Source organism: Furipterus horrens, unplaced genomic scaffold (genome assembly GCF_987537825.1).
Source record: "Furipterus horrens unplaced genomic scaffold, mFurHor1.1.pri manual_scaffold_2, whole genome shotgun sequence".
NCBI classification, from domain to species: Eukaryota; Metazoa; Chordata; class Mammalia; order Chiroptera; family Furipteridae; genus Furipterus; species Furipterus horrens.
In genome coordinates, this window is record NW_028327172.1 from 84,484,363 (window position 1) to 84,556,451 (window position 72,089).

The window sequence follows — 72,089 nt, forward strand, 5'->3', positions numbered from 1 at the left end:
GTGGGGCTGGGATTCCTTGCTCCTAAGATATCCCTCCCAAATTTTTATCCACTGCACATGGATATGGGACCAGCTCAATTTGTGCCTCTGCCCCTCCTACTAGTCTGAATGACTATGGTTTCTTTAATTCTGTAGTTGTCAGACTTCCATTCAACTCAATTTCTGATGGTTAAGAGTGACAGTTGCTCTATATTTTAGTTGTAATTTTGATGTGGTTGTTGAGGAGGTGAGCTACATTTACCTACACTACTATCTTGCCTGGAAATCCATGATGAGTATTATTGGTGGAAAATTCACTGTTACAAACCATTGGAAAAGGCATCTTCTTGATACTTTATTATAAACATTTCCTGAGGTAAGTTCTCAGATTGATCTCAATCTGCCTTCCATTGATTTATCTGATTCCTCCACTTCCAGCTTCAGACATACTACTACCCTTGAGAATCACTGCATTTTGTTTATAGCCTCACTGGCTGAGATGCTTATATTTAACTTCACTCTGTTATTTATATTACAAAAACAATAGGTATTTTTCACATACATTGTGCCCCACCAATCCACTACTCTTCGGTGTGTGTGGGGTGTTGGGAAGGACAGTCATGCAGCTTGCTTAACTTTGCATGGCTGCATCAGAATGTGCCTGGGGCCTAAAACACTTCCTTACATGGAGATCTGGAGCCCTCATAGCCTGTACTGGGTGTATCGTCTTGCTTGGGAGAATCTTTTCCCATTCTGGGCTTGATGTATACTCCTTTGTTCTGCTTCAGTGTGTGCTTTATATGGCACCAGGCCAACCTTCTGTATTTGTTCCTGATGGGAGACAAGAGGGGTGGACGTAGACCATCTCCCTGGATTGGCTGTGGGATGAGATATGCTGACCACAGTGGACCAATACTATTGAACCTGATCTTGCTCCTCCTCTTCTCTATATGAGTAAACTGTTGTTCCATCCAGTGACTAAGTCATATCTTTGTTGGCAACTCTGACACCTGCAAACCATGCAGTGGATTGACATTTGTGACTGCTGCTCCTGCTGGCATTGTATGCTCTTTGCTGTCCTCCACACAGTGGGACACAAACCCTGGAAGTGGGAACAGTTGTCACTTTCTGAACAGGGGAACATGTTGAGAGTGCAGGGGATATGCCCTCCTTCCATACCACTTGAAAAGAACTATGTAAATAATATATTTATTGTTTAATCCTTTACCATTTCTGGTCCCTAACAGATGCCCAACATGTTTGTTGAGCTGGTTGGCCTGTAATAAACATTACTCCAAAGATCCTGTGTGCAATCCTGAAGAGCAGCAGATGGACTCAAGATTGGATTCTGTGACACCTTCTCTAATACAGAGGAGGTTGCTCCCTTGTAGAGGCCTTGTGTCCCCAGGGGCAAAGGTGGCTCATGTGAGGCGGCTCACCCACAGACTGACCAGCACAGCTGCTCCTGGAGGTGGGACTACTAACTAAAGAGAACAAGAGGTGAAACTCCCAAACTCCACACCTCATCTGCATTTTCTATGACAGACAGAACTGGATTTTGTTCAGTTCTAGCCAAGTTCTGATCTAGCAGTAGCACATCTAGAAACTTGGCCCAATGATGCATCCACAATTAAGATAATAACCAAATCAATCAATGACCTGCTTTTCCATACAACCTTAGTTGTCTGTACAACAGTGTGTGGGCGAGCTGCCTCACATGAGCCACCTTTGTCCCTGGGGACACAAGGCCTCCATGAGGGAGCAACCTCCTCTGCCCCTAGAGAAGGTGTCACAGAATCCAATCTTGAGACCATCTGTTGCTCCTCATGGTTGTACACAGGCTCTTTGGATAATGTTTCTCACAGGTCAAGCAGTTCAACAAACATGTTGGGTATCTGTTATAGACTGCGAATAGTAAAAGATTAAACAGTAAATGTATTCTTTATGTAGTGTCTAGTAGGTGAAAACAAGGGGAGCTGAAACACCTGGGGACAGAGGGGAGCCAACAGTTAATGACAGGTCAAGACTGTCCTGTACATTGACCACCAAAACAGAGAGAAGAGGCATGTCTTCCCCTCCTTAACTCTTTAGGTTTTGGTAGGTGGACACAGCTATGTTTTGCCCCTAAGTCCCTGATATCTAACTCAAAGCTGTCTTCCTTCTTCCTACCATGAGTGTGTGACTTGTGAGAACAAGTCGTGGAGTTCATACATAAGTGCATTGCTAGAGGTTTTCATAGAAAGGCAAGGGAAGCTGTTTTCCCTGCTCAGTGCAGGTGTCAGTCAGCTCCCAAGCATTCAGAGAATGAGATGGAAATTGCATATACAGAAAAGTATGCTGTTAGTGTATTAGCTAGGGTGACCTATTCTTTTAGGCTATTCAGAGAAATAACTGTCATTTACAGTAGTTTCAGTCAACTACGTTATCATTTTGTGTAATTAGGGACAGCATTTTCCTGAGGACGGCAAAACATGCAGCAATTCGGGTTTCTCTGCCCCGTCCCCCACCCCTGTAGAACAGCTCTATCCCTGAAGCACTCAGAACATTAACGATCATTGGGCGGAGTTAGCCATTGAGGCAGCAGCAACATGGGACATTTGGGAAGCCAAGAGGAGAGACAGGCACAGGTGACATAGGCAATCAGCTCTATGGACGGAGGACAGATGAGTCACAAAGCTGTTTGCTGAAAGTCCTACCTGTCCATTACCTGGTGTCGAATGCTCCATGGACATCTGGCCTCTTATTATTTCACCAGAGAACAGAGGTCCTAAAAGCATGAAAGCTTTTGTTTTGACATGTCAGAGAAGAAAGTGAGTAAGTAAAATTTTCCTGCTACACAGGGTGAAGGGAATTTAAATATGCAAGCGTTTTCAGCGTTTGCTTTGTTCTAGCACTGCCCTTTTATCTACTGCTCCTAAAAATGACTTCATTTAGCCAAACTCTTTCCCTCCCACCTCCGCCACAGGCGTTTTCAAAGCTTGAGCTACATGGCTCTGCTTCATTAGCGCCCTTGTTTGTGCACCAGCATCATTGATGATGTCGGTCAGAGCTCTGGGAGTTCATTTTGTTCATACATTAACCATCATTAGGAACCAACAGCAAACAGCTTTTCTCAGGAACAAAGCTCATTCCCTGAGCTGACAGAGCCTAAGGAATGAAGCTCCTTCTAGGTGCTGTTAAAAACCTGATTCTTGATCTTTTTCTCACACTAGCTCTGGTGTATTCTCCTGTTTTAGACAACTAACCCCCATAATAGTGGAAAAGGAACTCTAAGTTGTTTATAAGATTCAGAAACAGTATCCTTGTCACTGCCAGTACCTAGAAAGTCCCAGAGTTTTCATTTTTCATGCTTTTTTAGCTGTATTGAGTTGACATTTATGTCATGGACAATCTTGTCTGCAGCACCCTGAGACAAAGTAAAGTCTTGGTTCTCAACATTTCAATTTACACAGCTAAACTAAAAAAGAAGACATGTACATTAAAAAATGATCTGTTGTAGATCTGCTATCTAACAAGTGATGGATTTTGATGCTAAAGATCAAACTCCTCTATTGCTAACATTTGAGGGATGGGAATAAGAATAATTTCAATAGTGCTTACTTTCTCAAGAGAATTTCCTGTGGTTTTATTTATCTGATGTTGAAAGACCAACTTCTGAGAAATTATGGAGTGTGGATATGGCATCAGTGAATCAAGTTTTTCAGCTGATTCATTTTCCGAGTCACCCCAAGGTCATATTGTCTAGCAATCCATCAATTAACTGAATTGCCAATCCCTTTCTACCTACGAATTCACGTTTGCTTTGTTTGATTGATTTCTTTGGCCATTGATAAAACAAATGACTAAAACAGAAGATTCCCTGAAACACACACAGACATAACCAAAAATCTCACTTCCTATTATTCCAGTTTATCTTTGATCATCTGTAAATGATGGTAGGCCACTTTATCTGTGAAGTGAACTGTCCTATTAATAAGTGACCCAAAGGATTAGACATGTTTTTCTAGTCTAGTGCCTCCGGTACCATAATAATGACAGGGACAAACCTTCTTTCTGCCAACAGACCACAACTGCTCAAGCACTTGCTTGTGAGGTCCAAGCAGATCACTATACTATGGCTGACAGCCTGAAGGCCAGCTATGAAAGCAGTCTTTAGGGAGAGCCTTGCCAGCCCCAGGCAAAAGCCCAGGATGGTACAGAACTCTCTCAGCAATTGACCAGTTGCATGAGTAGCTCTCCTCCCCATGGAGAAACTGGTGGTTGGGGACAAATGACATTTGGGTTCTCTACCACAATGTCAGAGCCTTGATGTCTTGTAGACGTGATATCTGCCACAAGTTTGCAAATTTGTCCTTGCAAGGCTTGATTTTCTGAGGTTATCTTATTCAACTCAGATTTTATGTCTACAATTCAGCTAGGCTGCCCGTAGGCAAAGAGTAGCCTAGACCAGGAGTTAGAAAATTTTTCTGTAAAGGGCCAGACAGTAAATATTTTCAGCTTTGTGGGACATATAGTTTCTGTCACGATTACTCAGTTCTGCCATTGTAGTGCAAAAATGGCTATAGACAATGAATGAGTGTGGTTGTGTAATAATTAATTTTATTTACAGAAATAGGCTGTGGGCTGGATTTAGTCCATGAGGCATAGTGTGCCAACACCTGACCTGCTTGGAGTTGTACCTGATTTTTTTTATTGTGAATGCTATCAGTTTAAACAAAACAAAATACAAACATATAAATGCCAAACACTTTTAAATACATACGCTTAATATGTGTTTATTAATGTATAAATTTATATACAAGGGCATTATAAACATATACATATATAGAACCTTTAAAAAATGAGATACAGATGCAATAATGCTTTCAAGTGTAATTTTGATTGTGATGGCTTCATACTGTCATTACCCAAGATCTAAAGTACAACATACAACAAGGTCTGTCCAGAAAAAGTCCAGCCATTGTTAATATAATGAGAATGGTTTTCGTAACATCAATGTAACCTGGCAGCCAAAGAGAGTGGACTGGAATGCACATGTGTGAACAATGACAAGTTCACTGTACCAGTCAGTGGGGATAGTAGACATCACTGGGTGAGCATGTGTACTGTGTGGCTGTCACATTTAAAATGTCTGAGCGAGTAGAACAACAAATCTGCACCATATTTTGCATTAAGCTTGAACATTCCTCCATGGAAAATATTCAGATGACCCAGAAGCCTGCAGCTATGGGCATCTGATGATCAGTAGCTTCATCATGTTAACATGCTGCTCATACATCAGTCTTGTGCAGTTTTTTTGTGAAACATCAAATCACCCAGGTGACTCAGCCCCCCTACAGCACAGATTCAGCACCCTGTGATGTCTGGCTTTTCCCAAAGCTAAAATCACCTTTGAAAGGGAAGAGATTTCAGACCATCACTGAGATTCAGGAAAATACAACAGGGCAGCTGATGGTGATTCCAACAAAGGACTTTGCAGAGTATTTTGAACAATGGAAGAGATGCTAGGAGAACTGTGTGAGGTCCCACATACCTACTTCGAAGGCATCATTGTCCTATGTACAATGTTTCTTGTATCTTGTATCTTCTTCAATAAACGTCTCTATTTTTCCACAGTATATGGATGGATACTTTCTGGACAGACCTCGTATACTGAGAGGCTAGGCTCACAATTAGTGACAGTGGATTTAAATCCATTATTCAAATAGTGTTCTTGATCATTAAAAAATTCTTTTTGCTAGACTTCCAGCCAAGATGGAGGCTTAGATGGACACGCTTGGTCTCCCTCTACAACTAGAGAGGAATACAACTACTTCAAAAGAAAAGATAACTAGAAATTCCAGAAAATAAAACTACACGGAAGCCCAATGTACAAAGTTATAGACCAGCAGCGCTCTTTGGGCAGGTAAGAGTGAAAGTGGGCGGTGCTGTTTGTGGTAACATCTGGGACAGCGGCAGGGAGAGCAATCCCGGCTGCAGTCGAACTCCAGCAGCTCGAGACCCCAACGCTTGGAAAAGCAGCCACTACATCACCTCCAACAGTGAGACCCAGAGGGCGGGAGGACGGATCCCGGTCTCCTAGAGGAGTAACTGCAGGAATCCATCTTGGACCCCCGCCACCACACAAAGAGCCACAGGGCTGTGAAATAGGTTGCGGATCCCCGCTGGTCGCTGGGCAGTGACGACAAAGCGCCACAGCGCAGCGGAAAGGGTTGCGGATCGTCGCCGGTCGCTGGGTTGTGACGAGTGCACAGGCACTGCCCCCTATAGCCGGCCCAAGAAAACAAAACGCATCTGTCAAAATGAGGCAGACAACTATAGAAATCCCGGTGGCGCAGCTCACCAGGCAACAGATGAAGAATCTGACAGATGAACAAATAAGAAACCTGTCAGAGGCTCAGTTCAGGGCCATTGTTATCAGGTGGCTTACAGAATTAACAAAAGATCTGGAAAAAGATGAGAAAGAATTGAAAAACACTCATACTGAAAGGAACAAAACCACATACGAGACAGATGTGAGGAAATAATATCCAGAGTTCAAATCAACAAACCAGAACATAGAGAAGGAGCAAACAGTCAACCAGTGCAGAGAGAGGAAACAGAAAGCAAAGAAAATGAAGAGAGGATCAGAAACCTCTGGGACAGCTATAAGAGACCCAATATAAGAATCATTGGTTTACCAGAGGGCGAAGAAGATGAACTAGAAATTGAAAAATTAAGTGAAAATATAATAAAGCAGAACTTCCCAAACTTGGGGAAGGAAATACACTTACAGGTCCAGGAAGCACAGAGAGTTCCAAAAAAACTGGACCCAGGGAGAACCACTCCAAGACACATTATAATCAAAATGTCAAAAGTTAAAGATAAAGAGAGAATCTTAAAAGGAGCAAGAGAGAAGAAAAGAATCATGTACAAAGGGGTCCCAATTAGACTATCAACCAACTTCTCAAGGGAGACCCTGCAGGCAAGAAGGGACTGGCAAGAAATATTCAAAGTAATGAAAATCCAAAACCTACAGCCATGAATACTCTATCCAGTGAAACTGTCATTCAGAATAGAAGGGCAGAGAAAGTGTTTCCAGGACAAAATAAAACTGAAAGAGTTCATCAGATCCAAACCACTATTATATGAGATGTTAAAGGGGCTGGTTTAGAAAAAGGAGGATCAAAACTATGAACACTAAAATGAAAATTGCATCACAAGAAACAACAACAGAAGCTAGGGAATTGAAACAAAGGCAAACTAAATAAGCAACAAGAGTGGAAAAAGAACTATAGGTATGGGGAGCATATTGGGGGAAGGTCAGCAGGGAGGGGGAAGGGGGAGAGGGAGGGAGATGATATAGGAATTAAGAAGCATAGTAAGAGGGAATGGAATAGACAGAGAGAGGTTGAGAAGAACTATATGCACAAACAATGGACATGGACTAAAAGGGGGGGACAACTGGATGGAGGGGGGCCACCGGGTGGAGGGGAGCAGAGGGAAGGGAAATTGGGACAAATGTAACACTATAATCAATAAAATACATTTAAAAAATTCTTTTTGCTAACTTTTGATTATACCTAAATAGATCTTTGTTTTTATTTTGTAATGTTGCTGGCAAAGAATTCAAATTGTTGGTTTTTAAAAAAATTTTAACAAACCTATTGTTTTCTCTATGCTAGCTAGGCACTGTCCTAAGTATTTCAAAAATATTAATCTACTCAATTTTTATAAAAGCCCTGTGGGATGGGTAATGCTATTATCCCTTTTTTAATTCTCCCTCTCTTCTCTCTCTCTCTCTTTTTTAGAGGAAGAGAAATATAGATTTGTAGTTTCACTTATTTATGCATTCATTGGTTGATTCTTGTATATGCCCTGACTGGGGATCAAATCCACAACCTTGGTGTATTGGGACAATGCTCTAACCAACTGAGCTCCTCAGCCAGGACCTGTTATTGTCCCTTTTTTAAACATTTGAAAACTGTAGCAAGAGAGGTTAGGTAACTGGCCCAAAGTGACACAGCCGCTGGCTCCAAAATTCTTGTTCTTATCTACTGAACTAAGCTGCCTCTCCCACTTTTTTATTTTTATTTTATTTTTTTGATATTCTATTATTCTTTCATTATTAAAACTAAACTTCACTTCATGCTTTATCTTCAGGAATATTTCAAAGTTACTTACCTATTTAGGGTGTGGTGAATTAAGGTAAAATAGGTAACACCCAAAAATCCACTTAGCCAGGCATATGTAAACTGCAGTCCATTGCAATGCAATGATGGGGCTGAATGAAGAAGGGCTCCACTGGTGAACCCCTGGCCTTACAGAATTTCCACTTTCCCTCTAGGAAACCCAGACAAATGCATTCATCTGACAGGCAGAGTAACTGAAAGCGCCAGGATCAATTTACATGTTAAGATTTAGTTAATTATTTTTGAGATGTATAAGTCCTAACATATGCTTTCAGTCCCCTAAAGGATGATCTTACACACTCCCTGGAATATTCCACCTGTGCTTGTCTAAAGGAATGACAGTCTCCCCAATTATAAAATACTATATCTCTAATAAAATACTGTCTTTTTTTATACTAATAAACATAATAAAGACTAAGCTATAATATCTATGACTGTCATTCTATTAAAATAAGTTGAAATACAAAGATACAGTTAGAGTCCATTGCACTAATGCTCAGCTGTTATTAATCATCTTGTTAACTTAAAACTCTGCTTCTCTCTTCTGGACCTAGAAAAATCTTCAAAGCTCTGGATTTTACCTCTGGGCAGCAGTTTGTTGTGAAATGTTCTACCCAGCAGTATTTCTCCCACTTTTAATATCTCAGTTTGTGATCTGGGGCTTTACACCAGTGTTTCTCAAATTTTAGTGCATATTGTGATCACCTGGAGAGCTTACTGGAACACAGATGCTGGGCCCTGCCCCAAGTTTCTCAATCCATAGGTCTGAAACGGGGCTTGAGAATTTGCATTTCTAATACCTGAGACTATCCGGGTACTGCTGCTGCAGCTCCAGGGGACCCACTTTGAGAAGCACTGCTATGGATAATTATCCATTCCAGGTCTTTCCAAGAAGCAGAAACTGACTTTCTGTTGTACACACAGTTTTCTATTTCATATGACTTTGCTATTGCCCTGGAAACTTAATGCCACATTCAAGCCCATATCTTTAGGTAGACCACTAAGGGCTTATTCCTGCTATCAACACTTGCCGCATGCCAACTCTGGCTCAGTCCTTACTCAACAACTACCCATCATCAAACCCACCCTCAGTAATTCTTGGCCTTGAAAATAAGCTGGTATTAATTATGAGAGAAATTACACAAGGTTGTACCTTTTTCCTTCTTTTCACACTATTCTGACCAATTTCATATAGTCACTCGCCTGTTTCTACTGTCAGCTTCAGGTAATGATTCTTCAACCACTCCTCTATAGCTCTGATCTCTCTCCTGAGCGCCAGCCTCACATCTCAACTTCCTATTGGACAGCTCTAACTTGATGGGTCATAGGTATGAGAAACTCACTGTTATGGATTACATTGTGTTTCCACAAAAGACACTGAAGTCATAACCCATCAATGCACGTAACTGTGACCTTATTTGGAAATACAATAGCCTCATTGCAGGTGTAATTAGTTAAACGAGGTCATATTGGAGTAGGGTGGGCCCTTAATCGAATTGCACGTTTTCCTTAAAAGAAAAAAGAGACACATACAAGAAGACAACCCTTTGACAATGGTGGTGAAAATTAAAGTGATGATGCTCCCAGCTGGGGTAGAGCGAGGGTTGCTGACAAACAACAAAAGCTAGGAGAGGCCAGGAAGGATTCTTCCCGGCAGGTGTTAGAGGTAGCATGGGCCTGCTGATGTTTTTATTTTGGACTTCTCTAGTCTAGTCTCCAGAACTAAAGACAAAAAATTTATGTTGTTTTAGGCCACCTAGTTTGTGGCATTTGCTACAGCAACTCTAAGAAATGAATACACTCATATCCAAAACCGAACTGAATGTCCCCTTTCCTTACCAATAACCTAACTTGCCTGTCCTAAGTTTTTTTTCAAATAGTAACATGGTAGTCTACAGACTTTTTAATCATACAAGCTAAAAAATTGGATTCATTTTATATTCTTCTTCATCCTTCACTTTCTATAAACTACCAAGTTGTGTTAACTCTGTCTTCTATCTATCCAAGTTTCCCTGTAACATTTTGGCCATTGCAACAACTTCTGGAGCGATTGGTTTGTTTTTTTTTTCTTCGCCTTTCTTATATTTTAAATTAATTCTTAATATCTGCTACAATAATCTATTATATTATTAAAGTACTTATAATATAAGAGCTACCCTTTATTGGGAGCTTACTTTGTGCCAAGAAATGTGCTAGGTTCTTACACATGTATTTGATTTTCACAAATTTAGGTGGTAATTACAATGGTCCCAAACTTACATTGGTTCGACCTACAGTTTTTTGACTTTACAGTGGTGCAAAAGCAATATTCATCAGTAGAAACCGTACTTTGAATTTTGATCTTTTCCTGGGCTAGCAATACTCTCTTGTGGTGCTGGGCAGAGGCGGTGAGCAGCAGCTCCAAGTCAGGCATGTGGTCACAATGGTAAACAACCAATACTCCACAATATGTGTTGCTAGTGTTTTTAGGATAATATGTTCTGAACACATTTAAAGTAGATTAGACTAAACTATGAATTCAGTAGGTTAGGTACATTATGCATTTTTGACTTACAGTATTTCCACCTTCCAATGGGTTTATTGAGCTGTAAATGAAGAGCATCTTTACTATTACCTTCAGTTTATGGGTCAGAAAACTGGTGCTCCAGTGCATCAAGCTATCAAATGTCAGAGTTGGGTTTGAAGTCTCACCCACTCTGCTACACTCCTTGCAGCACGTCATGGCACCTCTTAAAATACAAGGTGCTAGCATGGTGCTCAGGCCCGCTCAAAGCTATGTCTCCAGCTTGTTTCCTGTACGTTTCTCTATGACTTCTGCTCCAGGGGCACCAGGCTATTCATCATCCTTGAACATGTGAGCTCCCTTTCCTGCCCTTAGGGCTTTGATGATGCAGTTCCTTCAATTTAAAAATCTAAGAATTTTTCACTGTCCCACACCCTTCACATACTTCAATGTGGCCTCTTTCACGAGTACCCCTAAAGTCAGAACTACCTGTTCCTTCCTCGGGGTTTCCTCTTTCGAACAGGTCATTTCACCCTGTTTTATAAATAGCCATTTACATGCTCTTACTGGCCACTAAATTCAAGAACTGTGTCACATAATTTTGTTGTTTTCCTTTCATCTTTTATAACAGTGCCTCAATAAATGTTTGTCGATTGGGATTGCTAACAACTACAATAGTAATCACAATAATAATGTTAGCAAACCTTTGCTAGGCATTAATATTCAATAGTTTCAGTAATATTTTAAAATAAAGCATTTTATTTAAAAACATTGTACCAGTTTTTCTTTTCCCACAACTGAAAATAACTTCTTAATCTAGTTACCTATTTTAATGTAATATGAGAAGCTTCATTTCAACATTCACCATTTCTATTCCATTTGATGCTCTGTGTGATATTCATTTATTGTCTGGTAATATCAAAATCTGTCTATTATCCTTAGAAATAAAATGCTCCCAAAGGAGGTGGGGCTCCCAAAGGAAGTGGGGCACCCACTCTCTTTCCTACTCTCCAGATGATATTCCCTTCGTTTTGGACCTTGAAGCAGGTCTATCCCATTAGAGATTTTAGGTTATGTCTCAGCTAGTTTAGTCCTAATCTTGGACTCAGTTGCATTTCATGATACAGATCAGAGTGAGTTGAAAATGCTGCATTGCCCCCACTGCCCTCACAGTGCTGGCAGCATAAACCCAGACCTTATTTATTTTGGAGTCTCTGAGAACTGACATAAGATCAAATTCTATTCTTCTGGGCAAGTGGTAGGACCCCAAAGAAGGAAACAGAGAAGAAACTAAATGAGCACCATGGGGAATCAAGCCAGACTGGACATTCTGTCAAAGTGACAGAACTATCTGCTTAAATGAGAAACTATTTAGAAGTCAGTGATGAGCCAACAATTAACCAAAATGGTTATAAATGTGGTTGCCATCATGAGGAACAGACTGAAGAAAATGATTAGGAAATAATTAAAACAGTATATCCCACAAAGCATAGAAATGTGATGAAAAATAAAGTGATCACTTTTCCCTCTTGAGCTCTTTAATTTTTTCCCAGCTGGAAAAATATCCCTGTTTCTGCCCATAACTTGAAATATCTAGAATACTGAGTTTATTGATGGAAAGTGTAGTTACTATCTAATCAGAGAAATCCTAAAGGGAAAAGAGTTCTGTACACAATCATAGGTACCCTAGAGACCCAACTGTTCATAACTCTGCATGAACGGGGGGTGAGGGGGTGCCATATTCCCATTAAAGAGCAACACAATTGGTTAAGGAATGAACAAAAAGCAGCATTTCTTCGTTAGTGTCATTGCAGGAAGCTGATGCTCTGAAAGCTAGAGGCCATCAAATGGGATATTGCAGCAATAAAACAGAATGGAAAAATGTAGTGCTCCAATCTCTTGTCAATCTGGTATGCTTGTCTCTTTCTTTTTAATATACTAGGCACTACCCTGGTAAGCTAATGCGTACTTGCAGTTTTGTTTTGTGCTTGCTAATTGTGCTATGGGCACTTATTCATTTGACAGAATTTACTTTCAATGAAGGGAACTGGCAGGTTGGAAGAAAAAACCCAATGTTGCCAAATCACCAATTAATGAAACTGCCAGAGGGAAAACTGGTTCTGAGACAAGTATCAGTAAAAAAACGATATAATGATGCTGCACTTCCAAAGCCATTTTTGAAGAGACACTTAATGATGGAGATAAGAGAGTTGTCTTACAGGGTGGCTAATATATGTGACTGCCAAATTTAGACCACGAAGAGGATATAATGGGGTAGGTACAGTCATTTTGGCAAAATTCTGGACAGCTAAACAACAAATATATCTGATTGCGATTCAGTTGACGGGAAGGCAGATTCTCCCTCTGTGAATGAAGGAATTCAGCTTTACCATCAATTCTGTTCAAAACTTATTGTGAAGCGATGCCACCTTGGTAGGCAGTCGTCATCGGCAGCCGTCCGTCTCGAGAGACGATGGTGTAGCTGGTGTAGCTTCTTAAGAGTCTATCTGCACCGCCGAGAATGGCCGTGCAGTCCGACTCGGGAGTGACACGGTATCTGTCTCCTCCCGTGTTGAATCGACACCCTGCGATGACGCTGGAGTGTCCTCTCCAGTGAAGCCGAAGCTACAGAGCCTGGGCAGGGTGACATGGAGGGTCTGCTGTTGCCCATGCAGCAGACCCCCCCTCTCTTCGCAGCTGAAGGGTCCAAGGGAAAGACAGAGTCAATACAGCTTGGCTTCAGGTGCAGCCGCAGGAGTTGCCGGTGTTGACTACAACGTCAAACCGTCTTAGGGACTCCGGCTCCGGATTTTCTGTCGGGGTTTACTCCCTTAGCCTTTCCCCTGAAGAGGTATGCCGCAAGGCAGCGGAGGTTTTTTGGAGTCAGAGTTTTCCTTCTCTGATAAATTTATAATTTATAATTACATGTGTGATATAAATGCATTGAAAATCTTGGAACTGAATTTTATTAGAGTAGGACTAGACAAAAGTACCTTTGCTACTTGTTCCAGTCATTAAAGAACAAAAATTGAAAATCTAATTGGCTCTTCTTATGAAACAGGTAGCATCTCATCCGGCAAATAGAAGGGTACTCGTGTGAGTTGAAAAAATGGACGGCTCTTATAGGCAAAAAGAGGGTGCGACTAGAAGTCCCCCCTGAGGGCAGATTACCTCTCTGCAGTTGATCAGAAAATTCCAGACTGCTTCTATTAAAATTCCATTCCTGAGAGAGGCTGAAACTGCAATTCAATGCAATTTGGTTAGTTTGGGTTTGGTGACATGGCTGAGCAAAAGTGACTCCATTTTGGCCTCCTCCTCCTTCTCTTTCTTCTTTTTCTTTGAGCACAGGAAAGATTTGATTCTGCAAGTTTACATTGTGAGACACAAAATAGCTCACTTGTTACGATTAACAGCTTGCTTGATGACATGCTAAGACCCTTGCTTTGTATGGTCATCATCCAAAGCTTCCCTGTCATTAACTCTGCTCTATCCTAATTAGTCCTCTGTCTTGCAAGACCTATTTTAAATCACCTAGCCCTGTCCCTAAAATACTAAAAAATATCTTTCTCTGATTTCCCCTATCTGAGATACTAAGACTGTCAAAGTGATACCTTCCTTTATTGCAGTGAGTCTAATAAGTCTTGCTTTGCTTGATCAAAAGTCTTTTCTGGTGGTCTTTTTGGGGATTGACAGAATAATTCAATAATTTTCCATAAAGATAGATGTTTGGGCTACCCAGTAATTTCTATAGCCATATAGTTTATGCATGAATATTTCCTTCACCTCTTGATGTATCTAAGGACGGCGTCCAGAAATAAAGCAATAGCTGTGATTGGAAGGTCCTGCATCTAACACACTAATAAAGGATTCGATTGAAGGTGTGAAAAATAATATACACCAAACCACCTAAAAATGGAGACCGAGCTGCCATCACAGAGGAACTGCCTTGTATGTCTTATGCCTCAAACCTCTGGAATGTTAAAACTGAGCAAATTAAAATTTGGACTGGGCCTAATGAAACATTGTATCCCAAACAACTATTTGCAAAGATGACAAGATGACAGCTATTATGACTGAAGATTAAATCTTTAGAATTAGCACCACTACATTAGCTTATCTGCACCTGTAGAAATCCCCTCCTTCATTGATATAACCTGTCCTCCTCATTGATATAATTGTTCCTTTTCCTTTACTCATAAATAACCCTTGCCTTGGTCTCCTATCAAAACACTATTTGGGCTTCTGCCTGAATCAGTGCTTCCTGAATAGCTATTCTTTCAGATCTCGAATAAATTCTTGTTGTCTCTCATTTTGGCCTTTTAATTTTAGGTAAACAAAGGAAACCATTCAGCTAAGCAACCTGCAGGATGGCACTGATGATGCGACAGACTGGAGTCGAGATTTGGACTCAGCTTTGAATAAGTTTTTGTAACCTCACCTCATCACTCAGGATCTAATAAATACGTTCGTTCCTCCTGGGGAAAAGGAGCTTATATCATGTCAGTGCCACGGATCAGATACCCACTGAATTGTCTGACGAACTGGGGATGGTTGGACACTGTAAGGGAGCAAACTTACAGAGAGGATAGGGCACAAAACTGCATCACAAGGTGAAAGAACATACGGAATGAGCATCAGTACCCAGCATCAATGCATGGGCCGGTGTGTGCAGCCCTTGGTTCTTGGGCTTACCAGGGCCAGTCATCTTGGGGGAACACACACGCTGTGGGAAGTGAGTGTACTGAAGAGCCATCTCACTGGATTCAGCCATGACTCAGGGCCTAAGCAACCCTGCCGTGGCTCTTTTCCCAAGTGAGTGAAACAGGTGGAGGAAGTATTTCTCTGGTCCGGCTCTGAGCAGATGAGGTGGCTTGAGGCCCAGAGGACAGGAGCAGTGGGTGCTGAGTATCTACCCGGCAGGGAAGAGGCCCACGGAGGGTGTGCATGTGGAGCAAGAGGCCCAAAAAGGTGGCCCTCCAAGGTCATATGTAAGATCCCCCTCACCCCAAACTCCCAGAAGAGCTCTGGAGGTGGGATTTTACAAAGAACCAGAATTACTTTTATGAGTCATCAAAGCCAAGAATGAACACAATTTAAGTGTGAATCTTAAGAAAGCCCAAGCTTAAGCCTACAGGCTGGTAATGCTTGGAGAAATCTGAGTCACATCACACATAAATCATTGAGTTCTTATCAAAGTCCTGGTGGGAAAGAAGTGGCTATGTATTGGTGGTTGTATACACCAGTGCAGGAGATGACCGAACATAGTTGTTTCAATCTGGATCTCTTTTGCCCATTGAATTCTTCTTACTCTTTATAAACTGATTGTACTAGAGAAGCAAGCAGTCAAGGGTACAAGGAATTCTAGAATAATAGAAGCCAGTTGGAACTGGAATGGTCACAGAAAAATGTTTGTGGCAGAGACAGATGACCTAGAAAGGTCATAGAGAGTGTTAACACTCTACCTGATTCTACATGTCTGCACACACCCACTGTCCATAGGCTGGGACCCCTGCAAGCAGAGCAGTTATCATCTCAGTCTCTGTGCTTGGGAGTAGGGGAGAAAGGCAGAGGCATTGGACACAGATACGTCACTACCTAGCACTTGGCCCTGTTGGCTTCATATGTTGATGTTAATGATTCATCCCATCTTTTCTGGGGCAGCACTTTCAGATGATCTGCCTCACTGTTCTGGGAGGATGGTTGGGAGAAAGAAAAGAGCTGAGGTGCCAAACTATCGATGCTATGGCTCCAGTGCTATCCCTTACCTAGTATGTCTTTGAGAAAGTTAACTTATCTCTCTTAATTTGTTTCTTTGTCTATGGAAAGGGAATTAATACCAGCCTGTTGGCTTTCATTCTTCCTTTCTCTTACAGTAACAGAAACGTAGTGAGGCACAGGGCTGACCAGCTGTACTACCTTTCACAAACTTCTGAGCAGGCGATGTGACAAGCTCTCTCCAGTGAAGTATGACAAGAGTGGCATTCCCATTCCAGGCTGGTGCCTTGAGGCCAGACCTAGAGAGGTCATATGCTTTCCCCTTTCCACTGGCCACAACCCCAGTGACATGCCCACATAAAACTAGACAAAGCAACATGATGGAGAGAACTTGGTCCCTGAATAATTGTGAGCAGGAGAATGGCCTGCTGAGCCAGTCTGTTTACATGAGGAAGAAATCAAGCATTTTGCTCCAGATATTGCATTTTGGAGGTCCCTAAAGTTTAACCTTATCCAAGTTGGATACTGTTAGAACTCAAAACCATTTGAAGGTAAAGAAAATAACTAAAGTGTTTTATCAATAGATTATGGCTGCCACATAATTGAATCAGCTATCAATGGAAACAACAATTCTGAAAAACTAAAAATATCCAACTGCCAAAGTAAATTATCCAGCCTAAACTTACTGAGCATATTAAACAAGGGTAACAGACACACATTGATATCAACCCTTGCCTCCTGTTAGCACAGTCCTCTTCGAAGAGTCTTGGGAGGTAGTGGCCACAAAGCTGGAGGGTCACATTCCCTCTGTCTGCTTCTGCACATATCCAGCCTAATATAAGGATTGCTGGAGTTCATGTGCATCTTGCTGCAGAATGGCAGCAGCAGACAGGACCTCGACTGGGGCCTGACCTTTGCCATCCAGAATCTTGGCTGATGCCCCAGGCAATTGTCAGTTCTCTACATCTGAGCTTACTCAGACACAACTTAAGCTATTAAACAATATCTTTCTTGAGAATCTCCCAGTTCCCTTCATTAAAGCCCTTAACAAAGCCTCTCAACATCTTTGAGAGAGTGGAAAGCAGGCGTCACTTTCCCAACCTGACAGCAAGCAGATGTTTGGGGAAGGAGTCAGCCAGCCCACAGGGCCTCTGGGAACAGAGCAGAACTCAGCACAGCTGCCCTGGGCACCTGCACCTGACAGGGCTGCTCAGCCCACTCTCTACCTAAGAATAGTGTCCTTTCTGCACCCGTGGTGGGCCAGGGTACTTGAACGTCTGCTGTCGGAGATGGAGACTCATTCCTTTGTATTTCCTAGGAATTCTCTTTCTCTCTCTCTTTTACAAAGCAGAAGTCCCAGGGGAGGGACTCAAACGTCTCATTATTACCTAAGCCACTGAGTCACAAGGAGGCCATGAGCCCCTCAGGGCAGGGGCACACAGAACTGGGAGTAGAACCTTTTTACCACACTTGGTCCTCATGTTACAGAACCCCTGGGCTACTCCAGTTGAAAACAAACCCACGGGCTCTTTAGTTAGGGGCCCGATTGCCCGCCGCCAAAATTATAACTCTCAATACCAGAGTTTAGTGAAAAGAAAAAGAATAGTTTATTTAACAGTTATATAGATTTAGTTATTTGCGGATTTCTGTTAAGTCTTATGTTCTTTAAAACACCCATAAACACATATCCTTGCCTCCCCCCTACCAAACCAGGCTAGTTTTAGAAAAGTCAGAGAAACCCTTTCCCTACTTTCCAAACACAGTTCAGCTTTACCAGTAGCTGCCAATTAATTATTCAATCCTGATTGGGGAGACCTCGTCTGTGTTATGGGGTCCACCAGCTTTTAATCCAGAACCTCATGGATTCTCAGCCTCCTTGTAAACTGTATAGTTAGTCCTTTTGAAATCCGCACAGTCAGCCTTAACCTTAGTTAAATCCGCACAGTCAGCTCGCCTAAAATGTCTGCCGCTTATTTTTAAATCCCTGACTACATCCTCTGATGTAGTGGGTGCGGTAACCAGTTCTGACCATTCACAGAACCTTACGCAGGTTCTGTGTGCTTTCTCCATACCATCCCCTGGTTCAAGACTCCTCCCATCTACCTGAGGCTTTGGATGCATTAAAGCCATTTTGCATAAAAAAGACACTAGCCACCAGCCTCAGGCATGTGGAGGCATTCTGAAAAGCTGCTTCCTTCTCCCCATCCCCCAGCTGCAAACTCTGGGGTTTTTTTGAAACACCCGTTTCTGTAACACTCAGAGCTGAGGAGGACAAAGGTCAAGAACATCAATTGGATCTGATTTCTGAAACACTCTCATTTACTGCAACTTAACCTGAGAAACAGATTTTTGCTTTAGGTGCTTCTCTGGCTATCTCGTTTTTTTCTGTTTCACTGTCTCCTGTCGGGTCTTCCTGTCTGTCCCTGAGCAGTGCAAATAACAGAATCTTTCCCAGTAGCCACAGCAATGTGAAATGGCTAAGGCAAAAAAGAGGCAGACTTCTGGATGAAGAATGGGACAAATGTGTTTCTGATCTGGACAGCTTGAATTGCTGCTCCTGTTACTGAGCAAAGTGGGGCTTGTTCATGTGGTGCCTTGGTGTAAAACCCAACAATTAGTGTTGAGAAAAAACAAGTTTTTATTTACAATATGTCAACTGTGGGGGTCCTGGGAGTGTTACAGAACCCCTGGGCTGCTCCAGTGGAAAACAAACCCACGGGCTCTTTAGTTAGGGGCCCGATTGCCCGCCGCCAAAATTATAACTCTCAATACCAGAGTTTGCTGAAAAGAAAAAGAATTGTTTATTTAACAGTTATATAGATTTAGATTATTTGCGGATTTCTGTTGTTAAGTCTTATGCTCTTTAAAATACCCACAAACACATATCCTTGCCTCCCCCCCCTTCCAAACCAGGCTAGTTTTAGGGAAGTCACAGAAACCGTTTCCCTACTTTCCAAACACAGTTCAGTTTTACCAGCAGCTGCCAATCATTCAATCTGATTGGGGAGGTCCTTTCTGTGCTGTGGTGCCCTCCAGCTCTCAATGCAGAACCACCTGGATTCTCAGCCTCCTTGCAAACTGCCTTCTTCCTGCAAACCGTGTGGATCTTCTCTCCTTCTCAAAACTGCATGGCGAGAGCCTCTTAAAGCAGCCTGAAGACCCCTTCTCCAAGCCACATGGAGAAGGCCCCGTCACCAAGCCACGTGGAGGGAGCACACGAGAGAGCGAGAGAGCCCGAGAGCTAGAGCGAGAGCCCGAGCCAGAGAGAGTCCGAGTCAGAGCGCCAGAGCGAGAGCCAGAGTGCCAGTGAGAGCCAGAGCCCGAACGAGAGCTTGAGAGACTCAGAGAGTCAGAGAGCCAGAGCGCCAGTGAGAGCCAGAGCCCAAATGAGAGCTTGAGAGAGTCTCCGAGTGCCAGAGCCCGAGTCAGAGAGCGAGAGTCTCAGAGCGAGAGTCTGAGAGAGTCTGAGCACCAGAGCCAGAGCCCGAGTGAGAACCCGAGTCAGAGCGCGAGAGTGTCTGCTAAAATGTCTGCAGCTGCTTATATATCCCTGACTGCGTCATCTGACGCAGTGGGCGTTGCAAACAGTTCTGACCATTCACAGAACCTTACGTAGGCTCTGTGTGCTTTCCATACCATCCCCTGGTTCAGGACTCCTCCCATCTGCCTGAGGCTTTGGATGCATTAAAGCCATTTGCATAAGAAAGACACTAGCCACCAGCCTCAGGCATGTGGAGGCATTCCAAAAGCTGCTTCCTTCTCCCCATCCCCCAGCTGCAAGCTCTGGGGATTTTTGGACTCCCCTGTTTCTGTAACAGGAGCACTTCAGCTCGGAACTCTGTCCTCCCATGAGACCCAGCACCTCCCTTGCTCCCCAAAAGGCTATATGCCAAAACAAAAGATCTGGGATATGTTGTCATCAGCCTCTCTGTAATAGTCCAGAGAAGCATGCGCTGTTACACTGAATCATGGTGAAGTCCAAGAAAGCCTAAGTCCTAAGAGAGTGTCCTCTCCATATATTCAGAGCTCCAAGAGTCCAGATAGAGTCCGGGTCTGCAAGGCAGAGTCCTTGGTGGCTTCTGAGTCAGCTGGAGCAGGCACGACCAAAGCAGCAGCATGCCTGCTTTCTTACTAGCCCAGGCTTCATGGCTGGATCCTGACTACAAACTGCATAGCTGCTTGCTGCTTCCCACATGGCCACTACAACCTGCTCCTACATCATGGCACACTTCTGTTATGCTTCCCCAACATGATCCCCTTACATCATGGCACCCCTCCATCATGCTTCTCTCCATCACGCTCCTTCCTCATGCTCCAGCTCTTAATTCAAAAGCACATTGCACCTTCTTTTATGGCCAAGGCGGGCGGGGTCACCTACATCCTTTCAAACTGCACAGCCCCCTCCCTCATGGTTCTCTCCCTCAAGGCTGTTCACCCTTCCTTTTAAATGCTGACCACCCCCCAACCCCAGCACCATCATTGTTATGAAAAGTATCTTAAGCTGTATCATCTACCCTTTTACCTGGGGGCAGCACAGCTTCCCTTCAGGAAAGGCTCAGCTATCACCTTGTCATTGTTATGCAAAGTACCTTAAAAGCAGTATTATCTCCTTCACCCACCCCCCAACCATGGGCTATGGGGACTTTGAGGATCCCTCCCCAACTCTGTTACACTCCCTCCAAAAGAGTTGTGCAGACTTTACTCACACACACAACCCACCTATTGACAAGTTTATAACAAACAAGGCAATCTGATGCATTAGACCAGTTTTTGAAGTAGAAATCTTTTCCTTTCCCTCCAACTTCCTATTAGACACACTTGTGTAGGATTCTGATCTTTCTTTAAATTCTCCCCCTGCCTTAAGGCCTTGATTCTCCTAAAGACCAGCTTCCCTCCCAGCCTATGATGACTTGACCCTTCTCTGAGACAAATGTCATTTCCTTTCTTAGAGGGATACCGAAGATCTAAAATCTTGCTTCTCATGGATACTTTCACTTTATTCTATACTAAGATAGAAACTTCTTTACCAAAGGGCCACACTAATCAGACAGGATGCTGCCCTGATTGTAGGCAGGTGTCTCAAAGGCAGAATTCTGGAGAAGCAGAACCTGAAATGAGCTCTGTAAACTATAAAATGTCAACCTGGAGAAGAGAATGGAATGTGATCATTTACTTACTTATTTTTTAATTTAACAAACTTCTTAGTAACTATATTTGAACTTTCCTAAATCAAAGTACACTTACATTTTCATTTGGGCCTTACCTTTAAGATAGCTATGTGTTCCCAAACAGTCCAACATTTGGCCACTTTAATAAAAAAGATATGTCAAAAGATGGGCCAAGACATATACATGTGAAAGATAGAATGCATCTCAGTCTTTCAATTATACCGTCAAAATACAATATATAATGTTTTGAAAAATAAAATTTTAATAAGTGATCTGTAGAGCAAAACCTGAGGTAGTCATATGGCATCCTGTGCTTGTGGTAATTCCCTTTCCAACATTTGTTATAAAATTGCCTTTGAATTTGATCATTAGGGCAGGGACTCTGTGTTTGGAGGAGGAACTCTTATATGATTTCCAGACTCCCTGAAATTACTTGCCACATTTTTCACGCCTATGACTGCATGTTGTATGTGTTTTTATTCCCCCCTCCTCCCAGGTAGAGAGTCAATCACTTTTAGTAGATTCTCAAAAGGATTCTTTACTCGAGAAAAATGTGAAAGCCTCTGGTTTAGAGATTGTGCAGTACCAAGAGAGAACCTATGCTTAAAATGTCTTACTACCATGCCTAGGCCAGGCCATCAACCACACCCTCTTCCTACTACAAGGCCCCAGGAGATGGTAACTGAGAGTCTAATTGAATTTCTGCTCTATTTTATCACAGAAGGTGAAGTTCACCAAACCTCTCCAACCCATCATGATAATCCTCTTCCCTCAGAAAGACCTCTCCTTCAGATGCCATCAAAGCAAAACCTTAGGTGTCAACAAGAAGTCCTGTGTTCATCAACAGGCAGGAGCACTGGTTCTGGTTCAGGCCTTTTTCTGAGATTAAATACTTTGTCTAATTTGATACTCAGTACAACTCCGTGAGGTAGCTATTTTTATCATCATTTACAGAGAAAACAACTAAATCTCATATTGGTTGTTAATTTGCCCAGATTTACATATCTGGTTAATCCAAAAAGAAATGGTTGAAAAGTATTTCAATTGAAGAGTAATATAATGAGATTTGCAAGATGGCTGATATTGTGAGAAATGCTCACAATAAAATACTGGGACACAAGACTTTATCAGCAAAGCAAGGCGTTTATTCACAATTCTGCAGAAACGGGTGCATGGCTGGAGGCAAGCACACCCAAGTGGAAAAAAAGCAAGTAGTTTTATCCCTAATGTGAGTAATGTCTTCCCCGTTTCTGGGTACTTTGGAGTTTATAATCTGACACGATTGTGTTTAGAGGTGGTAGAACTTGTTTGTTGAGATATCTAGCTACATCTTTCTGCGTTTGATGATGAATATCTTCCTCCCTTTGTTCTCAAGAGGCATCTCTGATGAGCTGCAGAATGTCACATCCTCACTTGTATACTTATATTCTTTCTTTGTTTCATTGTTGACTAAGAGACCGACCCGCTGACTCATGATTCAGTTACAGTTGGTCTTAGTTGTTAATCATTTTCTATTGGTTTGAGAGTCACCAGCTTCCTTGTTCCCTACAATATCTATGTGAAAAATGGGTCGAAATGGCACAATAATAGGACTAGAGAGAGAGGCTTAGAGGTTATTGCAGTACTATATACAAGAGGTGATATGGCTTGGACTAGAGCAATAACAGTAGATAGAGTCAAAGAATAGATAAAGTAGACTGGGCATGGTATTGGCATGAGGAGGCAGAGAGAAGTGTCAGGTTTCTGATATGAGCCACTGGACTGAGGTGGTGGCCAACCTCTGAGATGGCCCCAATGATCCTTGTCTCCTGGTACTTACATGGTTGCGTAGTACCCTTTCCATGCTGAATCATGGGTAGCCTGTGTGAACAGTAGAATACTCACAATGTATTTACCTTATGAGGCTGAGTCATGAGAGTGATTACAGCTTCAGGCTTGTTCTCTTTTTGCTTACCTCCTCTGAGGGGAACCAGCCATTATGCTGTGAGGACAGTCAAGCAGCTCTAAGAAGCCTTATGGAGAAGGCCAAGTGTGAAGAAGTTAAAGTGTCCTACCAACTTGCCAGCTATGTGAGTCTGCTATCTTTGGAGGGGATCTTCCATCCCCATTCAAGCCCTCAGATGACTGTAGCCATGGTCCACTTCTTGACTGCAAACTCCTGAGAGACTTTGAACTAGCACCACTCAGCTAAATTAATCCCAAATTCCCAAACCACAGAGACTGTGAGACAATAAATGTTTATCATAGCTTTAAGCCACCAGATTTTTTGACAATTTGTTTTACAGCAATAGATAACTAATTCAACATTAGTGCCAGGTTTGGGTTTTTTGAAGGAGGGGTGATGATTTTGGTTTGGGCATGTTTAATTTAAAATGCCATCTAAAGGAGATATTGAGTAAACAGTTATACATAAATGTCTGAAGCTCAGAAGAACACTGATGAAGAATTTAAATTTGGGAGTCCTTAGCATATGGATGGTATTTAAAACCAAGAAAGAGTGTGAAGATACAGAAGAGAGCAAGAGAGGCTTCTGGGAGGAAGTGATAACTGAGCTAAATGTTATATGATGAGGGGTTTGCCTAGAAAAAGGAGCTGGGAATATGAACTGGAGTGAGAAGAGGGTAAATTTCAGGGCCTTCAGGAAGTTCAGGTGTAAATAAACTACTTGTGGGGAGTGATATCTGTTGCATTTAGTATTTGTGAAAGGAGACGCTGAGATTAAGTCCAGCAAGCAGGATGTGTGGCCAGCGACGAACGGAGGGCTGTTACTCGCTCTGGTAACCAGAGATTGTTCACAGCCCTACCATTCCTTTTATTGAGTTGCAGAAAAGATTTTTTTTAAGTAAAACTAAATAGAAACTGAAAAGGCTTACATGGTAACAAACATTCTTTCCACTAAAAGAGCTACAGAGCTACAGAGCTAACAAGCTTACGTGATTCCATTAAGAGGGATAAACATTAACCTATAGGGCTACAGAGCAAAGCGGTAAATCACAAAAAGTCCAAGGGTCTGTCCCAAATCCAATATAGTCGCAATGTGAGAGGAGACACTAATTTTCAAGTTTCTTTGTTTCTACAGACTTGTAAACCGGACCCCAGGAATTGTGTGTGGGTAAGGGTCCAAGGGTCTGCACCACATCCGATGTTATCACTATGGGAAATAAGCTTAGGTCTTCAGCCCTCTTTGTTCCCTGGCTTCTGTGACTCAGTTACTAGGAGCCGCGTGCAGGTGCTGGCGTCAGCAAGACTCGTTTGCAAGTTCTTGCAGGCTGAGATGACAGGACACCTGGGTAGGGGGGCCCGCTTGCAGGCCCCCCCGCAGAGGGCTTGTGACTTTCGCCTACAGATATCCATCTAAGGCTATTGCATTTCTGAGTGTCTCCTGATTGAATGGTAAAATTCTCAGTCCATACATGTTCCCCTCCCAAAGGCAATCCCTAGTATGGTGTTAAAGGATAAATAAAATTGCAACATAAATATAAACAAAATATTTGTGGTTAATAAAAGACATGCATACAGCAAAAGAGTCTGTTTTGCAGATGAGAAAATTAAATGTAGCAGTAACAAAGGAATTGGTAATATATTCTGTGCTTCCTCAAGCCTTCTTTCACAAGCCAAGTGGTTTGAGAAATAGGTAGTCTACCCAGCTTACTCTTTTATTTCTGTGTCCTGGTTGCTGCATTGTACCTATATTATATATAAAGATATGATATTTATATATAAAATGATACATAAAAAGTGGCATAAAAAATACCTGGAAAGATTTCAGATATGAGTCAGACTGTAAGAATCAAATAGTTAGAGGGGTAAGAAACAGAAAAAATCATGTATAGGTATTTACACATACTCACCCGTATTAGATTAACTCAAATGGCAAGGGTATAGACAATTCCTGTGTTCAATAGAAAAGAGGAATATGTTTTCTTCTTTGGCCATAGAAACGTGGAAAAGGATTAACTCAGCTACCTGACTTTTTAAATCTAATGGATGTAATTATGAAAGAGGATTAGTAGTGACTGGTCTTGGTTCAAAAATGCTAAATTTCCTTAACCTGGACTATGTTTTCAAAAATTCAAGATGCATTTAGCAAAGCAAGGAAAAATAAATTCAGGTTGCTGGTTTGGCAGCTGGTCTGGATACAGTAGTTTGCTCTGTTTACTCTGTCAGGAAGCCAGTTCCATTTGATTAAATTCTGAAATTAGAATGCATGCACTCTGGAAGATACCAAGCAGCTTCATGCTTTTACCCATATGGAAAATGTGATTAAGGAAATGAACTTAATGGCTGTAGCATCAGAAGAGATCAATGCAACAGCTGCCTTCAACTAGGCTCAATAGGCTAGACCTCTACTTTATTAAAATGGATGGCTTGAGCATAGAAACTGTGTCCACATCACAGCACTGCCATATTGCTCTGAACTCAGGCCGAGAAGGAGCCAAGTGAAACTGCCATCAAATATCATAGCAGCAGTGCAAGCACAGATCCACTCTCACACCACAAAGCTAAGATTTAGCCAAAAGGAGAGATAATTAAAGAATTTATATGCATAGCCTTCCCATATCAACATACTGGATTATTTTCAAAATTGCTGCTGTGTCCTAATTTGGCAAGTTTTACAGAATTCCCCCACAACGATCTTGAAATTCTCTGTGGGGTGGTGACATCTTTTGCCTTACCAGAAATGGAGCAGGCCATGAATAATAATTTATATGTGAAATACTGTCAGAATCCATATATAACCAGAACACCTAGGCAAAAAGCAAACAAACACCTCATTGTGTTCGTTTACCCAGTAAATAAAGAGGAAGGTAGGATTTTATTGGAAAATACTTAAATTGGCACTTGTGACTGTCAAGTCATCACTTTGGCCATATATGCATGCTGGTAAATTGAAAAACTAAAGTGGAACTGAGGTATCATCATTGCACCTGTGAAGCACATATGAGAAGAAAATGTCATCTAAGAGATGCTGAACCAGAGGATGGTCTAGATAAGACCTTCTATAATAGCAGAACATTGACATGGACACCATGTTCCAGGATCTACTCTTCGGGCTTCATACAGATCAGATTCCCTGGGACTGTTTACTGCTAATCAAACTCATCAGAAGTTAATACATAAAGCAGAATGACAATAATCATGGGACTCAGAATGCTCAAGAGAGCTGATGAGTAAGTTATACTCTCTTCCCTAAGACATGCTAGATAGATAAATGTTTGCTTGGTCTGCTTGGAGCCAGAGCAAGATGGATCTCACTTGTCAGTTTTATGCTGTTACCTACAGATCAGATGCTGGTGTTCTTACATTGGAGCACACTTTTCCTTCAACAGGAGAAAACTTGGGAAATTCTTTTCTTCTTTTTTCTTTTTTTGAAAAATTCCTACCTATTAGATGGCTTTTTTAGAAATACCATGTGTGCTATCCTTTCTGTTGATACACTCTTTGATACGGTTTAAGACAGATGATTTAGCAGAGCTAACACATTTGTTCTTTAGTCTACACAATACGTAGTACCTGACTATCACTCCTATAGATCACCCATGATTGTAGTTCTGCTTAACGCCGTTTTGGTTAACAATAGACTGCATATTCGAGGGTGGTCCTGTGAGATTACAATGGAGCCGAAAAATTCTTATAACTTAGTAACATCATAGCCATTTTAACATTGTAGCATGATGCATTACTCACAAGTTTGTGGTGATGCGGTTGGAAACATACCTACTGCACTGCCAGTTGTTTAAAAGTGTAGCAATACAATTATGCACCATACATAATACTCGATAATGATAATAAACAACTATGTTATTGATTTATGTATTTACCATACTTTTATCATTTTAGAATTTATTTTTACTACTTATAAAAAATGTTTGCTGTAAAACAGCCATTAAAGGGCAGCAGCCGCACACATCTTGTATTTGTCCTTGATGGCATCCTTTTCTCTCACTTTTGATTTAATCTCATGTTGTTTTGTACAGTAACATGCTGCATAGGCTTGTAGCCTAGGAGCAATAGACTATACTGTATAGCCTAGATATATAGTGCACTATACTACTAGGTCTTTGTAAATAGACTTGATGTTCACACAATGATGAAATCACCTAACAATAAATTTCTCAGAATGTATCCTCATTGTTAAGTAGTGAATGACTGTTTTTTGATTTGATAGAAAAAAGCAAGAATTGATTAATTTAAGTACTTAAAAATATCAACATAATTTCATTAAAGTTAATATGATTAAATAATAAGGAGAAACAATAATGACCTTAATGAAATATTTTACGGATTATTTGAATTTAAAAAAATTTCTAAAAAAATAATTTTGTAAATTCATAAAAATATAATCAGCATACAGAACAAATCACACAAAATGTTACCATCAAAATATAATATTTTGGCAAAATTACTTCATCTTTTGTATACATATTTTGTTCATATAGATTAGAGCATATAATATATACAATTTTATATCCACTTTTTGTCATATGTAACGTAAATGTCATTATAACACAATATAACATAAATTCCCATGTTAATAAAACTTCATATTTAAATGGCTAAGTGGAATGACATCTTAAATCAGGGGTTTTGAGCACAAAAGGCTTCAGGGGCCAGGCAGGTAACTAAAATGTGAGATGGATGGATATAAGACATGGGAGGCGTGGTAACTGAAAATGCATATCCCACTAAAAGGTATGTATTGACAAAATCTAGTAGAAAAAATGTTAGTCACAGAAGAATATGTTTAGTATAAAATCATTCATATTGTTCTATAATATTTTTAAATTTTTTGTTTTTACTTTTTTCATTTGTGCCATTCAATTGAGTATGTGTCTTTACACACGGGGTTTAAAAGACTCATTGCTTTTGTTTTAATATTGCACTCCCTAAACCCAGCTATCATGCTATTTAAATTGTTTTAAAACACAATTAGAAATACACTAGATACACATGTAACCAAAACAGCCCTACAAGTAAAGCAAGGAATGCAAAGCACCAAATTCAGGTGCGATTAATTATATCAGGTGGGAGGAAGTGTTACGAACACAGATTTTTCAAAGTGTGGTAAACAGAAGGGATTTTAAGAGAGGGGCAATATTTTAAGTTGGGTGGTAAGCACACAGATATTGGTTGCACTTTACATTTTTTTGTGTATATTATTTTATAACATTAAAAACAAAACTAAGAGCCACTCTAGGTTTGGCCACCGGCTGCCAGTAGTATAGCATAGTCACCAAGTGTATGGGCTCTGATGCCAGACTGCCTGATCAAATCTGAATCCCCAACGTCACCACTAATTAGTTTTGTAGACTCTGGTAGTTACTAAAATTCTCTCCAAACTAAGGCACGCAGATCATATCCAGCGATTTGTCAATTTTTGTACAACCCTTCATCTAAGAATGGTTTGTAAATTTTTAAGTGGTTAGAAGAACTGCCCTCAACCTTGTTATCAAACTAAATGGCTTTGGAAATTAGCTTTTGCTGAGGGCTTGATAATATTTCTCAATGAATTAAACCTAAAGCTATAAGGCAAAATAGTGCTTACACACCAAACTTTTACTGTTGTAAAGTTATTTCAATAACTAACATTTCTGAATCACAAGGAATCTCAAGCTGCTTTATATATGTTTCCTGTGGTGTTAATAAATTAAGAAGCAAGATCTCCATACCTACAAAAATTTTCAGTAGATATATTTTCTGAATTCAAACTATAGTTCCAACAGCATCTTTCAGACCTGAATGTAAGTAAAAAGAAAATTTCTTTATTTCAAAAATCCATTTAACTATGCTATTACGAACCTTCTACCTAAACTTCAGTTGGAAGCAATTAATCTGCAATGTAATATCATGCTAAAGGCAAATACTGGGAATTATAGAATTGTATTAATGCCTTCCAATGAATACGCTCAGTTAAAATCATATGCTCTTGGACTGATATCAATATTTGGCAACACCTATGACAAAAACATTTCAGACATTTTCAAAGATAAAATCCATAAAAATTCATTTAAAATCACATTAACCAAGCCAAGTCTTTGAGAATGAGCTACGTGTAACTCCAGGCATGGCATGATCTCCTTAATAAGTCCTTAGTTTCTTGGCTAAAAAAAAAAAAAAAAATTACATTAACGGATGAGCATTTGTTATTGATTTTTCAAAAAAGATTTTATTTATTTATTGTCGAAGCGAGGGGAAGAGAGGAGGAGAGAGAGGGAGAGAAACATCTATTGGTTGCCTCTTTCTTGTGCCCCAGCTGGAACCAGGCCCCAAACCCGGATGGATGCCTTGATCGGGAGCTAAACCTTTTATCTTCCGCTTTGGGGACAACACCCAACCAAGTCACACCATTTGGGGCTGCTATTGATTTTGATGATAGGAAACACTAACTTTGAACTCCAATTAAAAGAAATGTTATTCCTCCCTCCCCCCAAAGAAATCTACGTTCTTCTTAATAATATCATTACAAGAAGATTGTATCAATTATATTTTTAAATTCATCAACACAAATTTTGCGGCAATTTGTTTTCTCTCGTTATATAAGTACAGTGATACCTCGGCTAACGAGTGACCGTTCTAACGAATTTTTCGGCCAATGAAGTTATTTTTCTGTTTTTGGACCCGGCTAATGAATGTTTTAGTGGATGCGCGCGCTAACATAAAGCCGCAAACATGAACAGTCAGGCCATTCCAGGAGCTTATCTTTTCTGTCTGCATGTGTGTGACAAAGAAATGAGCTGACCACTCACATAGGGGAGACCCGCCAACCCGACTGGGTTGTTTATGTTCGAGACAGTGAGAAGTGAGATGCCTGATAACATAAGCAGCTTTGGATTTGATGACAATGTACTGTAGTAGTGTAAAGATGGTCAGTTTTTCATTCTACTTTCCACTCTCCTTCATCCATTTGGGTAGCTGTTCATCTCAACCTCTGGTGAGTTTTTACCCCTTTATAGTGTGCTTTTTACTACTTCATAAAACTTATCTTTGAATAGTGGGTAGCATCTAGAATGAATTCAGTGATTTTCTAAAGAAACCTATGGGAAACCATGGGGTTTCGGCTAACGAAGATTTCGGCTAACAAATGTGATTCCGGAATGAATTATCTTCATCAGCTGAGGTATCACTGTATCTATATAATAGCCTCAATTTTTCCTCTTGGACTATGTGAATGAAAAAAGGAGTTCTATGGCAAGTAATCTCACAGGGCTGATTTGATCATAAATTCCTAACTGCCCGGCTTACAGTGAGTAGTCATACTCAGGGCATATAAATTGTAGTAAAAGGTTTATCTTCGCCTTAAACTCTGTACATTGTTTCTATGCACCTAGGTCCATGATTTTCAACTGGTGTGCTGCAAGAGGTTTTAAAACATGCAATACCTGACTATTTAGTCAGGGGCACTAAATTCTGCCATGGTATATAAAAATCCATTTCTAGTACCTCAAGTGGTGAGCAAATGGAGCCTTTTCAGAAGGCAGCATTTCTAATTATTTCTGTGGAACTAAGATTCTTCAAGAAGATAGGCAGTATGCCAAAAATTTTAATTTATGAACTAATAAATTGGTGAAACTTTGGTTAAATTGAAGTTAAAATCCAAATGAAGGGTTTCTTTTTGTATAGTTATTATCAGTACTTTTAACATGTTATTACAAATTATGACTCCCTAAGAAAGTGATAAAACATACATCACTTTCAAATTTATTGACTCTTGACTTTTTTCCAAAGGAGTGTCTTGCTTTTCTAGTGGAGGTTCTGTCGACTATACTATGGCAAACACTGGAGTAGAAATTACGTGATCAGAAACATTAGTCTGGAGGATATATATATATATATATATATACACATATAGGATGTAGAGGACAGAAGCAAACAGAACAGATTAAATCTCCAGGTAAATACAGTCCAGGTAATGCACATGATTATAGAAACACAACAAGTACATTGTGAAGATAAAATGGGCAGCATTTGGCAGTTGAATAGATATAGGCAATGAGCATAAGTAATGGGGTGGTAGGGGGTCATAGATATTCAAACTTATTTGGTTGGCTGGAAAAATAAGAATACTTTTCATGAAAATAGGGAAGACAAAATCTGCATCTCAGTGGCATCTGGACAGATTCATGGAAAGAATAAAAGACGTAATAAATTTTGTTTGCCAGGCAGTTGAACCTTTCACCATGAGAAGTCTATTTCCTCTTCCCTCCTGTAGGCCTTTCCTCCCTTCTTTCCTTCCTTCCTTCCAAATTAGGCTTATCATCAAATCTGGCTACTGAAGGAAACAGTCTCATTGGCCTTTTTTTTCCCTATACCCCAAATGGGCATCTTAAATTTTAAAGAATCTTAGTGCTGATGAGTAGAGGAAATAATATTTTAATAAGACTCCATTTCAACACATGCTGGTCAGTTGCTTAGTATAATGTAATAAATAAAGGGCAAAACACCCCCAAGCAAACAGGATGCTATAATGGTTTTAAAAAATGTACATTACTATAAATTATTGGACTTTTTGTATTAATCTTAGAAAATTCATCTATTTTAGAATGACGTTATGCTATACGTAATGACTGACATTAAATAAAAATTCATTTTGCACATGAATCTGTAATAACATGGACTGCTCTTGGAAAAACTTAGTTGTCCCTGATTTATGTAATTTCATTGAAAGAAGTTTCTGTTGGTTCTTGCTTCCACAATACAGTCTTTGTGACTCTAGGAACACATTGTAACTTCGACACTAGTGCAGGTGTAAAGAACAAGGAGAATTTAAGCATTCATGACTTCAGATTTAAAATGATGAAGCATTTGTATGAACAAAATTCTCTTGTCAAACAAAACACAATAATTTTCTTTTTTCACACCTTTTTTTTTCTTGTACATGTATACTATCATCTTGCCCTGGCTGGTTTGGCTCAGTGGATTGAGCGTCGGCCTGCGAGCTAAGTGTCGCTGGTTCGATCTTCCAGTCAGGGCACATCAGAGAAGGAAAACTCTGATTCCAAAAAACCTCCGCTGCCTTGCGGCATACCTCTTCAGGGGAAAGGCTAAGGGAGTAAACCCCGACAGAAAATCCGGAGCCGGAGTCCCTAAGGCGGTTTGACGTTGTAGTCAACACCGGCAACTCCTGCGGCGCACCTGAAACCAAGCTGTATTGACTCCGTCTTTCCCTTGGATCCTTCAGCTGCGAAGAGAGGGGGGGGTCTGCTGCATGGGCAACAGCAGACCCTCCATATCACCCTGCCCAGGCTCTGTAGCTTCAGCTTCACTGGAGAGGACACTCCAGCGTCATCGCAAGATGTCGATTGAACAGGGGAGGAGACAGATACCGTGTCACTCCCGAGTCGGACTGCACAACCATTCTCGGCGGTGCAGATAGACACTTAAGAAGCTACACCATCGTCTCTCGAGACGGACGGCTGCCGACGACGACTATCATCTTCCTGATGATCCCGTGCCAGAGCAAACAGAAATGGGTCCTCTATTCTTCATGCACTTTTATGCCAGACTTTGTTCCTTCATTTACAAATCTCAGCCTCCTTTCCCTGAAGGTAAAGAATATGCTTCAAAGGCATACTTAATGCTGTACCCTCTCCTTAGGTTATGTCATCCAACAAATCTACCTGGGACAGCCCTAATGTGCCTGTTGCCCCCTTAATTGATAGCATCTCTTCCACTCCAAAGGGTCCTGGTTTGCACAGTAAATATGGTTATCCTATGTATTATAACTCATTTTTCTTTCCTCCCTCAATTTTCCATTTCCAGTTTTAACCATTCATTTTTTAAAGTATAGAATTAGAGGTTAAATGGAAAAAATTGAAGAAGTCAGTTGGCTCTATTTACACTTGACAGAATTAAGCATCTATCTGAATTTTGGGCAATTTATTTATTACATTAGGTGGTATTTTCTACTGTTAGGCTTCTCTAAGTTTTATGAAAATCTTTTACCTTCAGCCTTAATTTTATTATTCTTTCTCAAGACAAACAAGAAAGTCCAGGAAAGATGATCTTTGTTTTGGGATTCCTTTCTCAACCACGGATTATCATAATGCCCAGCCTAAGACATCCATCATATGGTATTATAAATTAACATCTTTTTAGATATCTATAATACTACTACCCTTGGGGGAATCGAGAGAATGTCACTCAAATCATATTTGGGTCACAATGTTCAAATGAGAAACCTAGGTTGAAAGGTGGCAAGGTTCTATTCTTTACTAGCTATATGACCTTGGAAAGGCACCAAATTAATTTTTGCACTTATATTTGTAATTTTATTATTTGCATTTAATCCCAGCTTCCTTAATCAAAATCTGTCATCCCAAAATTAACAGAAATTGGTCTTACAGTATCCTATTAGGAAACTGTTTACGTCTTTACTCAAAGGAAACAGCCACAATAAGAACAGAATCATAGGTATGGAGCTCATTTGGAGGGTTATCAGCTGGGAGGGGGAAGGGGAAGAAATGGGGAAATGGTGCAGGGATTAAGAAGTATAATTCGTAGGCTCAAAATAGACAGGGGGATGTTAAGAACAGTACAGAAAAGGGTAAAGCCAAAGAACTTCCATGCATGACCATGGACATGAACTAAGGGGGTGGGATTACCAGAGGGTAGGGGTAAATGGGAGAAGGGGAGCAAAGGTAAAAGAAATTGTGACAACTGTAATAGCATAATCAATAAAATATACTAAAAATTAAAAACTTTTGTTAGTCAAAAGAACCACCAGCAAAGTGACAAGCTGTAATAAAATTATATGATAACTGGGATTTGCTTGAGGGGTGGAAGTGGATTGTGGGTAGAGGTAGATGAAATAAAAGCATATAGTAATGAAATAGATACTGTTTTGGCCAGGCAATGGATACTCAGGGGTCAGGGTGCTATTCTTTCTCCTTTTGTGTGTGTTTGAAATGTTTCATAATAAAAAGTCTAAAAGGCAAAAAAAAGTAATAAATGTAAATTGATTTAATAATTTGAAAGAGTAGCAAGGTTTAGGTTTTGCTTTTGTTTTTAGTATAGTTGAGACTGAAGTTTGTATATATTCCTGATGAAAAGGAGGAATGAGGTGAAGAGGGTAAATGTTAAGGACAAGATGATTATTGGGCCATAGCGGGTAAAATAAGACAGAATAATAAATCGAAGCATTTCCTTTTCATCTCCACAAGTGAAGGTAAAGGGAATAATGTGTGGTAGAAAGTAGGCCGTTAAGAAACCTTAATTACAAGTCTCAAATTAGGAGAATCTGCCAGGGAAAGGAGGTAAGAATTGTGGAGAGCAGAGAGATTTGGAGTCGTTGTTGGCATGGAGTGCACAAAGGGCGAATAAAAGTATTGTTGACCTCTGGGCGGGTGGTACCATTAGCTCAGCTTTGTGACTAAAAAAATATCTACCTCCTTCCCGAAATAATCATCCTGGCCGCTTAAAACCATCTTAATTTAGCAATAGTAAAATTTCCGTTTGTGCTAGGATCTATTAACAGAACTTTAACATGTTTTTATATTAAAATAAAAATACACTCTTCTAAAAATAAGACTGCGGCTGCATCAAGAAAGGATTTTAGAAAGGCCTTATTCACAAGCTAATTGAAGGATGGAGGTGTTCTTTTAAACCTAAAGCCGCTGTGATCGCGAAAGGCGATCAGACACTTCTTAATAGATCGAGTTTAAACCCAGGGGTCGGGTAAGGCGAAAATCTCGCTCGACCGCTTTGGCTCCGCCCATTCCGGTTTCTTCCGTTTACAAAATGCGGTGGGCTCCAGCGTCCATCGGTAGCCCCACGGCTCTCGATCCAAACGCTTGGCCGCACAGCCTGCCGAGGAGTAGGTCTTGGATGAGTCGCCTCCGGTCTGGCCATGAGGAAGCTGTCTCCCGAGACCATGGTCAACGCTAAGACCGAAGGGCTAAGGTCTCCGTGGGAGGAACAGTAGGCCATCCTGTTCCTTTGATCGCCAGCGCATAGGCACACAGAGTTTAGAGCCATCTTAAAACACTGCCTGCTTTCAATGCCTTAGGTCGCTCGGTCAAGGTGGGCCCTTTGCGGTTCCACAGATCTGTCTAGCCAGACGGAGACCAACTACACGTTAACCCATATTAGCAGCCGCAGCCACTAAAGAAGCTGCTTTTAACGAGCCCTCTCCTTAGGAGCATGCGCACTCTGTCAGCGCACGTCGACGCCGGCCGAGAGCGAGCGTGATTGACGTTTACGTCGGATGACGCCTGAAAGCGCGAGGACGTGGGTTTTCGAGAGTGCGCACTGAGTGCGTCAGCGGCGACCCTTCGGCCTTTTTAGGGAGGGGGCGACGCTGAGATGGGGGCGGCGGCGGCGGAAGCGGATCGTACTCTATTTGTGGGCAACTTGGAAACTAAAGTGACAGAGGAGCTCCTTTTCGAGCTTTTCCACCAGGTAAGCGGCTGGGATCGGCCTTTTCCTTTCGTTTCCCCTCGCGTAGGGCCCGGCCCAACTGGTACCCTCGCTTTTTTCGTGCAAACGTGGCTGTCCGTCCGGGCACCCTCCAGGTGGGCCGGTTGGGCCTGGAGGTCGCGTTTAGGTGTTGGGTGGGTGTCGCCTAATTAAAAGAACCCTAGTCACGCCAAAGGGAGGACTAGAGGTGGAGGAAACATTCCCGAGGTAAAGATTCCCGGATCTTAAAGAGATATAATACATGTGGATTCATTCTTAAGCAGTGTTTTCTAAATTAACTTTTAAATTAAAGTGGACGTAAAATAACTTACTAGTTCCAGGTGTACACCACAGTGATTAGACATTTATGTAGAGCAGTATTTTTTCTATTCCTCCTTTTTTCATCTTCCCCTGAGGACACTGTCTTTGGTTTGTCTGACAAATTAATTTCAATTTCCTTGTCCGTGACTCTTTCCCATGACAGTTTCTGATAGAATTGCAGCATTAAGATATTTAGAATAGGCTCGTAAATAGTTCGTAGAAAAGTAGCATTGTGGTTATTGAAATTTGTATTAAAATATGTTAGGAAGTCCAAGTATCCTCGTCCCTCCAGTACCATCCTCTAACCACTGGTAAGTGATTGATCCATACAAAAGTGAATTTTTGGTCCAAGAAAACCTCTGTTGATAAACATTAATTTCCATGAAGGGGGAAGATGATGGATGTTGGTCACCTTGTTAAGTCATAAAGTGTTAAGGAATGTAAATCCAGTGATTGTGTTTCCAGTTCCTTATGGCCTCCCTTCCACCAAATAAGTTACTCTTTAGTTGTAGCTGTGGGATCTTTATTCTAATGGACATGGAAATCTATGTCTATTTGTTAGCGTTCCTGCTTACATTTCTTTTGTTTTTAAACTTTGTAAAATTTGAGTATTTTCCTGAAATTGCCTTATTTAAGTTGTAAACTCTTTTTTTATCTGTAGGCTGGGCCAGTAATAAAAGTGAAAATTCCAAAAGATAAGGATGGTAAACCAAAGCAGTTTGCATTTGTGAATTTCAAACATGAAGTATCTGTTCCTTATGCAATGAATCTACTTAATGGAATCAAACTTTTTGGAAGGCCCATCAAAATTCAGTTTAGATCAGGTAACTTGCTATTTGATGGTGGTGTTTGGAGAGAGGGATTATTAGCTGCTTTTAATTTTTTGATTTAAATTTTATTCAGTTTTAAAGGACCCTTTTTGGATGAAAATACTTTTAAGCTTTATGAATAGTAAGTAGTATTCCTGAAAATGGGTAACATTGACAACATAGATTTTGAAAGTTGTAATTTTAAAACTGAGTTTAAATTTTCAGTTTGGGTTAGTAAAATACATAAATTTTATTGTTAGAAAGGAGCAAGAATTATTTTCTGAAAATAGTTTTCCTCGCTGCTTTGTAATTTATTTTTGTAGTTTTGATTCTTGATCATGTGAGGATGAAACTTTGCATGTATCTAGTCTTACAATTTAGTGTACGGACCAAATATGGCCAGGGTGGATATATTAATACATTAGATATTACCTTACTTGGGACTGATTGTTTCAAATATATCTGTTGTTAAACAGAATTTTCACTCTGATGAAACTGTAAAGCAGTCTACTAAAATCTGAGGTTTTCTCTTTAGCCTATGTCTACCTTTTCGGAGTGATTTGTGGTGGGGGAAACAATTTTTTATCAAGAAGAATTTCTCAAATTATTTTATTTTAGGAAGTAGCCATGCCTCACAGGATGTTAGTTTGTCATATTCTCAGCATCATGTTGGAAATGCAAGCCCCACCTCCACATCTCCTAGCAGGTAATATTTCTCACCTATTGTTAAAATCATTTATCAGGAATTTTCTTAGGTAGTGATCTCAGAACACAAAATGAGTGTTTGGTTTTCTTTATAGTGCTCATACCTCTTAATTCTTCTATAGTATTATTTGCTATGTGGGATTATAGTTATTTATATGTCTATTTTAAGGGGACTATAGACATAAACATTACATATAGTCCCCTTAAAATAGATACATATGTAACTATATTTATGTTCATTTATAGACATACCCACAACCACATATACATTCATATAACTGAAACAAAATTTCTCAAAACATGACTTATCCTTATTACTTGCAATATAATCAACTTCCATCTTATTTCATATTTTAAAATTTAAATTAATTTGTGATCACTAATTGGTTACTTGCAGTGACTAAGGAGGCTATTGGACTAAGAGTTTGTAGAATTTGATCTAGTTCAGCCTCTCCCAATTGTATAATCTTAACTAGTCTCATTTCTTTGGTCCTGTGCTTGAATTTGTAAGTAAAAGAAGTTGAATTAAATGGTATCTTAAGTCCCATCTAACTTCTGAAGGTAAGAAAAGGTACCTTGTTTATATTTACTTAAGTAATTTTGTTTTGGGGAGGCTGACGTTTTACCGGAGGCAGTTTTTTCCTGGTATAGTCAGAGCTATTTATCAATCTTAATGGGCTTCATTCAAGAAAGAGTTAATAAATACCTATTATGTGCCATGTTCTTTACCAAGGTTTTTGCGTTTATAATTTCATTTATTCCTTTCAGCAGTCTTATGAGGTAGGTATTATTATCATTTCTTCCTTGTATATGAAGAAGGTGAGGATTGGAGATTAACCTGCTTAAAAGTTTGAACTGCTCTTAAGTTGTGGACTAGGATTCAAACCCTGGCAGTGTGCTCAAGCTGAGCCACTATGATGTGCTGCCTAGTGGAGCTTAAAATCTAGATGATTGCACATTTTGTAAATGTTTTGTGACTACCTGTTTAATTCCTACCATTAGTTTTCTAAAAATGGAGTGGAAAGTGCTTGGGGAAAGTCGTAACAAGGAGAAACGATAAAAATGAATGAGGATCTAAAAGAGGATAATGTACCTAGATCATAATGAATGAAAAATGGAGAGTAGTAGATGATATTGTGAAGTAGATAGAGGCTGGATGATAGAGTTTTTCTTACAGGTTGTAATTTGGATTTGGGAATTTTACCTTAAGAACCATAGGAAGACATTGAAATGTTTTCCATAGGGTAGTGAAAGGAAGAGGTTTGTATTTTAAGGAGTTTTTTGGTTGCAGTGGGAGAATGAATTGGAGGGACAAGGGTGAAAATAGAAAGGCCACATTAGGAAGCTATTGGTAGCAAGGTATTGGTATTAGTAGCCAGGTAGCAGGGAAATGAGGTTGATGATTTCGGAGAGAAATGGGTGAATATGGAAAGATATCCGAAGGTGCAATTGTAAGAGAGCAGTAGTATAAAAAAGGTATCCTCTTAGTGTCCTTTCTTGCCCTCTGAAATTGTGTCTAGTTGGAATTCAAAGCATCTCCACCCACTTTTTTATAGAACCTTCAAAGGTATTTTTGGTGGACAAAAAAAGCTCCCTCCCCCCGCCCCCTGCTTAGAATTTCTTGGGGGAAAAATATGCAAGTAAGTACTTAATTTTAATCAAAGGCTGGAGTGTACATTATTTTTATACTTGTTATAAGTAAAATTATACTTTTTACTTTCTTAACATACAGATACAAAACTGATTTAAGAAAACTCAAAAAGATCTAAACTATAAGACAAATCAATGGGTGATTTGATTCCAAAGGCATGTTTTAAAATACAATTACGTTTATAATGTTTTCTAAGTGAGTTTTTCTTTAGAGCAAGTTATCTCTTCAGGAAGTGAGGAATAAAGTATAAGTCCTAAAAATTCTATTTATGTTACAGAAATCTTGATTTCTTACTCCCCCAAACCTGTTCCTTTCTCCCGTCTTAGTATTTGTTTACTTAATTGCTCAAGATAAATATCTAGATTTTATTTATTTTTTTACTTCTTTTTCCCTCATTTGTCATCTAGCCGATCAAGTGCTTTTCATTTTAGTTCTCTGTCTAGGCCTTTGCACTAGCCCAGAGATGGACAATTTTTTTTCTATAAAGGACAAGATAGTTAATAATTTAGACTTTAGTTAATATTTTAGACTTTTGCTGGTTATACAGGTTCTTACACTGCCTTTGTAGCTCTACATAAATAATACAAAAACAAAAGAAGGTGGCAATATTCCAGTAAACCTTGGTTTACAAAAAATTATTTTTGGCCCAAAGGCTATAGTTTGCTCACCCCTGCCCTAGTCCTTCCCTCAGTTGGAATGTTTTTCTTCTAGGTAACCTTGTTAATTCAGCTCTAGGTTCAAATGTCTATGTAGAAAGGCGATCCCTGAGTAGTCAAGCAAAAATAGAAGCCCCTGTCTTTCTCACCTCCACTTGTTCTTTATTCATTCAATATATCACGTATAACTATGTGAGGCTCTCCTATTGCCTAAATCCTTACCTCAGCTCCGTGAGAGCAGATAACCTTCTTCATTCCTTTGAGAGCTTTGTCTGGTTATGGCTGGTGTATGGTAAATTCTTGTAGAATGAAAGATTATATGTTGGTTTTCTTTTATTTTTTTTCTTTTTCAGGTACGAAAGGATGGTGGATAACATGACTCCATCATCACAGATAATTCAGAGAACCTTCTCTTCTCCAGATAATTTTCAGAGACAAGCAGTGGTAGGCTAATTTTTCAACTTAAATTGCTAAAAAATAAAAAATAAAAAATTCATACTTAGAGTGTTCAGATAATTTTTTAGTTGAATTTATTGGGTGACATTGGTTAATAAAATTATATAGGTTTTAGGTGTACACATCTATGATACATCATCTGTACATTGAATTGTGTGTTCACCGCGTCAAGTCTCCTTCCATCACCATTTATTCCCCCATTACTCTCTTCTGCCTGCCCCCCTCCCCTTTCTGTTTGGTAATCACCATACTGTTGTCAGTGTCTATGAGGTTTTCACCTTTATCACCCAGGCTCCCAAACCCTCTGACAGCGGTCAGTCTGTTCTCTGTCTCTGAGTCTGTTTCTATTTTGTTCATTAAATTCCACATATGAGTGTAATTACATGGTATTTGTCTTTCTCTGACTGGCTTATTTGACTTAGCATAATACTCTCCAGGTACGTCCTTGCTTTCATGAAAGGTAAGATTCCTTTTTCTGGCTGGGTAGTATTCCATTGTGTAAATGTACCACAGCTTTTCCATCCACTCATTTACTGATGGGTACTTGGATTGCTTCTAAATCTTGGCTATTATAAATAATGCTGTGATGAACTTAGGGGTGCATGTATTCTTTCAAATTAGTGGTTTGGGTTTCTTCAGATATATTCCCAGAAGTGGAATTGCTGGGGTCTATAAGGCAGTTGCATTTTTAATTTTTGAGGTAACTTCATCCTGCTTTTCACAGTGGCTATGCCAGTTTCATTCCCACAAAAAGTACATGAGAGTTTCCTTTTCTCCACATCTGAGCCAACACTTGTTTGTTGATTTATTGATGATATCCATTCTGACAAGTATACAAGGGAGGGACCCTTCCAGTACAGGCTTCCCCCATTAGGTGAATGTACCAGCTGGCTTTGTGAGATACTGCCTTCGGCTTCAGTGACAATTTTTTGAAGACTTTCAGTGTGTTTGCCCATTTCATGACAGGTGATTTATGAGTGCACCTGCCCATACTGTGCTGGGTGCTTAGCAGTTTTTGACCAAAAACAGCATGAACCCCATTCCCCACCCTTGCCATTTACCCAGCCTCTCCCCCAGCGACTTTTTTTTTTTTTTTCGTACCATGGATGAAAAAAGTCCTCAGAGGGAAACGTTTTGCTGATGTGGAGGAGTTCGTGAAGCAAAAAACAGCAGAAGGCATCAAAACTGATGAGTTCAAAAATTTATTTTGAGCAGTGGAAAAAAGTCTTGACAGGTGTATTGCATCAAATGGAGAATATTTTGAAGGTGACTGAAGTTTAAACATGTAAGAATAAAGACAATTTTTTTACAAATAAGTTCTGGGTTTTTTTGAATTTACCTTTGTAAGGTGATACCTCATTGTGGTTTTAATTTGTATTTTTCTGATTAGTCATCTTGAACATCTTTTCACATGTCTATTGGCCATCTCTATGGAGAAGTGTCTTTAAGTCCTTTGCCCATTTTTAAATTATGTTTTTATGTTTTTTTGTTGTTTTGGTGTTGAGTAGTATGAGTTCATTATAAATTTTGGGTATTAACCCCTTATCAGATATATCATTGGTGAATAAGTTCTCGCATTCATTAGGTTGTCTTGTCATTTTGTTGATGGTTTCCTTTGCTGTGCAAAAACATTTAGTTTTATGTAGTCCCATTTGTTTTTTGTTTTTTGTTTTCCTTTGTTTTCCTAGCCCAAGGCAATATATCAGAAAAATATTGCTACGAGAATTGTCCAGGATTTTATTGCCTATGTTTTCTTGTAAGCTTTTTATGGTTTTGAGTCTAACATTTAAGTCTTTAACCTGCTTTGAGTTGGTTCTTGTAAATGGTGTAAGAAGGTGGCCTAGTGTCATCTTGTTGCATGTATCTATCCAGTTTTTTCAACACCACTTGTTGAACAGACTATCTTTACCCCATTGTATGTTCTTGTCTCCTTTGTTGATTGTTAATTAGCCATAAAACTGTGGGTTTATTTCTGGGCGCTCTCGTCTGTTCCATTGATCTATATGTCTGTTTTTATGCCAGTACCATGCTATTTTGATTACTGTGGTCCTGTATATTTTCATATCAGGTAGTGTGATTCCTACAACTTTTTTCTTTTAAAGATTCCTGTGGTTATTCGGGGTCTTCTGTGGTTCCATATGAATTTTTGGAATGTTTGTTCTAGTTCTATTGAAATATGCCATTGGTATCTTGATAGGAATTGTGTTGAATCTACAGATTGCTTTGGGTATCATGGACATTTTAATGATGTTCATTCGTCCTTTCCTTGAACACGGTATATGCTTCCACTTATTTGTATCTTCAGTTTCTTCATTGTCTTAAATTTTCTGAGTACATGGTACAAGTCTTTTACATCCTTGGTTAAGTTTGTTCCAAGGTTTTTATTTATTTATTTATTTTTTTATGCAATTGGGAATGGGATTTTTTTTTAGTTTCCCTTTCTGATAGTTCATTGTGTATAGAAAAGCAACTGTTTTCTGGATATTTATTTTGTATACTGTTATTTTATTGAATTCATTAATCAGTTCTAATATTTTATACAGTATCATGTCATCTACAAATCATAACAGTTTTATTTTTTCTTTTCCAGTTTGGATGTCTTTTATTTCTTCTTTTCTAATTGCTGTGGCTAGGACTTCCAGTACTATGTTGAAAAAGAGTAGTAAAAGTAGACATCCCTGTTTTATTTTTGATCTTATGGGAAACATTTAGTTTTTGCCTGTTGAGTACGATGTTGGCTGTGGGTTTGTCATATATGGCCTTTTATTATATGAAATGTTCTCTTTATTTCCACTTTGCTGTGAGGATTCATCATAAATGGGTGTTAGATTTTAACATGTTTTTTCTGTATCTGTTGATATGATCATGTTATTTTAATCCTTCATTTTGTTTATGTGGTGTGTCACATTAACTGATTTGTGGGTATTGAACCAACCTTGCACTCTGGGATAAATTCCACCTGTTCTGCCAGAGCCCAAGGTGAGTGGTTGCAAGTAAGATTTTGTGTGTTGGCCCGTTAAGAGGGTTCCTGTGCCTCTAGCTGACTCCTGTCCCTCTCTGGTGGACAGAATCCCAGCTAATTTTCCCAGCCAGATGTTAAAGTGGGCCACTCTTCCCAGCTCTGGTTCTCTGGGCTGAGGAGCGTTGCTTTGGTTTGGGACCCCATGCTTCTCAGGGGAAACCTTTGCAACTGAGATATTCCTCTGGAATCAGCCACTGCCCATGGAAGTGGGGCTGCCCCTTTCCACATCTCTGATCTTCTTGCTAGTCGCCATGTATTTTCTGTAAATCCTTATGTATAAGGCTTCTCTTCAGCTAGCTTTTGATTGATTATTCAGGTTAATTGCTCTATATTCTAGTTGTAATTCCAGTTTGGTCTTGGGAGGAGACGAGTGTAGCATACACCTACTCTACTGTCATGTTGGATCTTTGAGATAATCCTTAAATTAACTTCTTAAATTTTAGATAAACTAGTATGATATTTGTAGACTGATCACACAGTTTAGTTTTCACTGGCCTGAAATATATATTTAAAGATCGAAGATAGATAGAACCACATCTCATATTTTTATTTTTCCTCGACAATTGTTGGGTATGTGTGTGTGTATGTGTTTCAAATACTAGAAACTCATTCTCTGTTCTTGCAACTCTATGCCCAGTGACTTTTTTCTTTTATGATATATTCGCCCTAATACTATACTTTAATACACTGGAGTTTTCTAAACTATATCTTGAAGACTTTTTTTTTTTTTTTTCCTGTAATAATATCACCATGAGAGTAGGCTTAACATCTTAGGTATATTTTATTGTTTCATCTTTGTTTCCTTTCAGTTGCCAAGTCCTTTTTTTTTTTTTAACATTAAAAAAAGGTGGTTTTTTTTGCTTAAATTGCAGTCTTGGCTTGTGGTCTCTAGCCTTTTGAATTTCACAGGTGTACAAAATATGAGTGAAATAAAGTAAAATTCACAGATCAGTATAAAGAGATATTAACTTTTATATACATATTTATTTGTCTCATTTTGTTGTAAGCCATTAAAGAATATCATTATTGGCTAATATTCATGAATAGAATTTTGGGACCACTCGTCTAGTCATTAGTACTTGTCTCCATTTTATCCTTACTAGTCCATCTTACACATCATTTCAAATTTAATAATATAACTATTTTGCTTATCTTCCTGGTGATTTGACTTTTCATTGTTTGCAAGATAAAGTCAGAATTCTCTAGCCTACTTATTAGGTACTTCCATTGTCCAATTCAGATAAATCTTGCCTTAGTGGCCATTCGCTGTTTACGCACTCTAGAACCTATTTCAGCCAGAATTGACTTGCTATTACTCTGTGAACCCATTCAATGTTTTTGTGTAATTTTCTTTCCTTGGCATACTTCCCTCCTTAAAATCCTTTCCTTAAAATATTCCTTTTATACCTTCAATACTCAGATCATATGCTATCTTCATGAAGCTTTTCCTAATGATACTAAGCTCATGACTCTGTTCATCACACAGTGATTCATATTATAGTCACTTTGTATGACTTTTTCCTTCTAAGTTGTCTTTTTAAGAGCAAGAAGTAGTAGTTATGTACAAATATCTTAAAGATGTGCATTGGAATAAATGAAGCTATTGTATTATACTACTTTTAGTTATGTTTAACTTAAGATCCATCTAGGGAAGAGTGATTTTGCTTTTCTGTCATTATTTGTTTAGTTAACTGTAACCAAATAGCCATTGGCTTTGATATCTAGAAATATTTGCAGTTAACATTTCCTTCTTTTTCTCTTCCCTCAGATGAACAGTGTTTTGAGACAGATGTCATATGGTGGGAAATTTGGTTCTCCACATCTTGATCAGTCAGGATTTTCACCATCAGTTCAGACACCTAATCATACTTTTAACCAGTCTTCAAGCTCCCAGTGGCGTCAGGATACACCATCATCACAGCGTAAAGTCAGACAAACTTCTCATCCCTATATAGCAGATAGACATTATAACCGTGAGCAGCGTTACACCGATCATGGGTCTGACCATCATTACAGAGGAAACAGAGATGATTTCTTCTATGAAGATAGGAATCACGATGGCTGGAAACATGACCATGATAACAGAAGGGACAGTAGTAGAGCTGGAAAATGGCACTCATCTCGAAACTAACGTGTTCAAAGGACATTGTTTTTATAGGGCGATCCTAGGCCCTTTGGCTAAATGGTCTGGGAATGTTTTGTTAAAACTGCACAGAGCAGTTTTACAAGTTGCCACATTTCTTATAAAATTTTAAAACCTATAGCTACAATCTAATACAGAAATGAGGAGAATTGTGGTTCAGTTATTACATTAATAACCTTTCACCTCAGGGTTTTATGCAGAGGAAAGGGATTTATGTGAAGAAAGTGCCACAGTTCCTAATCATTTTAGACAATTGAGGAAAGGGTGTATTATATATATTGGTTGTATTATAAAGCAAATATTTTAATTATCTGTTATCTATTGTAAGAACCTGTTTATTAGTGAATCACATTTTAGGTATAGAAAACTTCCAAGTTAATAGTCTAAAATACAGTAGTATTTTGTTAATCATAGAGAATGTAATTTCAGTGATTCATTTCTACTAACATTTGATTTGAGAAAGTTTATTGGTAGAGTTTAGGGATAAATCATATTGTTTAACTTCATAGAGAATGTAAATATAAGTTCTGTGAGATGCTCTTTTGAGTTTTATCCAATTGGACATACAAGTGGGAATTTGCACATGCTATTTCATTCTAAAATTTTAGAATTTCCTCATTAAATCATGTTTGACTGAATGGCTGAAGCCACTCAGGAAGTTAAATGTCTCTAAATGTACTTTTTTATATTAAAAATACATTGATAGTATAAATTCCCCTCTGCAGGAAGGACAAAAGTGCAAATGCACAGTCAGATAAAATGGCAGATTGGTTTACTGAAAGTATACTTGTTTGGGAAAGGGTTCACAAAGCCTTTAAGTGCTGCCTCTATTACTCAGACTTCAAAAACGTATAATTTTCAAAGCGCCCAGGGCATCTGTACAAGGATACATTTTATTATGGGGATTGCACATGTTTTTTGTTTGAACATTTGAAGGAATCTAAACACTTCTGGATGTAAAAAAATGTTAAATCTTATTTAACAAAACTGTTATGTATCAAGATGTTTCCCTTTCACTGTAGAACTTGTTTATAAAAATTCATTTTTTGAAATATTTGGATTCTTTTTAATAACTACAGCATTTGTACTGTTACTTTTTAATATATTGAAAACATAAAAGGAATGGTGTGTCTTCTTTTTCTTTTCTTTCTTTCTTTTTTTTTTTTTTTTTTTTTTTTGATGTCACTGTAGAGACACTGAACACAAAAGTTACCAACATGCTTTTATTCATTGATTGCCTGGTGTGAAGAATGCCAGTTCTTTAGAGAATCTTGAAATATGCCTTTTTAACATATCAAACAATATTTTAGAGTCAGATTTTCAGTGACACATGGATTATCGTTCCAAGGACTATAAACTAATCTCCCTGGTCTCTAGGAGTTTATTTACATTCAAGATTTCTGTTTTTAAATGCATGTCAGTTTTTTGTGTCTAGTTGGTGCTACAGTCCACCTAGGTATTGAGAACTACAGAGTTAAAAGGAGGAGAATGTGGCAGAGCAGTTTCTCCCAGACTGTGTTCCATGAAATACTGCATGATGTTCTGCAAAATAAAGGTTCTGTAATCAAATGGTAAATATGTACTAACACTGTAACTTTCTCTTAGAGAATGATAACAGCACCATAACGCTGCTGACAAGTACTACAGTAAAGAAATCTGTTTATACTTAACCTTGTATTTTCCAAATTTACTTGACCCTTATTTTACCCTTTTATACATAACATGTATTAAGACCCCTCAGAGAATCTGACTACCCTTCCTCCAATCAACCATAAACATTTTATATCACTTTCTAATGATGTAGAGGCCCATATTCCCTTTATCAACTACCATCATCCTAGGAAGTGCAATCGTTGCAACAGGATTATTCCAACAGGACCCTAATGTTTAAGTACCAATGTATGTATTCCTATAATATCCTGTATTTCTCTGATCATAGCCTTTGTACTGTATTTTAATCTTTTTATTTGCATCTCTGGACAGCTCCACGAAAGCAGAGACTTATCTTACACCTGAATTTGCAGTATCCAGTGTCTGGCATATATAGAATACTTGATAAATTTTTGATGAATGAATGAAGGAATATTTATCAAATTGAATTTAAAAAGAAGACTTACTGTAGAAAACTTTCTTAAAATAGATTTGCTAACCCTGAACCATTGTTGCATTGTTATTAAAATTATGTATCACAATATATTGTGCCTTTAATATACTCTAGAATTTCATCTGATTTTCAAGTTTTTAAGTTTGTATCTGTATTTATGAGGTTTTCTTTTTAAAATTGTTTATTTTTATTTTGGTTTTGTAACTGTGTTTCTGCTAGTTTTGTATTGGGTTGGCCAAAAATTTCATTTGGGTTTTTTCTGTAAGATGCCCGTAGTGCTTAGTTGTCTTTTAACTTTATTCCAAACAATTTTATTTGATTGTATTGTCACAATACAATACAAGCTGTCAGATCAGCGTGCATTAAAAAAAAAAAAATCAAAATTGGTGAATTTTTGTATAGCCATTTGAATATTGAAGATGGAAGAAAATATGCAACATTTTCATTGTATTATGCTTTATTTCAAGAAAGGTAAAAACACAACTGAAACTCAAAAGATTGTGCAGTGTGTGGAGAAGGTGCCATGACTGATCAAACGTGTCAAAATTGGTTTGTTAAGGTTCTTAGTACTACTGACATTTAGGCCAAATAATTCTTTGCTGTGGGGTTGTCTAATGCATTGGGAGATGTTTAGCAGCACTGCTGGCCTCTACCCTCTAGAAGCCAACAGCGAGATATAGCCGACATCCTCAAAATATCCAAGTCAAGTTACTGGAGAAAATGAAAATGTCTTTTACAGAAAAAAACTAAATGGACTTTTTGGGAAATCCAATAGGAATGATGTGTTTCTTTAAGACTTGGTGAACTCATAAAACTGTTGGGATCTTAGAAGTAACTAATGCCCTTCTCAATTTTCTTGATGGTTATTGATCAGGTTTTCTACTTTCTTGAGTCAATTTGGATACCTTGTATCTTTTCAAAAAGTTAACCATCTTTTGCATCTTTAAAAATACAGAGTTTATGAAGTATTCTAATATTTGTAAATCTATAGCTGTAGTTCAGTTTTAGTTTTTGGTATATTTTACCATCCCTCTGCACCCATATTTGCTAGAGACTATGTTGTTTATACATTTGTATTTGTATAAGCCTCACGCTGCATTGTTTTTGTCAAAAAAAACAAAAAACCTAAAACATTTTTTAACATTTAAATAACAAAATTACATAGTTTTCCAACAGTTGCCATTTCTCTGGCTTTTCTTTCCTTTGTGTAGATCCACTTATCCATCAGGTACTCTACTAGATTGATAATTTTATATTGCAGACTTGCTGGTGATGAATTATTTTAGCGTTTTTATGTCTGAAAACATCTTTTTCACCTTCATTTTTGAAATACAGCTTTTTCTGGGTATAGAATTCTAAGTTGACAGTTTTTTCTTTTAATATTATAAAAATGTGGCTCTACTGTCTTCTCACATTTTTTTCCTATAAAAATTCTGCTGTCGTGTACCTTATGTTTTATTTTTCTGTGGCTGGTTTTGAGCAATGATTATGATGAGCCTTAATGTAATTTTCTTCATGTTCTTTTTGCTTGGGGTTCATTAATCTTCATGATTTATCATTTTAATCAAATTTGGAAAACTGGCCATTAATTTTAAAAAGTTTATCGATTATTTGAGAAAGACACTAATTTGGTGTTCCACTTATGCATTCATTGTATGTGAATTCTTGTGATTCTTGTATGTGCCCTGACTGGTGTGTCAGGTTGATGCTCTAACTGAGCTTCCTGGCCAGGGCCAAAAAATATATTTTTGTTCTCACTTTCCTCTTTGGAAACTCCACTTGCACTTCTATGATACTGATTGTCCCAGCTTATTAATATGCTGCATATATATATTTTTTTTCATTGATTATGCTATTACATTTGTCCTGATTTTTCTCCTTTGCTCTCCTCCACCTAGCACCTGACACTCCCTCAGGCAATCTCCCACCATTGTTCATGTCCTTGTGTCAAGCATATAAGGTCTTTGGCTACTCCATTTCCTATACTGTACTGTACATTCCCTTGGCTATTCTGTAACTACCTTTATGTACTACTTAATCCCCTTCTCAACCATTTCCCCACATCCCCTCCCTTCTGGCAAACATCAAAATGCTCTCTGTAGCCATGATTTTGTATCTGTTCTTGTGTGCTTAGTTGTTTTTTTAGATTCAGTTGATAGATTTGTATTTTTGCCACTGTATAGTTCATGGTTTTGATCTTTTTCTTAATAAGTCCCTTTAAATTTCATATAATAATGGTTTGGTGATAATGAACTTTAGTTTTTTTGTTTTGTTTTTTTGTCTGGGAGGCTCTTTATTTGCCTTTTGATTTAAATGATAGCTTTGCTGGGTAGAGCAATCTTGTCCTTCTGTCCCTGCTTTTCATTACTGAATATTTCTTGTCAGTCCCTTCTAGCCTGCGAAGTTTCTTTTGAGAAATCAGCTGACAGTCTTATGGGAGCTTCCCTGTAGGTCACTAACTGCTTTTCTCTTGCTACTTTTAAGATTCTTTATCTTTAACCGTAGGCATTTTAATTATGTATCTTGTAGTGGGCCTCTTTGCATCCACTTGTTTGGGACTCTGTGCTTCTTGCACTTGCATGTCTTACTTCCTTCAAATTAAGAAAGTTTTCTTTCATTATTTTTTCAAATAGATATCCAATTCCTTGCCCTTTCTCTTCTATCATCCCTAAGATATGAATGTTGGACCGCTTGACGTTGTCCTAGCATCTGCTTATACTATTCTCATTTTCTTTTTTTATTCTTCTGTCTGAGTGGTTGAATTTTGCTTCCTTATGTTCGAAGTCAATGATTTGATTCTTGGCTTCATATAGTCTACTGTTGTTTCCCTGTAAATTGTTCTTACTTCAATTACTGTATCCTTCATTTCTAACTGGATCTTTTTTATGCTGCTGAGGTCTTCACTAAGTTCTTTGAGCCTCCTTATATCCAGTGTTTTGAACTCTGCATCTGATAGATTGCTTATCTCCATTTTGTTTGGCTCTTTTTCTGGAGTTTTGATGTGTTCTTTCATTTGGGCCTCATTTCTTTGTCTCCTTATTTTGGCAGCCTCCCTGTGTTTCTATATATTAGGTAGAGCTGCTTTGACTATCTAGATAGTGTGGCTTAATGTAGTAGGTGTCCCATAGGGTCTAGTGGCACAGCCTCCCTTGTCACCCAAGCTGGGTATTTGAGGTGTGCCCTTCATGTGGGCTGAGTACACACTCCTCATGTGGTTGAATCTTCATTGCTGTTGGCAGATCAATGGGAGGGAATTACCCAGGCCAGTCAGCTGCAAGGGCTGGCTGTGACCACTGACCACCAAACCTCAGTCATCCCTGGATGATCAGCTGTGCAGGAGCAGGGTGTTGGTGCTCTGACGTTGTCTGTAGCTGTCTACTGGGTGCGTAGGCCCTTGGGTTTCCTGGGTGGTGGCAGGCCAAGGTCATCCTCCACCTGTGTTTTGCCCTGAGCCACTTTGCCTGAACTATGAAGGAATCTGAGATGACTGGTACTTGTGCTGGGCTTGGAGATTCCCAGGGAAGTCAAGCTATGGATGTAGGCTGGCTGCTGCTAGTGCCAGGCCTGGAGCTCACTGGAGGCAGCTGTTGCTTGTTTGGTAGGATTTGGGAAGTTGTGAAGCATGAGCCAAGACCAGCCATTCATATGGAAAAGCAGCGTGGGGGAAGGGTGTTAAATTGCATGGGGTGGAGTCTGGAGTTCTCCAAGGTGGGTCAAACAGTGTTAGGTTGATGGAGTCTCAGATATGGAACCAGCTTGTGGGCTCTATGGGGTGAGAGTTTAGAAAAGGGACAGTGGCCTCTGCTGGCCTTGATGCCTCTCAGAAACTTTAGTTTCTCCCTTGATGCCACTGGTGCCTTTCAAGCTGCTACCCCAGTGCTAGAGTTCAGGGGAAGTGAGTCTGAGTTGGTGAGTCTGTGTGTGGGTTCTTAGAGAAGAACTGCTTGGGGGCTCCAGAAGTTTCTTTACCAACTCAATCTCTGCTGATTTTTGCAGCTAGAAGTTGTGGGGATTTATCTTCCTACACTGGAACCTTGAGCTGGGGGACCTGGTGTGGGACTGGACTCCTAGCTCCTCAGATATCGCCCCCAAATCTTTACCTACCACACGTGGGTGTGGGACCACCCCATTCCATGTCTCCTCCCCTCCTACCAGTCTGGATAGATGTGGTTTCTTTAATTCTGCAGTTGGTAGACTTCCATTCACTTGGTTTCAGACAGTTCTGAGTGATGGTTGTACTATATTTTAGTTATAATTTTGATGTGGTTGAGCAAAGAGGAATCCATGTTCAATGTGCTGGTTTTTTGTTTTTGTTTTTAATTCTCTTTTCTCTGTGTTATTGCTATGCCTTCAAGTCCACTAATCTCTTTTTCTGCAGTGTCTGATCAACAATTAATGTTAATATAATCTTAATCTCAGACGTAGTTTTTCTCCTTAGAAGTTTTAATTTAGATCTCTTTTTTTTTCTTCTGATTATTAACTTTTTTCAGCTTTATTTAGGTATAGTTGACAAAATTATAAAATTTAGAGTGTACAACCTGATGATTTGATATACATTGTGAGAGAATTCTGCCCCCGAGTTAATTGATACATAATTTGCTTCATTTTTATATCTTCAATGTCTTAAATATTTCAACATATGGATTCAGTTTATAGAACTTTTTAATGTCCTTTTTTACTAATTCTAATATCTTTATCAGTTCTGGGTTGGTTTCTACTGGTTCACCCATTTTTGTATGTATTTTCCTGCTTCTTTGCATGCCTTGTAATTTTTTTTTGGATGCTAAGCATTGTGAATTTTATGTTGTTAGCTGCTTGATATTTTGTATTTCTATAAATATTCTTGAACTTTGTTCTAGGATGCAGTTAAGTTACTTACAAATAGTTTTATCTTTTCGGGACCTGTGTTGAAGATATGTTGTGCAGGAATTGAGAAATATTTAGTCTAGGGTTAATTCGCCCGACTACTGAAGCAAGAAATAGTCTAATTGGTGTCTCCTGAATTAAGAAGTTTCTCAGTCTGGCTATTGGGAACAGATATATCCCTATTCTAGGTGAGTGATGAGTAGTATTCCCTCTGATTTTTTGGGACAATTCTTTTCCTTGCCTTGGGTAGTTTCTTCAAACCTCTATGCCAATCATGCTCTTATAAAAACTGGAGGGAATCTTCTGCAGATCTCTTGGATTTTTCTTCTGTGCAGCTAAATCCTCTTCAGTACTGGGTACTGGACATTATAGCTGCCTTGGTTCCCCTGAGCTTTGGTTTTATCTCCTCAACTGAAGAGATTCTCCCAGGCTCTGCCTGTCCTGCTCACTCATCACAGGGCAGCCTGAAAATTCCCTTAAGAAGGCTATCATAGGACTCACCTCATTGTTTCCTGTTTCTCAGGGATCACTGTCCTTTGTACCCATTCATTCTCTTGTTTCATGTTTTTCCTATATTGGTTTTTTCAAGCAGGAGGGCAAATTTAGACCTTGATATTCCACCTTTATTGTAAGTGGAAGTTAATCGATGGGTGATATGTAGTGCAGTCATCGTTCTTCATATTATGTGGTCTGTATTTTTAGGTTTTCTTATTTCCTCGAATTATTTAGATTCTTTTTATTTCTAATGTCTTTTCATTATGCCATTGTGACTTAACTTTATAGCCCTGTGGACAGAGAATGTGGCCTATGTGATAAAAACGTGTAGAGAAACAAGCCACATCACTTACTGGATGATCACAGGATTTTTCTAGGTTGCCTGGCATTCAGCTAGCAGAGCTTAACCCAGACCCAAGCACACACCTCTGTAGAAGCTTCTGAGGGAATCTGGAACTACAGCCATCCTCCGTGACTGACCTTCTTGCCTTGAGTTCCATCCCCTGCTATGTGGTGCCTGCATGAGGGCTTCTTTTCCCAACTTGTTAATGATTTTGTGGATGTTTGAAAAGCACTTGCTTTATCTGTTCCAAATTGGCTTACCTAACTACATTTTTAAATTAAAAAAGTCAGAATGAAAAGTCATTTAGAAAAACTTACTGTTGTCACATCTTTTTTCTTTTCTAAGTCCTTACCCAAGGACATGCTTATTGATTTTTAGAGAGTGGAAGGGAGGGAGAGAGAGAGGGAGAGAAACACAGATGTGAGAAAGAAACATTGATCAGTTGCCTCTTGTATGTGCCCTGAAGGGGGACTAAACCCACATCTAGGCATGTGCCCTGAAGGGAGATTCAAACTTGCAACCTTTCAGTATATGGGATGACGCTCCAACCAACTGAGCCACACTGGCCTGGGCTGTCACATGTTTATTTTGTTAACATATTCCTGCTAAATCTATTGTTAATTATTAGTACTTGTATGTCACTTGATTTAGGAGTGCTTCATATTAAGATACGTTTTAGTATATCCCTGCTACATACCTCTTGGTATGTATATGTTTATAAGATTGATCACCCTTTTTACATTCTTTTTCTTCTAGTGCAGTATTTCATAACTCTGGATGCATACTGTAATCATCTAGAGACTTTTCAAAAATCATTTGATGCCTACACTTTACCCCAGAATCACAGAGGAGGAGAGTGGTATCAGTATTATTTTTTTAAAGATCCTAATATGAAGTCAGGATTGATAATACTAGTGTTTCTATTTCTGTTATAGAACCAGCCAATGGTGTTCTAGAACAGCTTTGGGCTTCAGTTACCTGCTGTCATGAGGCATGGCTCCCAAGGCAAGAGTCTGGTGAAAAGGAAAGGGGTTGTTTCTTTAAAGGCTATTCAGATTTAGAATAATGGCATATTTCTGCCATTAAGTCCCACTCCCTTTAAAATACCCCCAAACAGACTTCTGGCCAAGATGGAGGCCTAGAAAGACATACTGGGTCTCCCTCCACAACTAAGAAGGGATAAAACTACCTCATAACTAGAGACAACCAGAAGTTTCAGAAAATCGAGCTGCATGGAAGTCCAACAAACAAAGATATAAAGAAGAAATACTCATTTGGACAGGTAGGAGGGGCATAGCCAGGGGTGTGGTGGGGAGAGGACGTGGTGTGGTGATGGCAGCAGCAGCAGCAACAGCAGGCCAGTGGAAAGCGCAGTTACACATTTTAAAAAGTTGGGAGGGACACCTGGGGAGCGTTCTCAGCTCCTCACCAGACTGCACAGTTCATGGTCCCAGCCTCATTGCTTCTGACTGCAAACCAGTGGGGGTTGGAGTGGAGGAAGAAACTGCTGGTCTGTCAGCAGAGTCTGATTGTGTAAAGGGCCCCCCCCATGTTCCTAGAATGTCCGCAGACCCACCCACTCTGGGAAGGACAGCCAGGGCAACACCTAGAGAGGTGTCAGTTCTATATAGAAGTGGGAGAAGTGCCTGGAAAAGGGGCAAGTGCTGAGCAAGTGGTATTGTTCCCTCTCTGACCCCTCCCCTATACACAGCACCATAAGGTGGTGAAACGGGTCACCCTGTACTGATGGGTACCTAAGGCTCCTCCCCTTACAATGTTACAGTAGTGACAGCTCCACTTAAGATACAGAGGCAAACAAACACGGGAGTTTGTCAAGATGAGGAGACAGAGAAGCATGGCCCAAAAGGGGGAATGGATCAAGGTTCCAGTGGGAGAACTGAGCAATGAGGAGATAGCCAACCTAACAGATGAGGAGATAGACAACCTAACAGATGCAGAATTCAAAACACTGGTGATAAAGATGCTCACAGGCTTGACAGATATGCGTGAGTATGGCAGATGCATAAGGGAAGAAGTGAAAGCTGTGTTAAATGAAACAGGAAAATCCACACAAAACCAATGGTTAAGGGAAGGAAACCAGGGTTCAAATCAATGATTTGGAATATAAGGAAGAAAAAAACAGTCACCCAGTACAGAATGAGGAAACAGGAATTGAAAAAAATGAGGAGAGGCTTAGGAACCTCTGGGACAACTTTAAACGTGCCAATATCAGAATCATAGGGGTGCCAAAAGGAGAAGAGGAAGAACAAGAAATTGAAAGCTTATGTGAAAAAATAATGAAGGAAACCTTCCCAAATTTGGTGAAGGAAAGAGACATACAAGTCCAGGAAGCACAGAGAGTCCCAAACAAGCCAGACCCAAGGCTGCCCCTGGGAGATGAGGAGGCAGAGAAGTGTAGGGTGGGGGAACAGAGAGAAGGCAGTCCTCTAGAGGATCAGAAGGGGTCTCAGGAGTTAGAGATGGAGCAGTGAGATCAGTAGAATCAGAATAGCTGGGTGTGGAGAAGGGAGAGTGGAGAAGGAGGATCTGGACAGAGGGTGGGGTGCCTTTGCAGTTCAGAAAAGGCTTGAATGTAGGGAATTTCACTCCACTTGCCCAGGTGGTGACGACAGTTGTCAAGATCAGTTAATATTAGAGGTTCAAGTGTCCTGTTCTCGGGCCAAGGGGACCTGTTATCTGATTTATATTGAGGCCAGGCAGTTTTATAGAGAAATATCAGTCCTTGAGGTTTTTCAGAAGATACCTCAGGGGTGTGTTCCACTGGGGCTTGAATTGGCCCAAACCCATATTGGTGAATGTGGGATGGTTGAGGAGTAAGACCTGTCTCCTGGCTCGAGGGTCTCTCACAGGGCATCCTGAACTGTGAACCATCAGAGCTGCGATAGAGGGAGAGGGGGAAGGGGAGAGGAGGGTGGTGACCCTCAGTCCTGTTACCCCCAAGGGTCCAGGACCCAGTAGCACCTCTCACCCAGTGCCGCAGTTTCTGGAATGTTGTCCAGTGACAACAGGAGCAGAGAAAGGGCTCGAAGCATGGGAAGAAGGCAAACTCCTTACCCTGGTAGAGGCTGGCTGGTGTGGATGCAGAAGGCCAGGCAAATGGGTGTCCCCAGATCTCCCTAGTTTGGCTTTCAGGCCTCTGAACCTCACAGAGACAGGGTTAGGGGGTTAGTCTAGGTGAGCTTCCACTGCCCACTGCTTCCCTAGTTGCAAGTCTCAGGAGGCTAGAGAAAATGTCCTGGGTTTTCAATCCTGGGTTTTGGCTCCAAAATGTCGGTTTGTGCCAGAAGAAGGGAGGGGTTGGGTGGACCGGTTCAAAGCCTTTATTGAGGGATGTTCTAGCATGTGGACTGAGTCTGAACAGACTACAGCACCAAGGGAAAGAATAGAGGGATTTTTAAGGGCATAAATGTGTCACCCTGCTGGTCAGTGCCAGAGTCCAGGATATAGGTGTTTGTGAAAGAACAATGTCCTCTGATTAGGGATGGCTATCAGGAGACTTATAGTTCTTGTTTCTGGGAGATGATTAAGGGAGAGGGGAAAGGGCAATGGGGCTGTAATTAGTTCTCAGCAGGACACCAGCTATGCCTTAGTCATCTCTGTTAATAGGGGACCTCATGATCCGGTGCATGGCCAGTGATGCAGACCATCTTTGTTTCAGCACAGAGGGTGGTTCAGGTCCTGTGTGACTGCAGGCCACAGTTCCTGAGAACAGTGACCACTGACCATAGCCTGTTTTGCAAGGCTTGACTCAGGTGGCAGGCTATGGGGCAGGCAACATGGGTCTCTGTCCCTAACACAGATCACTTCCAATGCTTTATCACAATCGCTTGGATTTTACTATAGTTTCAGATTGTTATTAGTATATTAAAATATTCTTTCCTTTGTAAGATATTTCTTAACTCATTTATTATATTGTATCATAACTTTATAACTATAAAGTTATTTATTATACTGTATAGTACATTAATTAAAAAATTTCACACTTCTAAGGACACTGCAAGATTATTTGAGAAATTTAAAGATAATATAAATAATATTTGGTTTGGTATATTAAAATGTAGATGGAAATAACTTTTTTTTTTCCAATAGCTAGCATTTACTGATTATTTGCTATGGGCAGAGGATTGTTTTAAGCCACTTTTGACTGTTTTATAGAAGAGAAACTTGAGACTTACAGAAGTTAGATAACTTCCCTAAGATTACACAATGGTAGAGGCTTGATTTATATCCTGTCAGTCTTATTCCAGTGATCAATTGTTATGCTTGTTTTAATTATGTGTGACAGCACCACAGGTAGACCAAACTGCTGTTAATGACTTGATGTTTGGAATTTTTTATTTTGTGCTAAAAATAAATGATCATTTTCATATTATTTCTCCTCTGTTAATGATAATAGAAAAGATGTGGGGCATCACTGCTTCTGCCACAATTACAACTATATATAGTTTTTATTCCTTATAAAGTAAAAAGAAAATTGGATAGAATCTTTTTGTTGTTGTTGTTTTTAAGTATATTTTATTATGTTGTTACAGTAGTTCCAATTTTTTTCCCTTTGCTCCCCTCTTCCCAGTACCCCCCTGCCCTCCAGCAATCCCACCTCCCTTAGTTCATGTCCATGGATCATGCATATAAGTTCTTTGGCTTCACCCTTTCCTATATTATTCTTAACTTCCCCCTGTCTGTTTTGTACCAACTGATTATGCTTCTTAGTCCCTACACCATTTCCTCATTTCTCCCCCTTCCCCTGCCCAGCTGATAACCCTCCAAATGATCCCTATACCTATGATTCTGTTACTATTCTTGTTTGCTTAGTTGGATTTTGTTTTTATTTTTTAGATTAAGTTGTTGATAGTTGTGAGTTTGTTGTCATTTTAGTGTTCATAATTTTGATCTTCTTTTTCTGAAGTAAGTCCCTTTGACATTTCATATAATAATGGCTTCGTGATGATGAGCTCCTTTAGCTTCACCTTGTTTGGGAAGCACTTCATCTGCCCTTCCATTCCAAATGATAGCTTTGCTGGATAGAGTAATCTTGGTTGTAGATTGCTTTTCATCACATTGAATACTTCTTGCCAGTCCCTTCCTTCCTGCAAAGTGTCCTCTGAGAAATCAGCTGATAGTCCTATAGGCACCCCTCTGTAGGTAACTTTCTGCCTCTCTCTTGCTTCCCCCCGCACTCTTCTCTTTATCTTTCACCTTTGGCACCTCAATTATGATGCGTCCTGGTGTGGCCCCTCTGGGTCCAGCTCGCCCGGGACCCTTCGGGCTTCCTGGACCTGTATGTCCATCTCTTTCACAAAATTTGGGAAGTTTTTCTCATTTTTTTCAGTTCTTGCTTCCTCATTCTGTACTGGATGACTGTTTTTTTCTTCCATATGTTCCAGATCATTGATTTGAACCCCGGTTTTCTTCCCTTCACCATTGGTTTTGTGTGGATTTTCCTTTGTTTCACTTAGCATAGCCTTCACTTCTTATGCATTTCCTGTACTCAAGCATATCTGTCAAGGCTGTGAGCATCTTTATCACCAGTGTTTTGAATTCTGTATCTGTTAGGTTGTCTATCTTCTGATCTGTTAGGTTGGCTCTCTCCTTGTCGCTTAGTTCTCCCACTGGAACCTTGATCTGTCCCCCCTTTTTGGCCATGCTTCTCTCTCTCTTCATTCTTACAGGCTCCTGTGTTTGTTTGCCTCCATGTCCCAGGTAGAGCTGTTGCTCCTGTCTGGGTGAGTATTTCTTCTTTATATCTTTGTTTCTTGGACTTCCATGCAGTTTGATTTTCTGGAACTTCTGGCTGTTTCTAGTTTTGAGGTAGTTGTATTCCTTCTTAGTTGTGGAGGGAGATGCAGCGTATCTGTCTACACCTCCATTTTGGCTGGAAGTCTATATCTGGATAGAATATTGCATTTTGAAAGATCTATTTGTATACCATTTAGAAAGGCTTATTGATGGTAATTAAAAAAATTTTTTATTTCTTGGAATAGATAATAGATGCACATGGTTTAAAACTAAAACTATACAGTTGTTTGCCATATAATTATGTTTTGGTCAACAATGGACCACATATATATTACAGTGGTCTAATAAGATTATAATGGAGCTAAAATTCTTATCGTCTAATGTTGTAGTTGTACTAACATTGTAGCATAACACACTACTAACATGTTTGTGGTGATGCTCTTATAAACAAACCTGTACTGCCAGTCATATCAAAATATAGCCCATACAATTATGTACAGCAATAGTATTTGATAATAATCAACTATGTCACTGGTTTATGTATACTTTTTATTGTTATTTAGAGTGTGCTCTTTCTACTTATAAAAATACATTGCTATTGAACAGTAAGTTGTATTATTATAATGTCCTAGGCCTTCACATTCACTCTCCGCTCACTCACTGACTTATCCAGAGCAGCTCCAAGTGCTGTGAGCTCCATTCATGGGTAAGTGTCCTATATAGGTCTACCATTTTTTATTTTTCATATTGTATTTTTACTACACCTTTTATACGTTTAGATACACAAATACTTATCATTGTGTTATAAATGCCTACAGTATTCAGTACAGTAACATGCAGTACAGTTTTGTAGCCTAAGAGTTATAGGCTATACCATATACCCTAGGTGTGTAGTAGGCCATAAAATCTAGGTTTATGTAGTACATCCTATGACTGCACAATGACAAAATTGCCTAATCATGCATTTTTCAGAATGTATCTGTGTCATTAGTGGCCCATGACTGTATTAAAAGGTGTATGTTGAGAAATCTTGCCCCCACTCCTCTCCCTTTCACCTTATTCACTATCAGATATCAATAACTAACCACTTTGTTAGTTTGTTAAGTGTCCTTCAATAATTTATGCAACTGTATTTTCATTTTTCCTCTCTTATTTGATATGTTGCTTGTTGCACTTAAATTTAATCTGGAGATCTTGACTTGTGATTACTTGAATGCAATTTTTATGTGTCCGGTAAAGAACACCCTTCAGCAAATTTGCAGAATTACCATTTAATGTGCCTTATTGCCTTGCTTTATGTTAGAATGTACTGGGACTTGGAGGACCTGAGCCACTGCCTGTGCTGAAACAAAGAGTATCTGTGTCACTGACCATTTTTACCCAGTCACCAGCTTCCCTATTGACAGAGGTGACTAAGGCATAGTAACTGGCATCCTGCTGAAAACCAGTTACACCCCCATTACTCCTTATCCTTTCCCTTAATCACTTCCCAGAAACAAGAACTATAAGTCTCCTGAGAGCCATCTCTAATCAGGAGACATTGTTCTTTTGCAAAGACCTATACCCTGAGCAGCAGGGTGACCCACCACCCTGAGGGTCTGCTCTATGCCCTTAAAAAGCCCTCTATCCCTTTCCTTGGGGCTGTAGTCTGCTCGGACTCGGCCCACCTGCTTGAATATCCCTCAATAAAGGCTTTGAACTGGTCCACCAATCCTCCTTTTTTCTGGGCACAAACCTAACACTTTATTTCAACATCAGTGTATAATATAATTTCTTTTAAAAACAATAAGTATGGTGTTTCTCAGATACAATAATATTTCTTTGTCTAAGACACAAGTGGCTGGCTCACTTCCTAATGGTGAAGGAAAAAGTGCATGTATTCCATTTGTTCCAGTTATGTATTGCTGTTTAATAAAGCATCTAAAAAATCAGTGACTAAAAAAAAATTACTTGATGACTCAAAAGAGATGGCTCTTCTTTGCTTTACTTATCATTTGAGGTGACTCAGATGGGGACTGGAAGATCCTCTTTGAAAATGAGTTGCTCATACAACTGTCAAGTTTGTACTGGCTACTAGCTAGGAACTCAGCTGGGACTGTGGCTACATGCTTTGGTTCCTGTCCATGTGGGCTGCTTGGGCTTCCTTTCAGCGTGGTAGCTTGATTCTAAGAATGAGCATACAAGGAGTGAAAAGTGAAAGTACATGGCATTTTATGATCTAGCTTGAGAAATCACTTTTGTAGTACAGTACACTCTGTTGGTCATAGCAGTCACAATAGTCCACCCAGGTTCAAGAAGAGGAGGCACAGAGCCCATTGATCATTAAGAGGAGTTTCAAGATTATATCATAAGAGAAGAATGTGGGCTACTGTTGCGACCATCTTTTTAAAATGCAACCTGCCACATAATTGCTTCAGAACCTATATTTTGCAGACAATACCAACTACTGTTGTTCTTTCTTTCCTTCTTATTTTTCTTTCAGATTTTATTTTTATTTAGAGGGAAGGGAAGGGAGAAAGGAAGAGAGAGAGAGAAGCATTGATATGGGAGGGAAACATCAATCTGTTGCCTCTTGTACACACCCCGACCAGGGACCAAACCCATAATCCAGGCATGTGCCCTGACCCAGAATCCAACTGGTGACATTTTGCTTTGAACACCCAACCTCTGAGCCACACCAGTCAGGGTTACTGTTTTCTTGTAGAAATTTTATTTTTAATTTTTCCCATTTAAATGTTTAATCCATTTAGATTTTATTTTGATATAAATTGGACCCAATTAAAATTTTTTCTATTTAGCTACCTAGTTGCTAAGAATATTATTAATCCATCTTTTCCCCGCATATGAAATAGTGTTATTACTATATTTTAAATTCCCCCGTTGTATTGGGTCTATTTCTGGACTTTATATTTAATTGTCTGGCTATTTATACCCTAGAACCTAATTACTACAGGACTAGTTTCTCCCACAACCACCCCATCAGTTCTCATTTTCAGAATGTGCTGGGTATTCTTTCGTGCTTATTCTTCTATGCAAACTTTGTAATCAGCTTGACTGATTTTAAACCAGCCTATTGGTATTTCCATCAAAATGGTCATTATTGGTTTTTAAATGACTTATTAATGAGATTGGGTATTTTTGCTTCTTTGTATCAGCCCATTATATTTCTTTATAAATTGTCTGCTTATATCCTTTGCCCATTTTCCTGTTAGTGTTTTATTTTTCCTGATTTATGAAAGAACTTTGTATTTAAGAATACCAGAGCTTTGTTTGAAGTGTTCCTTGTAAATGTTTTCCCCAATTAGTTAATTTTGTTTCTGATGTTTTTTGAAGTCTTGAAATAAATACTAAATGTTTGTGTGTGTATGTGTCTGTGTGTAAGTCTCTGTGAGTCTGTGCACGCACACACACGAATAGGGGCAGTGAAAGCTAACTGTATTTTCTTATGTTGCTTCTTATGCTATTTTCAGATTTCTACATTCTTTCCCCACCAAAAAATAAATGAAACAGTTATATTTTTTCAGGATTTTAGAGTGACTTTGTTTTTATGTTTAAATGTTTAATCCATTTAAAATTTATTTTAGTTTAGTGTGAAGTTGTGATTGAACAAGTTTTTTTCCTAGTCAATTTCTCCAACACCATTAAACAAAGTATGTTTAATTAACTATCTTTTCAGAATTCAACACATGAAAAAAGAACTATATTTTAAGTTTGAAAAAAGCATCCAGTTAAGGTTTCAAAAAAAGATTTTCTTTGTTTATTTTTAGAGAGAGGGGAGGGAGAAAGTGAGGTTGAGAAACATCAATGTGTGAGAGAAGCATCAATTGGTTGCCTCTTGCTTGTGCCCCAACCAGGGACCAGGCATGAAACGCAGGCATATGCCCTGACCAGGAATCAAACTGGCAACCTTTCTTTTGCTTTGCTGTGTGATGGCCAACCAACTGAGCTACACCAGTCAGAGCTCCAGTTATGATTTTGACTATGAGTATATGAAGCCTGTAAACTGATAGAGGGAGATTTGGCATTCTACAATCTGGGAAATGACTTGGTGCTAGAACATAAGTACATCGAGTCACAGATTTAAGGTCCTCTCGTTTCTATTTTAAGAAGGTGGGTGTGAGAGTTTCTGATCCCACAGATCCCTCGGCACAGATGAAAGAACTGACCCAGAGACGAAGGTTGAGTGTCTCTCAGAGGAGATCACTGATCACTCTTTTCTCAGTCAGGGTTTTTATTGAGTTGGCTATGTGCAAAAATGCATGGGGTAAACAAGCAGCTCTCCACCAAATGGTTGGGAGTAACAAAGGAAAACATTAATCAATATAGGGTGATAGGTAGCCAGACTGTGAGGCACCAAGGCATATTATAGAAGTCCAGGTGTCTCTTTTTATTTAAACACTCGGTTTTTACATTCTACTGATAAGAATTTGGGGCTACACAGAGAAGATCAGGCTTTGTTAGTTTCAAAGAGTACTTTGCATTCCTATCTTTTTTCCTAAGACCCTCTGGAGAGTGGGACTGGCAGTGCGGTATGTGGGGCATGTTCACCAGCCGGTCAAGGCTTATGGGCCCGTGTTTCAGTCCCGGCTTCATGCAGAGGCTACATCCCTCTGTACCATACATACTGGTCTCCCACAGGTGGGCCTTCCCCAAATTTGATGATCTTTCAGTTTAAAATTAAAATTTATAAGTCCTATTCAAAAGGAAATAATTCTATTAAAGTTTCTTACTGTGGTAAAATATATATAACATAAAGTTGGCCATTTTAAAGGGTGCAGTTCAGTGGTATTTAGCACATTCATAATGTTGTGCAACCATCATCCTATGTATTTCCAAAATTTTCTCATCATCCCAAATAAACTCTGTACCCATTATGCAATAATATCCCAATCCACCCCCCTCTCCCTCATTCTCTGTCCCTGGTAACCTCTCATCTGTTATCTGTCTCTATGAATCTGCCTATTCTAGAAATTTCATATAAATTATATCATGCAATATGTGGGGTTTTTTTTTAATGTATGGCTTATTTCACTTAGCCTAATGTTTTCAAAGACCATCTATATTATAGCGTGTATAAGAGCTTCACTTTTTTTTTTATGAGAAGAAACTTTTAAGGCGGTTAGCTGCCCTACTTTACAGTCTACTACTGATCATTATGATTTTCCTTGAATAGTGATTTTTCTCCCTAAGATTACCCTCCTTGTCTTTAAAGGGACTACATTAAGTCCATTTTTAATTTATCCTGTTCATTTGCATAAACATAACAAGAGCAGCAAATGATCACTTATGATCTTTAGTTCTGCTTTGCTGGAACTTACCCAAGGAACATTTAGGGTGACCCTCAGTCTGCTCTTCAGGGCACAGAAGCTGGGCCACATTCCTGGCATTCATCCTTGCCTGTACACACCTGTCCTTTCCAAGTCTTTCTGGTTTTCCATTGTGCCTTAAGGTCCCTTCTAGCCATCTTTCAGGAAAACAACCTTCGTTCCTTCCCTGGAGAGATTGCTGCCGACTGCACAACCAACCATGGTAGCAGGCCTTTTATCTCACAGGCTTTTATTACCTTTGAAAGTCATTCCCAGTTCCTCAGGGCTTTTTGGTAACAACCTGAGCCCAAGTATGTCTCCTTTAGGCTTGACATTCCAGTCAAAGACTTGGTCAAAAAAAAGGAACCTCTATTAACAACTGGTCTTATTAGTTCTATGCAAAGAAACTTAAGTCATTACTTACTTGTTTAGAATGCCAAACTCTGGAGAGATCAAATAGGGAGAAAAATATACAACGTGAAGGAAAATCTTTGTCCTAATATTCACTGAACTGGCATTTCCATTCTTCATATTTTCATTTTTCCCCCACTAAAAAAATTTTTTTGTTTGTTTTTCCATTACAGTTGTCTCACTTTTTTCCCCCTCTTGCTTCCCTGCCCCCTGCCCCTCCCTTCCCCCATGTTTAGTCCCCACTCAGTTGTCCATGTCCGTGTGTCATTTATACATGTTCTTTGACTTGACACTTCCCCTTCTTACCCCCTTCTCTCCCTCTCCCCTCCCCCCTTGTTACTGTTAGTCTACTTCTTGTTTACATAGCTCTGGTTCAATTTTGCTCATTTGTTTGCGTTGTTCATTAGTTTCCTGTATTAGGTGATATCATACGGTATTTTTCTTTCTTTGCCTGGCTTATTTCGCTAAGCATAATTCTCTCTAGTTCCATCCATGTTGTTGCAAATGGTAGAAGTTCCTTCTTTCTTTCTGCTACATAGAACTCCATTGTGTAAATGTACCACAGTTTTTTGATCCACTCATCTACGGATGGGCATTTAGGTTGTTTCCAGCACTTGGCTATTGTAAATAGTGCTGCTATGAACATTGGAGTGCATAGGTTCTTTTGAAAGAGCTTCACTTTTTTTTAATGGCTAAGTAATATTCTTTTGTATGTGTATACCGCATTTTGTTTATTCATTGTTTTGTTGATGGACAGCTAGGTCGTTTTCACCTTTTGGCTATTGTGAATAGAAATAGTTCTATTTTAATTTATCACTTGATTGTCTATCCCAAAAACTCCCACATTTTTTTCCCTAAATAAATAATAGGTGATTAGTTTTTTGAGAATCCCTTAAAATCAAATAACCTAGCCTTGACCAGTGTGACTCAGTTTGTTGGGTGTCGTCCTGCAAAGTGAAAGGTTGCTGATTCAATTTCCAGTCAGGACATATGTCTGGGTCGTGGGTTTGGTCCCCAGTCAAGGTGCATATGAGAAGCAGATGGTCAATGTTTCTCTCCCTCTTTTTCTGCCTCCCTTCTCTCTCTTAAAAATAAATAAATAAATAAATAGATAGATAGATAGATAGATAGATAGATAGATAAATAGATAGATAAATAAATAAATAAAATAACCTAAAAAACAGTCAACTTAAACAGATTAATGGGAGAAGCCTGGTGCCCAGAAATTCCTAGAATCTATGTATAGTTCTGTTTCCTGTCTCATGAATGACTTTTCTGGAATCATAACACAAAAGAAGAAATGGGAAGGACAGCAGCATTTGTACTGCATAAAGTCCTGTTCTCTGTTTGATATGTGCTTGGGGAATTTTAGGAAGAACCTAAAAAGAAGAAAAAAAAAGTTTCTATTAAGTAAAACATTCTCAAATATCTGCCAAAATATTTTTCCTTAGGGAGAAGCAAATATAATAAATATTTATAAATAGATAATATAAAAATGGTTTATAATAAGTACTTCATTGAAGGTTTATGAGTTGGTAAGTTTACGAGCTACTTTAATCTTTAACTCTAAAAATTAGGAAGTAGTTGTTACTTTTGTTTTATGAATGATGAAAAAGTTACAGACAGATTTTATTACTAGATCAAGGAAGGTCACACAGGTAGTGATGGTAGAGTCAGAATTTAATGCAGGTCTTTCCTATCCATACTTTATTCACACTCTTAAATCCTGAGTACCACATATTACCTCCTCCTATACTCCACCTCATGAAGTATTTTGCTTTGGAAATAACTTTAAGTGTGGAAATAAGTATGAAAATCATTTATTAAGTCTTTATGTCTACTTCTTTTTTGTCTATATCTTTTCTCCTTAGAATGGAATTCAAAGACTACTTTGATGTCAGTGCAGAATTTGAGGGTAGGAAATAGAAGATGTCTACCTGTTTAGAATATTTAAGATTAGTAGTCAGAGTGTTCTCTAACATGAAGTACAGTTTTTTCTTTCTTTTATTAGAAATCACCATAATCCTACCATTTAGAAATGTTTTCTTCTTTTTTATTTTTCAATTACAGTTGACATTCAATATTATTTTATGTTATTAGTTTCAGGTATACAACATAGTGGTTAGATACGAATATAATTTATAAAGTATTTCCCTCAATAAGTCTAGTACCTACCTGGCACCATACAATATTAACTATATTCACTATGCTGTACTTTATATCCCTGTGACTATTTTGTAACTATCACTTTGTATTTCTTAATCCCTTCACATGTTTTCTTTCTTTTTTTTTTTTTTGTAGGAATAAATTCCAAGGATGAAATAATACTGAGGAGTTTGCATTTAAATTTGTGCTTACATTTAGCAGTATCACTTTTTAAATTTTATTCTTCAGTTACAGTTCACCTTCAACATTGCTTTGTATTGGTCTCAGGTGTACAGCACAGTGGCCAGACAATCATACTCTTAACGAAGTGTTCCCCCGATGTTTCCCTGATGTTCTCAGCACCCACTTGGCACCATATGTAATCATTGTAACATTATTCACTACATTCCCTGTGTTGTACTTTACATACTCATGACAATTTTGTAACTACCAATTTGTACATCTTAATCTCTTCACCTCTTTCACCCAGCCCCTAAACCCACTCCTCTCTGACAACCACCAGTCTGCTCTCTGTCTATGAGTCGGTTTCAGTTTTGTTTGTTTATTTATTTTGTTCTTTAGATTACACATTTAAGTGAAATGATATGGTATTTGTATTTGATTGACTTATTTCACTTAGCATAATAATTTCTAGCTGCATCCATGCTGTCACAAATAGTAACATTTCATTCTTTTTTTTTTTTTATGGCTTAGTAATAGTCTACTGCACATATGTGCCTTACCTTTTTTACTGACTCATTTGTTCATGGGCACTTGGGTTGCTCCCATATCTTGGCTATTGTAAATATCACTGCAATGAACATAGGAGTGCATATATTCTTCAAATTAGTGTTTTGGGTTTCCTTGAATATATATTCTGAAGGGGAATCACTGGGTTTATAAAGCAGTTTCACTTTTTTTAATTTTTGAGGACTCTACATACTGTTTTCTATGCTGGCTGCATGAATAGGCATTCCCACTTACAGTGCATGATGGTTCTCTTTTCTCTGCATCCTCAGACACATTTGCTGTTTGTTGAATTATTGATGATAGCCTTTTTGACAAGTATGAAGTGATATCATATTGTGGTTTTAATTTGCATTTCTTTGATGATTTGTGACATTTAACGTCTTTTTATATGTCTATTCAGATCCTCTGGCCATTTTTTAATTGGATTGTTTGATTTTTTGAGTTAGGTAGTATAAGTCCTTTATAAACTTTAGATATTAACCTCTTATCAGCTATATCATTTGGAAATACCTTCTTCCATTCAGTGGGTTGTTTGCTGTGCAAACACTTTTTAGTTCCATTTGTTTATTTACTTTTTTTAATGTGTGCATTTGTTTCATAAAAAATTGTAATTGAATATTTACTACATATAGAAAGTTTGCTAGGCACTGGGTACACACTAATAAACATGATAGATATTTTTCTTACCTTTGTGGAGTATATAGTTTAGCAAGTAAGACAAATGGTTAATCGAACACTGCATTGATAGATGGAAAGTTTTTTTTTAAATCTATTGGATAACATTGGTTAATAAAATGATATAGGTTTCAGTTGTACATTTCTTTTTATTTAATTTTTAAAAGTTTTTATTTATTTATTTTTAGAGAGAGAGGAAGGGAGGGAGAAAGAAAAGGACAGAAAATCAACATGTGGTTGCCTCTTACATGCTCCCAACTGGGGACCTGGCCTGCAACCCAGACATGTGCCCTGACTGGGAATCGAACTGGTGGCCATTTGGTTTGCAGGCTGGCACTCAGTCCATTGAGCCACAACAGCCAGAGCTCAGTTGTACATTTCTATAATACATCATCTATATATTGTATTGTGTGTTCACTACCCCAAGTCAGGTCTCATTCCATCACCATTTATTTCCCTTTTACTCTCTTTTACCTCCCCCAACTCCCTTTCCCTCTGTTAATTACAATACTATTTTCTGTGTCTGTGAGGTTTTTGTTTGTTTGTTTGTTTTGTTTTTTGCTTAATCTCTACACTTTTTTCACCCATCCCTCCAACCCCTCTCTCCTCTGATAGTTGTCAGTCTGTTCTCTGTCTCTATGAGTCTGTTTCTATTTTGTTTGTTGGTTTATTTTGTTCCTTATATCCCATATATAAGTGAAATTGTACATTACTTTTTTTTCTCTGTCTGGCTTACTTAGCATAATACTCTCACCCTGGCCAGTGTGGCTGAGTTGGTTGGAGCTTTGTCCTGTAAACTGAAGGGTCATGGGTTCAATTCCTGGTCAGGGCACCTGACTGGGTTGCAGGTTCATTCCCTGGTCAGGCACATATGGGAGGCAGCCAGTCAATGTTTCTCTCAGGTTGATGTTTTTTTTTTCTCTCTCTCTCTCTGGAATCAATAAAAATAAATACTCTCCAGGTCCATCTATGCTGTAGCAAAGGGTAGAATTTCCTTTTTTATGGCCAAGCAGTACTCTATTGTGTAAATGGACCACAGTATTATTATTCACTTGTCTACTGATGGACACTTGAGCTGTTTCCAGATCTTGGCTGTGTAGCAGGAACTCAGATCTCTGGGTAGGGGCATGTTTACATGCTCTTCCGTCCAGGTGTCCTGTGGCTCAGGAGATAAGCTGGCCTTGTCTCTGCCTGCGGCTTTAGGCTGTACAGGCCACTGAGTCATGGAATCCTGAGAACAATGAGATCTGTTAAGTACTCCATCTGCCTCCTTGTAAATAAAGTCTTAATTGGAGCTGGCCTTGAGGACTAGTGGGTCTGCTTTGTATCCTTGATAGGTGCTATCTAAGTCATAAGTTACCTTAGCTGTATTTTACATGTTAATGATACATTGTAAGAATTCTTTCACTATTGGCTGTAGAGCCATGCCTCACCCCGTTCCCCGTTCTATTTTTTGTAACTTTTGAAATCCTAATAAAAGGACAGTGGAGTCTCATGCTCTCCGCTGACTTGCCTGAGCGTGTGGCAGCCCCCCATTCATCCAAGAATTCTGTCTGCTGGAATTACCTCAGTGTCGCTTGATTACACACAAAACTACATCTACATGGCTGTTGTAAATATTATGCTGAAATGAACATAGGGGTGCATATATATGAAGTCTGTCCAGAAAGTATCCAGCCATGTACTATGAAAAACAGACATTTATTGAAGAAGATACAAGATACAAGAAATGTTGTACAAAGGAAAATGATGTCTCAGTCCCCTTCAAAGCAGGCACCTTAGGGCCTCACACAGTTCTCCCAGCATCTCTTCCACTGTTCAAACACTCTGCAAAATTCTTTGTTGGAATTGCCATCAGCTTCCCTGTCATATTTTTCTGAATCTCATCGGTAGTCTGAAATCTCTCCGTTTCAAAGGTGATTTTAGTTTAGGGAAAAGCCAGAAGTTGCAGGGTGACAAATCTGGGCTTAGGGGGGCTGAATCACCTGGGTGATTTGATGTTTCACCAAAAACTCCATGAAGTATGATGCATGAGCAGCGCGTTGTTGTGATGAAGCTGCCAATCACCAGTTGCCCACAGCTGCACTGTTTTTGTTGTATTGAACCTCTCAACTGATGAAGAACATTGGGTAGAACTCATTATTGTTTGGCTAGGAGGGGAGTACTCATGATGGACAACACCTTCCCAATTAAAAAAAAAACAAAACACAGTTAACATGGTCTTGATCTTGCTGCGACTCTGTCATGCCTTCTTTGGTGTGGAGAACCAGGTGACTTCCATTGCATTGTCCCCCAAAGCCTTCTGAATCATCCTAATAGTTTCAGCAGAGGAATAATGAAGCTTAACACAAAACTTGATGCGGAGTCATTGCTCTACTCACTCAGTAATTTTGAATGCAATGGCCACACAGCACATGCTCGCTCAATGACGTCTACCACCCTCACTAACTAGTATAGCAAAGTCATCATTGTTCATGCTTTGCATTCCAGTCCATTCTCCTTGGTTGACAGGTTACATCAATGTTGCACAAACTGTTCCCATTATATTAAAAATGGATGGAATTTTTCTGGACAGACCTTGTATGTTCTTTCACATTAGTAGTTCAGGTTTCTTTGGGTATATTCCCAGAAATGGAATCCCTGAGTCATGAGGCAGCTCTGTTTTTAACAGATTTTCGGGTGTAACTCCATACTGCTTTCCACAGTGTCTGCACTAGTCTGCATTACCACCAGCAGTGCACAAGGGTTCCTTTTTCTCCACATCCTTGCCAATACTTGTCTGTTGATTTACTGATAATAGCCATACTGACAGGTGCGAGGTGGTATCTTATTGTGCTTTTAATTTGCATTTCTCTGATGATTAGTGATGTTGAGCATCTTTTCATATGTCTATTGGCCATCTGTATGTTTTCTTTTGAGAAGTGTCTATTCAGGTCTTTTGCCTATTTTTTAATTGGATTTTTTTATTTTTTATTTTTTTGGTGTTGAGTTTTATAAGTTTCTTATAAATTTTGGATATTAACCCCTTAACAGATGTATCATTGGTGAATATGTCCTCCCATTCTGTGAGCTATCTTTTCATTTTGTTGATAGTCTTCTTTACTGTGCAAAAACTTTTAGTTTTCTGTAGTCCCATTTGTTTATTTTATCTTTTGTTTCCTTTGCCCAAGGAGATATATCAGAAAAAAATAATGTTGGGAGACAAAAAAGGACATTACATAATGATAAAAGGATCAATCCAACAGGAGGATATATCCCTTATAAACATTTATAAACCTAACATAGGAATACCTAAATACATAAAGCATATCTCGATGGCTCTAAAGGGAGAGATCAAGAGTAATACAGTCATGGCAGGGGATTGTAAGACCCCATTCACAACAATGCACAGATCTTTCAGATAATTAATCAAAAAGAAAAAAGCAGGCCATGACTGGATAGTTCACCTGGATAGAGTGGTGTCCCAATACCTTCAGGCTGAGGTTTCTATCCCTGGTCAAGGCACATATAAGAATCAATCAAAAAATGCATGAAATACCTTTTT

General features: G+C 39.2%; 2 protein-coding genes and 1 non-coding gene across 4 annotated transcripts; 1 reads left to right on the forward strand and 2 right to left on the reverse strand.

Moving 5' to 3' along the window:
* Window positions 1-28,343: 28,343 nt before the first annotated feature.
* LOC150018960 (small Cajal body-specific RNA 1) lies at window positions 28,344-28,502 on the reverse strand. Its single transcript, XR_016509549.1, has one exon.
* A 6,599-nt stretch (window positions 28,503-35,101) lies between these two features.
* Window positions 35,102-35,684, reverse strand: CUNH11orf71 (chromosome unknown C11orf71 homolog). The gene has a single exon (XM_090265968.1). It carries the CDS (start codon window positions 35,508-35,510, stop codon window positions 35,169-35,171), a length of 342 nt encoding a protein of 113 aa, XP_090122094.1. The 5' UTR covers window positions 35,511-35,684; the 3' UTR covers window positions 35,102-35,168.
* Window positions 35,685-35,721: 37 nt separating this feature from the next.
* On the forward strand, window positions 35,722-47,885 carry RBM7 (RNA binding motif protein 7). Of its 2 annotated transcripts, XM_090265965.1 has the most exons (5): window positions 35,722-35,933; window positions 36,913-37,075; window positions 37,679-37,766; window positions 40,426-40,516; window positions 45,319-47,885. In XM_090265965.1, the coding sequence occupies exons 1-5, from the start codon at window positions 35,838-35,840 to the stop codon at window positions 45,679-45,681; spliced, it is 801 nt and encodes a 266-aa protein (XP_090122091.1). In that variant the 5' UTR covers window positions 35,722-35,837; the 3' UTR covers window positions 45,682-47,885. The 2 variants fall into 2 exon arrangements, with proteins under 2 accessions (XP_090122091.1, XP_090122092.1); XM_090265966.1 differs by lacking the exons at window positions 36,913-37,075; window positions 37,679-37,766 and having other exon boundaries at window positions 35,869-35,933.
* The last annotated feature ends 24,204 nt before the right edge of the window (window positions 47,886-72,089 follow it).

Coding starts and splice junctions, on each gene's coding strand:
- CUNH11orf71 (XM_090265968.1), bottom strand. CDS start 35,510: ATGGCTCTAAACTCTGTGTGCCTATGCGCTGGCGATCAAAGGAACAGG.
- RBM7 (XM_090265965.1), top strand. CDS start 35,838: ATGGGGGCGGCGGCGGCGGAAGCGGATCGTACTCTATTTGTGGGCAAC. Junction 37,076..37,678: donor CAAAATTCAGTTTAGATCAG/GTAACTTGCTAT, acceptor ATTTTATTTTAG/GAAGTAGCCATGCCTCACAG. Junction 37,767..40,425: donor ACCTCCACATCTCCTAGCAG/GTAATATTTCTC, acceptor TTTCTTTTTCAG/GTACGAAAGGATGGTGGATA.